Source organism: Octopus bimaculoides, chromosome 6 (genome assembly GCF_046866305.1).
Source record: "Octopus bimaculoides isolate indiv1 chromosome 6, ASM4686630v1, whole genome shotgun sequence".
Classification (NCBI taxonomy): Eukaryota; Metazoa; Mollusca; class Cephalopoda; order Octopoda; family Octopodidae; genus Octopus; species Octopus bimaculoides.
This window is the reverse complement of record NC_142933.1, coordinates 48,191,383-48,263,471: the sequence shown is the minus strand read 5'-3', so window position 1 is coordinate 48,263,471 and position 72,089 is coordinate 48,191,383. Positions and strand designations below refer to the sequence as shown.

The following is a 72,089-nucleotide window of genomic DNA, read 5'->3' as shown; positions in this document are numbered from 1 at the left end:
ATTTGCTATTTTAATGGTCGTTTAGTATGTTGGAGTATTTCAGCAAAACAAGAAACTCTAAACTCCGTGTTTTGATGTTTTTGAAGAACGTTATCTTCTGATGTCATTTTATATTTTGTTTGCTGAAGAACTTCAATAAAATTTGAGATAAGACAATGACTCAGAAGTAAACGCTTTATCATTATGTTGCTTCCAAATGTATTTTGGCAAATTTTCAAATGGAACAAGTCGTAGCGATTCTTTGAGAAGAACCGATAGCAGAGGTGAAATTTTAAACCAATTTCAAATCTGCTTGGTTATCTAATTAGTTAAGAGAACTGGCCCATATGAATGTTTTTGAAATTGATTAGGAATTATAATATCATATTACAAAGAGGATATTGACCTCAAATTAGTCAATGAATATTTATCAGTTCAGAGAATATTTGCACTTTAGAAAATCCCAGAACACGGAAGAAAACACGTCATCCACGATACAATGCGCAGAAATTCTTTAATTATTTGTGAGTAACACCTACTTGAAGTTTTTCCCAACATTACTAGGCCACTTAAGCTGTACTTAACGCCTCTCACGAATTATAGAGCAGAGAGGAATTTCATAAAGCTGTCCTTTGTAAAGAATAAATTTCGGTCTACTATGACTGAAAAGAACTTAAACTCTTTATCCATATTGTCCCTAGAAAATAACATTTCAGGGAAAATTTCATATGACATTTGCGTAAATATATTGCTAGAAGAAAAGAGAAAAAAGAATATTTTGTAAAATCGTGTTCATATAATATATATTCTAATAGGTATTTAAAATGGAAGATTATATTAACACTGGTCCTTACTATGTTTATTTCACCAGTCTGCAATGTATGAAGCATGTATTTAAAAGACCCTTAATTTTCGTCCTCTCAACTACTAAAATGCTATAAAGTATAGGTCATTTTTATTTGCATTAGTGATTTAGATATGTGAGATAACTGCAGTACAATTTAAATCAAAATCTGAGATGCTCTGGTTAATTTAAAAAAATTGGGTATTTTATGTCATGGAACAAACACATTGAATATGGTAACTGCTTATTCAGAGCTCGTTAATAGAAGGAAGGGTCTCACTTCACGATCCCATTTTCAAAGACTTCATCCAATCATTGTTTTCCACTCTTTGAGCTTGAAGATCCTTACATGGGCAACAAAGCCTTTCAGACTTTGTTGGATGTTGCCAAATTGTCATTGATTTCTAAGGAGGCCCCATATTAGTTCATGCTTCAGGGCCTCAAGACTGTAAGTCTGCCACTGAACATTAAGCGATTAAGTGAAGAATTCCTGAACAGGAATACTGAAAGTATAGCTCGTCCTTACGAAACAGGTTCTACTGAACTAGAGAAGCAGAAAAAAGTAGCCTCCTCTGAACTCGTGCTAGCTTCTTTACGCCTTTGCTAAACTGAATCAAGAGTACCTACTAAATACCCGATAAACAAGAGAGTTAAGGATGCCTTTAAACCTCTTCTATCACAGTATTAATATTGGGAAAATATTGTGATAAAAAATATTGATTGTGCCACAGCAACGAGGGAGATATTCACATCATCATCAGCTGTCCAGAAGTGTCTAGAAAGTACTACCTTCCTATGAATTATATCATTGTTGTTAAAACCATTTAAAATGCTATCTGCACAAAGGATTGTCTTGATGGCTATATCAAAAGCACACCAGAAGGCGAATGTGTTCACACCTTTAGAAATAAGGAATATTGGGATTGTGGCCTGTCTGCAGCAATCCTATTCAATCAGGGTTTGACCAGCCTCCAATAGCTTCAAATAATTGTTTAAATTGAGCCTAAGCTCAATTCAAAGATATGGGCTTGAACCCTGGCTTGCAGACGCAGTCAGAACACCTGCTGGGTCCTTTCCTGCTGGCCACAGCTTCGTAGTCTCCATTGCAGCTGTTCATGTCTTACAGTCCTTACAGTGTGCACAGAGCATTGAGTAACATCAAGATGTCGACATTTTGATACCCGACGCGAAGCATCATGATACAGGTAACTTCGTTTCGAATATTCAGATGACTTCCAGCCCTCCATATCAGCTAATTTTTTCTCGACTACACCTTTAATTTTTATGCTCTCTAGCGCCGTTGACTGTTCACCAGTACATGAAATTGTTCCTGAAAAAAAGAAAATGAGACATTAAAACATCGTCAAGTTTTGCTCGACGTCCTATGTATATATCACTATATAACTATGTGTGTGTATGTGTTTGTAATTAGGGAACAACTTCTCTTTCAAACATAATATGTGTGTGTGTGTACGTGTGTGTGTGAGTGTAGTTTTCGAAATAAAAGCTGTACACACGTACGCACGCACACACACATACACACACAAAATACACGCAGAACACACACACACACATCTTTAATGGTGACTCTTACAGAACTTATGTTTCATTATTCGTAGAGAAATCATCATAGTTATACACATACGTACATACACATACGTACATATACATAAAAACATATATACATACATACATACATACATACATACATACATACAGAAAATCCCTCTGTTATGGAATACATACATGAACACAAACTCAAGGAATACTAGTGGAATATTCCCATCAAAACTTCTGTCAAATGTAAACCTAACAGGCTGGATATTGTTGTTTGGGACAGAGGGGCAAAGGTATGTACCATCATAGAGATCAGCTGCCCTGCAGATATAAATATCTCTTTGAAAATCTATGGAGAACTTCTTCGAAACCTCCAGCTTCTATATCCAGACTATGAATTCATATTCATACCAATAATATTTGGAGCACTAGGTTTTGTTAGTAAATGCTTAAAAGAGAATCTGGATAAACTGGGATTTTCGGAAAGAGAAATCGACCGACTAATTTGTACATTACAAGTGCAATCTGTAAGTGGAACAGTAAAAATATGCAAGACTTTTCTCAAGTTCCAAACGTGAATTTGTCTGTGTTAACTACATCCCAAGGATGGAACCTTGTATCTTTGTTGGAAACCGGCTCCCTCCTCAGTGGAAGATTTATAATAATTAAAAAGTAGAAAAGAGACATACATACATACTCACACACATACCTACACATATATTCTCGTACTCCACGAGGAAAGAGAAAGGAGGGCTGATACAATTGAGCGATGTAATTACAAGTAACACACACACACAAACGTACACAGAAAAATGCACACATACACGCACAGAATGGTACACACACATACGTAGCGCAGTGTGAAAAGTTGATAATATTACATCTTGGCAACTTTTCTGTTTCATTTGTTTTTATCTCCATCTAATCCTCTTGCTATTTATTTATCTTTATATGCCTTTTTAACTAGCGATATCTACCTCTCTGACGTATATGGTTTTGTTTGTCTATTTTTCTGTCATTAATTGCTTATATGCCTCTATTGCTCTCTCTTTTCATCACTTTTCACCTATCAACCTTCCATAAGCTCACATATACTTCTGTATTAATTCGTAAAATAAGATGGCTGATCGATCAAAATCAACAACTAGAAGAGCCACGATCTAACGTGAGTGAGCCTTTTCTGTGTTCGCTCCAACTGTAACAAACAACAGCCAAACCTTCTACAAGCCACATGTCCGATGATCTTGAAAAAAAAAAAAAAAAAAAGAGATGACATATTGAACAGTGAGACCTTTGTTAAGAGAAAAGACAGGATGGTTACAGTGGGAAGCCTTTTCTCGTAGGACAGCTCGATCAGGGCTAAGCGGGTCTAAATTAGTCATGGGAAAACTGCGACCCGTGGGCCTTTCTGGATGGCATGCTTAAAAAAAAATAACTTGAGTATTTTTTTAGTAATGCGATCCGTCTGAGGATGAGCCGTATCTCATGCGGCCCGCATCTGGAAAAAGGTTTGCCCGTGCTTGCTCTAAACAATTACTAAAATAACCACCTCCAAACAAGAAAACCTCAATATGGTCGCTCGATCTGCTAGAAATAGGAGCCATATCTGCCTTAAATCACACCTCACCATCTTAAAAAGGAAGGACAGATTAGAGAATGTTGACCCTAATATACAAAAAGACAGTTTGGCATATTTCCTTTTTCTCTCTGTCTTTCTTCCCCATTTTCTCTATTACATGACTTTGTAAATGAACAATCTGGTGTGTTTATAGCAATGGCCTGAAAATGTACACAGTGCGTTTCTCTGCGCTTGGTGCCAGGAAGACACTCGGCAAGAAATGGAAACAGGATTGAAAGAAGATGATTATGAAATAATAATAGTAATAATAATAATAATAATAATAATAATAATAATAATAATAATAATAATAATAATAATGATAGTCTCTGCTGTGCCGCATCTGTAATAGAATGGACGAAACCATTGCCCATATCGCGAACGAATGCCCTAGACTTGCCCAAAACCACTAAAAGTTGTGGCGACACGATCAGGTAGCGAAAGTGCTACATTGGAAATTGTGTGAAAAGTGGGGGCTAGAGAGAGGCAAGATGTGGTATGAGTACAAATTGCAGAGAGTGGCGGAGTCGGAGACTTGCAAAATCTTCTGGGATTTCCCAATCCAAACAGATCAGGTGCTAGAGAGCATAACAGACAGGATCTAGTGGCAGTCGACAAGGTGCACCACGTGCTATATAGTTGATGTTGCGTGCTTCTTGGACTCACGAATAGTCAAGAAGGAAGGCGAATCCACTTAAGTACGAAATAGCCCGGTTATGGAAAATGAAGAAGGTGAAGATAGTGCCAATTATTGTTGACTCCTTGGGGACAGTACCAGAAGGTATCAAGAGGAATATAAAGGAAATCGGAATGGGGTGCCAAGTAGAAGTATTACAAAAGGTTTGCATCCTTGGCACGACCAAAATAATCAGGAAAGTATTAGATAGCTGAAAGAACAGATAGCATGGTACCGTAGGCTGCAGGCAGCAAGCCCGCTACGCATGCAAGACTCCAGGAGTTCCGACAAAAACTTGTGACAAAAAGAAAAAAAAAATGATTTCAAATTTTGGCACAAGGCCATCAATTTCAGGGGAGGGGAAGTCGATTATATCGACTCCAGTGTTCAACTGGTACTTATTTTATCAACCCCAAAAGGATGAACGGTGAAATCGACCATTATTTTACCGGCATCTGTTTTGATATTAAGATTGAAAAAAAATCGACTTTATTTGTAAAAGAGTTTGTACCTGGGTTTGTAACCCCCAAGCAAATTTTGTTCCTGCTCTTATGTTGTCAGCTTACCAGAATCAGGTACTGCAACGGCTTATATGTTTTCATTCAGGTGAACAGGGTCATTCCAAGAAGTATGTTGGTTATAGATACAGCATTGATACGATCTAAAGATTTTTCGAGGAGTTAGCTGATATCGCATCAACTTCTGTCACTACGTCTATCAAGCGTTGCTCATTCTGTTACTTCAGCTTATAGCAATAATTTCATTATAACTATCTTTACATTTATATCACTACAACGATGTAACATATGGTTCAGTACTCACAGTACTGATCTACACACATAGAAAAACATTATTAATATAATCGGTTATTAACTCTTCATATAGTGAGATTATTATAATTTATTACAAAAATATTCACAAAAATTCGACGATAATTGCGACTCTAGCATTTAAGATCTAATGATTGCTAATATTTAGTCTCATAAATTACTAGAACCAACAATAATGAGTAACTTGTCTTTAGGGCAATTCATTTATCTTGCTTGATCAAATTAGGTCTACTACGGTTGAAAACGATCAAATAACCGAGGCAATCAATGTTGGCTCGTATTTCTTGGCACAGAGTATTGTATACCAATGAGGAAACTGTACATCATAATTTCCTGATATATTTGTAACTATATTGGTTTTACTTCCTTTAAGAACTGGGCATTTACTCCACTTCAGTATTAATGGGTGATAGGAACAAGAAATAACATCCAATCTTTTCAAGATTGATTTTTAAGCACATACGAATGCTCAGTGTTGTACACCATTAGTGCAACACTTCAAGGACCATGTCAAAACGCGCACTTCATTAGAGTTTAGCTTTATCCTCATTTTCTGTCTTTTGATACCAGATTTGCTTTTATCAAAACTTGTAACGTTAAATACACTTTTTAAAATTATCTTTTGACAAAGATTCATGAATATTTCAGTAGCATATACATTATAACTTTGAATCTATATTCATGCAGTTTCGAATAATTCATAACAAAGTAATATGAAGCATGCCTACATACATACATACATACATACATACATACACACACACACATGTGGATGTGTGTATTCACCCCATTCAGTCGACGAGCGTAGGCTCGAAACGTAAAAGACTTCCATTTTTCCCGAGTGGTTTTCTTTTTCGTTGTTCGAAAAAAAGTTCGCTTTCTATGTTTTTGTTATTTATGTTCTCATTTCTCATTCTGTTCACGTTTTTTGATGTCCTGTACTCATATATGCATGTATATATACATATATTTGTAGTTATGTACATATATGTATATATATATGCATATATTTATATATTATTTATATTATTATATGATCGAACGCCATGCATCCTTTTCCAAGTAAGTTTTATCTTCTTAATTACAATGCGCACTCTTATTCTATCTTTTCTGTCTATCTGCCTCCCTCTCTTGTTCTTCTTCCTTTCTGTTTTTCTCTCCCACCCTTTCCCTATTCTTCTCCTCTCCCCTTCACCGTTCCCTCTCTCTCTCTAACTCTTCCTCCTTGACTCTCTCGTGACTAACGGCCATTCTCTCTTTCTTCCACTTCCGTCCTAAAGACAAGACGTGCTTTTATCTGTCTCTTCTCAAAGCTCGTTTTCCAAGCATTCACTACTTCACATCGTCTTGGTTTAACGGCCCTTACCGTTTGCTTTTACTGTTTTGTTCTCACTGCCCTGTTTTTGTTACCACTTTCACCCCCGGCAAAAAATCCCATATTTTTTATTTAATTTGCTTTGTGGGTAGGATTGTTTTAACAAAGTCGCGTCTTGTCGTTACCTTCGAAACGCGGAGTAGATAAAACAGGGGACAACTGATGAAGAGAATGTTCTTTATGTTGCATGTTTCGTTTCTCTGTTTTTGTTTCGTTGTTCAACAAAAAGTTCGTATTCGATGTTTTTGTTTTTTATGTTCTCATTTCTCATTCTGTCCGTTTTTTGATGTCCTGTACTCATATATGCATGTATATACACGTATATATAAGTATGTACATATATGTATGTATATATGCATATATTTATATATATATATAGGCGTGTACATATATGTATGTACATATGCATATATTTATTGTAGTTCATTGCCATATAATGAGTAAATTTATGGTTCATAAGTTAGTTTCATAAGTGACATGAACGAAACTTTCGGTTGTTGAATCACTATTGTAACTTTTCGCCGAGTAAATACACACACACACACACACACACACACACACACACACACACACACACACATACACACACACACACATGCATATATGCATACACAATACATACATGCAAACACATATGCAGCACTATTTTTAGTTAGAGTCAACTACTAAACGTTAATCTTATAATATTGCACGTCAATACAAATGGAAGCCTATTTTTTTTAGTTGCCTAGATACAAATTTAATATTTACAAACTAGGGGAATGAAATTATTGCTTTATAGTCGTTTGTATTCCAAGAAACAGCAATTGCTCATTCGCAACGATTTGGTAAATATTATTAGTGCTTTTCAGCCGCAATATATCGAACGTCTTTCTATTTATACATCTCATATTGATTTTACGATTATAATATACTCTAAAAGTCTTAACAAAATTACTGAAGATTGAAATAAAATAAAAAAGAAAGAAAATTACTTTCCGCGTTCCATTATATTAATAAGGTATGTCTAATGGGGTTGAAACAGCGAAGCATCCATACAATTTTGACAATAATAAAATCCGTGGTCTTCTCCTAGTACAAGAGACTAAATTTTTTTAAGATCAATTCTAAATTGAATCTTCTTCAGACACTGAAAATATCATGAATATCGTATTGTCGTCGCTGGTACAATACATATATACACACGAGTGAGTGAACAAACGAAAGAAAGTAGCATTCAACACATTTGGTAGGAGTTACGTATAGTTTAATAACAGCTTGATTCAGCTTTAGATGATTTTTAACGTTTCATGAGCACGTAATACCAGCTCATCTTATGAGATGCTAGATGCCGAGACTTTACGCCAAGCATCTAAGCAGATGGACTTGTCCCAGGCGCTTAGGAAGCTTTGAGTCATGTGGAGATGAGTCAAGCCGTTATCAAAAATATAGCCATATACAGGCGCAGCTACGTTGTAAGAAGCCTGCTTCTCAACCACTTGACTTCGGTACAGTTCCACTGCGTGGTACCTTGGGCAAGTGTTTCTACTATATCCTCGGCCGACCAAAGCTTTGTGAGTGGATTTGGTAGACGGAAACTGAAAGAAACCCGTCGTATACTTGCATTTATATACATATATATGCCTATGTGTGTCTGTGTGTGACTGTGTGTGACTGTGTGTGTGTGTCTTGTATACAAATGCAGTCCAATAATGGCTTCTAAGTCACTGTCAAAATGAAAACTTCTTTTTATTATAACGTAAAAGCAAGCGTTAATATATATGTACATATGTATATATATGTATATATATATGTATATATATATATACAAAGGGGTTTGAATGATTGTGTATAGAAGAATATAGAATATATTACTCAAAGGAATTCCAACTCTGTCTGTTTTTCACGTTTTATCTATAATCTTATAATATTAATATAAGATATAAAATAATAAAGTAAAAAGAAATGAAACGAAGTATCAATAATGATTCTGATAATAACGAGTCGATTATGAGTTGTCTTTTAATTTATATAATGTTATGTGTTTGTAATACGTGATTCATCCTTGCTTTCTTTTCCACTATTGGCATGATTTGAAATATATATTGTTGTTCAGAATAATTACAACAACAGAAGTTGCTGGAAAGCATAGGTGAGATTGGCTGAAGAAAGGAACACTGAAAAAAAATACTGAGAGCACTAAACTGGTAGCGCAGAACCAAGCTTTGGCCACGAAGTGGAGGGTCAACCCCAGAAATGAGCAAGTGTCTCCGCTGTGCCGCATCTATAACAGAGTAGATGAAACCATTGCCCGTATCGCGAACGAATGCCCAAGACTTACCCAAAACCACTACAAGTTGTGGTGACACGATCAGGTAGCGAAAGTGCTACATTGGAAATTGTGTGAAAAGTGGGGGCTAGAGGGAGGCAAGACATGGTGGAGTCGGTGACTAGCAAAATCGTCTGGGATTTCCCAATCCAAACAGATCAGGTGATAGAGTATAACAGGCCGGACCTAGTGACAGTCGACAAGATGCACCACGTGCTATATAGATGATGTTGCGTGCTTCTTTGACTCACGAATAAATAGTCAAGAAGGAAAGCGAAAAAATAGATAAATACAACCCTCTTAAGTACGAAATAGCCCGGTTATGGAAAATGAAGAAGATGAAGATAGTGCCAATTGTTGTTGGCTCCTTGGGGACAGTATCAGAAGGCATCAAGAGAAATATAAAGGAAATCGGAATAAAGTGTCGAGTAGAAGTATTACAAAAGGTTTACCTCCTTGGCACGGCCAGAATAATCAGGAAAATATTAGATAGCTGAAAGAACAGATAGCATGGTACCGTAGGCTGCAGGCAGCAAACCTGCTATGCATGCAAGCACCAAGAATTCTAACAAAACCATGATAAAAATAAATAAATAAATAAATAAATAATAATAATAATAATAATAATAATAATAATAATAATAATAATAATAATGATAATCATGTGCCTATAATCATATCAAAACAAGATCAACATGGAAAAAACAATTTAGTATTATTTAGAAGAAGCATCGTTTAGCAGTAATAGTAGCAGCAATGTTAATGGTCGTAATGTTATTCGTACTAATGGTCGTATTAGTGACTGTATTAGCCAAGTAGCAAGTTGAACCAATGATAGCAATATATTGATAGTATCAGTATGTTGATACTAGGAGATCGTAAAATTTGGTTATTTCTTACTGACACATATGTCTATATATTCACTGAGGCCTCTTTGCCTGTACCATTGTGTTGAAATATGTTGTTTCTGCAGAGTCATTCGTAGCTTTAAGGACATCCCTATTTTATATAGTTTTTGCTTTTTATTTTGAAAACGTCACCCTTTTAAAAAAGGATCTCCGATTCTTCTGATAAATTTAGATATATATCACAGCTGGGCTGTCTTCATTTTTTTTTACAGTCGGTTCGGTTGTTATTGTGTAAAGTTTGGCACTTGTTAATATTTTCATTGATTTGAATTGTCTTAATTTTGAAAATGTTATGTGTTTGTAAAATGTGATTCATTCTTGCGTCCTTTTCCACTGTTGGCATGATTTGAAATATATATTGTTGTTCTGATTGTTTTTAGGATTGTAGGTGGAGATATACGGCAAAACTTTCTTTGTTTTGTTGGATATTCATTTTCTTGACTCGTTGTATTCCATTATCTGTTAAGGATAGTGACAATTTTCTGTCGAGCACTGTAACCTTAAGGTTTTAAAGTCATATGTCGCGAATATTTTCATCGGAAACTGTTATGCAGATTCTTTTGGTTAAATTATAAGAGAAATCTACTATGCTGTGTCTCAGATGGTACGAATTGTAAAATAAATATCATTTAGAGTCGGTTGCTTTGTAGTATATAATTCTTACTATATTCGGTTGTTGATTTCCTTCCTTAAGATGTTTGTTTTGGTTGGATTCCATTGTGAACTGTATATTTTGGTTTATTCCACTGAGTAGTATTTTAAATTCTTTCAGTTTGTCGATAATAGTTGCTTTGCAGTATTAATTGTAGCTTTTCAATGATTTATTCCTTTTCCATACATTGCGGTAGTTCAGCTGTATAGTTAACTAACCAGAATTTAATGATTTCAGTTCAATAATCATGAGGGAGTATGTACATAGATTCACAACATCGAAATATACAGAGTTTGTAACCAGAATTTAATGATTTCAGTTCAATAATCACGAGAGAGTATGTACATAGATTCACAACATCGAAATATACAGAGTTTGTCCATTAACTGCTTCGGGAAGTTGATTTAACAGAGCTAACTCTTATTTGAGGAATTGTTTGAAGACGTCTAAAATGTTACTGAGATAGTAAGTTTCACATACAGGATAAGCTATTATTAATTTTAATTTCAAATTATTTGGCACCAAATAATTATATTAATTAAATATATTATTTGTCGCTAATATATATTAATGTCAGTCTCTTCGGGGTTTATGTAAATCTAAGTCTTTTGGATAATTTGTCATGTCGTTGTGTACTTTCTTTGATAAATTTATGATTTTTATTGTTTGGTATACCGAGTGTTTCTGTTCCTCTGGACAGGGGTGTAGTTTTGTTGCTCGGGATTGTTGGATATCTTTTCGATTTTCGTTTCGTTGGCGAGTTTCGGGAAGATCTCACCAGTTATTTCTACTGTAAGAAGAAAGTTGTAATGTCACATTGAAAGTAATTTTTTTCTTGTTTTATTTCTACTTTGTGAGGTAATTCTCTTACTGATTCTTTTACTGATATGAGGACTGATAAGATTGGTCTTTTATTATCATATTATCATATCTCATTTGGTTTCCTTGTTCTTTTTACAGCACTTTGGTATTTGTGATTTTCTTTTCTTCAGGAAAAACTTGTTGAAAACGTGTTCCCTTTTGAGTTTGGTTTCGTATATTTTTCTAAACAGTCACCGCTTTTACCTAATGTTGGAGAGAATTCAGTTTTTCCGCTTCACATTCTTCTTTGTGGACTGATTAACCTCAAGGCAAATCATCGACGATCAATATGCTTAGGAATTTGCTGCTGGTACCAAGCAATTTTTTTGGTTAACTTCTTTTCTTTTTTTTCCAATATGTCCAAGAATTTGGTCTGGCACATGGGGCGCACTCCATTTACATCATTGCTAATGATAGTTTCAAACTTTCTTGGCTACTCTTCACAACCTTTCAAAACAATATGTGTAAATATATACCTCTCTCTCCTTCTCTGTCTGTCTGTTTGCTTCTCTCTCTCTCTCTCTCTCTCTCTCTCTATATATATATATATATATATATACGTCTATATATTCGCATAAAGTGATGTTTAACACACGCGTGAGCGCATTCGGACATAATAAGACCTTTCGCTGCGGAAATTTTAGACATGTATGAAAACATATTTTGTGCGTGATTGCGCGCGCGTGTGAGTGTATGTGCGTGTGTGTGTGTGCATGCGCACGTGTGTGTGCATGCGTGCGTGTGTGTGCATGCGTGCGTGTGTGTGTGCTGAGAGCAACGCCATTCATTCCAGTTATCTCGCTCGCAGTATCTTGATCCACAAATTGTGTTTCCGTACATGGCTAGGTGGAGAATTTCCTTCTGGGACTATTTATGCAGCAAAAGTTCTTATCTCGTCCGAATACACCCGAACGTGTTAAGTATAACTTGACACAAATATATTTTATTCAACGGTGCTTCGTGCGACATTAATTAATATGTATGTATGTATGTATGTATGTATGTATGTATGTATGTATGTATGTATGTATGTATGATGTATGTATGCATGTATAAGAATTGCCTATAGGTTCTAACTTACTTAGACGATAGTTAATATGATAGTTAATAAAACTCTTACTTTAAAAATTAAAACTTTGAAGTTAGGAGTAAAGGTCATGAAAAGTAACTTAAACCTACCAAACATGCGCAGATGATATATTCTGCATGCATTGAATCTCAGTACAGACAACAAACATACATGTGTTAAAGGAATCAAAATTCTTTATGAAAGGATATTATACATGTGAATAATATAGAAGCACAAATGGAATAAAACGAATTCAATGTCTATATTATTCGTAAAAAATAACTTTTCTCACATCTATTGCGTTTATATAAAGGCCATTTGAACTTCCGACACATTTAAGTTTTTAAAACACAAAAATCAATTTTCATTTATAGAAAATACACAAACGAAAGCAATTTCCTATATTTATATGCATACAAAATCAATTTCCTGAGTTTATATACATAGTCACATGCATAAATAGGCAAGGGATACCAACATAGAATACGATTAGTGGTAATTTTCTTCCTACTATCACTTGAATATATACACAGTCATTCTCCTGTTTTTCCTTTTACATTACAAAACCATTTTCTTCTCTTGCAAGCGTACACTATTATTAATAAACGTGTCTCAAAGTTATCAAAGAAAGTTAAATAACTAATGACCTTTCCACCGAAGAAAGATGTGCCCGGTGCAAAAGTTCAGCTACTTTGGTGCAGAACTGTGACTTACATCTTGGAGCATAGAGAAATACATACATACATACATACATACATACATACACATATGATAGCTGCAACTCCATTTGAGCAATGCTACCTTTGATTGCTCTCTTAAAACAACTCGGATGTGGCTTTAACTCCTTTTCACAGATGTGGGAACGATGGGTGCTTCTTGCAGCAGATAGATATTCACAGAGCTACCATTCACATTGACCCATGCCTTCTTTCGTCGTGTAACTTTACATTGAATGTTTTGCCTTTTTTTTTTAACTACGGCCATCCAGTATATGCAACACATAATAGAGATTCTAAAAATCAAGCAATGCCTCTGCCTGAGACTTTTTAAAGTGAGGAAAGACCTTGAACGAGTTCAATCCTACTCTCTAAGCAACTCGTGCATTTGTCTAAAAAGAAAAAGGCTTGTCAACATCATTGGATGCAAACGAAGTCGCAGGTGTTACATCAGAGTTTTCCTTCTTCAGAGTTTTCCTTCTAAATGGCTACGAGAAATTTATCTCTCCTAGTCGGCGGGGCGGTAGCGTGGTGGTCCTATTCAGGAAAAACTTGGACGTGCAGTTAAGTGCAGTTTTTCTAGACCCAGAAGGTAGGTTGGTCGTTCTAGATTTGACACACGCGAGTAAACAGTCCTTCAGGTTGATAGCTGTCTACGCTCCAAATAAGTGTAGGCAGGCTGGTTTTTAACGGGACCTGGAGAGTTCCTTAGTGACGTCAAAAACTCTAGTTGTACTTGGAGACTTTAACACTATTCTCGACGCACGGGTGGATAGTGTTGGCTCGGCTGATAGAAAGGAAAATCCTGACCTCAAAAGGCTACTAGAGAGCTATAATCTAGTAGACCGGTATAGACTGGATGAGCCGCTCGTTCCACAGTGGACGTGGTCTAATAACGACGGTTCATACAGATCTTATTTAGATAGGATTATTATTAGAGATACAGACAAGGATACTGTTAGTTGCCCACACTTTTGTTGTGTCCCCTACACGGACAACAAGTTTGTGACGTGTAAGGTGTACCTAGTTAAGTGTCATAGACAGGCACCTGGGTTCTGAAAGATGAACAAATCTACTTTGACTTGTAAAACCTTCCGTGCTCGGGTTAAAGAGTTGGTGCAGAGGGCATTAACAGGTGCCATTATCAATAATAGGTAGTGGTGCGCCCCCAAACGAGCCATTCGTTCTGAGTCTATTAGATTTAGCAAGCAGTTAAGTCTAGATAAGACTAGAATAGAAGGGAGTTACGTAAGGAATTAGATGAAGGTCTGGCTCTGCTTCTAGAGTGTTGGTGACCAAACACGAAGGATGTAAGGTCAGAACTAAACTTCGTACGGTGGGAAGAGAAGGTATTAGCGTTACCGGATGGGCACGTGGTGTGGAAAGTCGGAGAGGTAGAGAAGCCTCTATTAAGTCTTACAGACGAACAGAGGTGTTCGATGGAAGGACAAGAGGAGATGCGAAAGACTTTTCATCAGCATTTCGCCCGGTTGTTCGGGAGGAGCGGCGAGTTGGACCGTGGGGAGCCCCTAAGGGATTTCCTCACCGGTGGGCTGCGACTCTTGGCATGAGAGGCGGAATGCTGTGAAGGATCGATTACGGCTACAGAGGTTGAAGAGGTACTGGCTGAGTGCGCCAGAGACAAATCGCCGGGACTGTAGTATGCCGGACTTGTACGGGCACTTGCTGGCCTGCGTCTACACAAACTGGTAGCAGAATGGGAGGATTCCCAGTTCTGTGAGTCGGAAAGTGGTGACGCTGATCAGAAAAGACCCGAACAAGGGGGATCATATCAGTAATTTTAGGCCCATAGCTCTACTTAATGTAGAGTTAAAGATTTTGGCCAAGGTGCTAGCTAAGAGGTTAGTGCGTATCGCGGAGAAACTTGTTGAGAGGGCGCAGACGTGCCATCCCAGGCAGGTCGATCCAGGAAATCTTCATCTCCTGCGCTACACCTTAGACAGGGTGGGTAAATTATCCGGTAAAGGTGGGTCACTGGTCCATTTAAACCAAAGTAAAGCTTTTGATGGGGTAGATCACCAGTGCCTGAATGCAGTCCTCGAGGCAGCTGGGCTGGGCCCAGACTTCTGTGGCTGGGCCCAGACTTCTGTGGCTGGGCCCAGACTTCTGTGGCTGGATCCCTGCCATAAGTACAGGACATTAAGAAAAACGTTAAACACAATGAGAAACGAAAACATAAAAACGAAAACAGAAAACGAACGTTTTACCAATGTATGCATGTATGTATACATATAGATGAGGTATGTACATATATGTATGGATATATTTCTATATTTCTATATTTTTATATTATTATATGATCGAACGCTACGCATCCTTTTCCAAGTAAGTTTTATCTTAATAATTACAATGCGCACCCTACTGCTATCTCTTCCCTGTCTGTCTCTCTCCCTCTCTTGTTCTTCTTCCTTTCTGTTTTTCTCTCCCATCCTTTCCCTGTTCTTTTCTCCCTTTCACCGTTCCCTCTCTCTCTCTCTCATTCTTCCTCCTTGACCCTCTCGTCGCTCACATGAGACGAAAGGGGGATCTCTCTTTCTGTTCACTGCCTTCCTATAGAAAAGACGTGTTGTTTCTGTCTCTTCTCTCATGCACGACTATCTAGCGTTCAAAATAATATTTTTTCTATCGCCTTGGCTTAACAGCCCTCACTGTTTGTTTTTACTGTCTTGTTCTCACTGTCCTGTTCTTACTGTTTTTACTGTCTTGTTCTCACTGTCCTGTTCTTGTTAACACTTTCACCCTCCGCAAAATATTCCAAATTTTATTTAATTTGCTTTGCGGTAAGGACTGTTCCAACGAAGTCGCGTATTGTCCTTGCCTTCGAAACTCGGAGTAGATGGAACAGGGACAACCGACGAGGGGATACACTCTTTTTGTTGCATGTCTCGTTTCTCTGTTTTTTTTCGTTGCTCGAAAAAAGTTCGTTTTCTGTATTCGTTTTTATGTTTTCGTTTCTCATTGTGTTTAACGTTTTTCTTGATATCCTGTACCCATGCGTGCATGTATGTATACATATAGATGTAGGTATGTACATATATGTATGGATATATGCATATATTTATCTATTATTTATATATATATACAGTATATATATATATATATATATATATATATATATATATATATATATATATATGTACGACGGGCTTCTTTCAGTTTCTGTCTATCAAATCCACTCACAAGGCTATTGGTCGGCTCGAGGCTATTGTGAAAGGCACTCGTCCAAGATGCCACGCAGTGGGACTGAACCCAGAACCATGTAGTTGGAAAGCAAGCTGCTTACCACACAGCCACGCCTGCGTCTATGTAAATGCTTTAAATATTTTTTAAAATCAAAACTGCAAGTTTAAAAAAATTAATAATACACGTATGTGGTTACTACTGTTACCTGGTATTTCAATATTTCAAGGTTAGGACCCCTTCTTCAGGAAATTTAGGAAGAAAAAAGTGTTGATAGCTGACTTCTCTGCTCTCTAGTGTGTGTGTAGGAAGTGTTGTTTTGCGTTGCTATAATATGCAATCAGCTGCGTGCAGTTCAGATCCCTCATTAAGTCGCGGGCTATACTTGTTAATTAAAATAGCTTAATTTATTCTCAAGCTTCCAATGTTTCTTCCAGTAGTTTTAATGGAAACTTGGATGTCTTAGGAGTGATATTTCCGTAGGTGCTTTATGACGGAAGGAGCATTTGCATGGGGGATGTTCTTTAGCCCGTATGTGAACTTGTCTGATGAAACTTCTACATTTGCTACACCTAATTATATACACCACTCAGAAGGTATATATATATATATTTTCATCTCTGATCCTGAAGTTGGACAATGTACATAAGGTGTTGCTTTGTCGCAGTCTGTTTTTAGTGAGGATCCTCAGGAAAGGTTCGAAGTATAGAATATCAATGAACATATAAAATTTGAAGTGGAACACCTCAATAACACCGATTCCTTATCTCTGCTTGATTTTGAGCTACAAACCACAGAGAACGTATCGATTTCCACAAACATTACAGAAAAGCAGCATGCAGGGGCCTATTTTTTACATCATAATTCACCCTTGCTTATTAGAGCAACGATGGCCTACATTAGAAATGAAATCCACAGGATGATTTGTAGATGCAGCGATGCAGGAAGCAAATGCACCAACTCCATACGATTTTAAAAAATCCTGATGACTATGCATACTCTTTCATTAAATACAAGGGCATCGCTAGATCACTTAACAAAATCCACACTTTCAAGGATAACGTGTTTTTTTGAACTTGCCACATTTTAACGAACAAATAACTGTTGCAATCCGCTTTGCGACCTGTAAAGGAGAGATTGAATATACAACCTGAGGTTCATTATTGAAAACGGACCGAGACAAAGTAACACCTTATGTACATTGTCCAAATACCCGGTCAGAAATGAAAATGGAAAAATATTTGCCTTGTGTTATTACTTGTTCCAATCCATGTTTCACTTCCTGCGATCGCGACGCTTCATCAACCAAGAAGACGTGGAAGCTTCAATGAAGGAATTCTTCGCTTCGAAGGACAAGAACTGGTATCAGTGTGGGATCAAAGAACTGGCAGAAAGGTAGCTTCAGACGGTGCAACACGATGACCTCTACATTAAATGCCAGGTTGCTTTTGTTGTAACTTGAATAAAGTAAATAAGTTACTAAAATATTGCAAAACTTTTTACTCAGCACAATATTTAATTCATCCTAATATTTCAGGTATAATAGATGTTTTGAAAAATGTTAAGAAAAAGAGAGAAATATGTCCGTTCGCCTGGAATGTTCAGAAACAGATGCCATGCAAACAGATGGGTTACCTCAACGATAGCCACTAAATACTCGTGAGCAACTCGGCGAATGAATTTTTACGGATCCAAATGGATTAAATTTCTTTTAAAGCTATATGTTGATTAAACCATCCCCACAGTGTATCAACACGAGATGGGGGTTCGTCTGATTGGTCTTGATGGATCAATAAGTTTGTGCAAATGCGATACTGTTAACCAAGGTATGTTTTTCGACTTTTATGATGATGATTGACTTTTATTACGTATGGTTGTAATTATAAATTACAGACTAAGATTTTAATGTAATGGTATTACACATAATAAATATGCATCTGAGGCAGAAAAAGGGGAACAAGACCCCTGAAGCGGCTCAACTCCTGTGTTACAGAATGACTATCATTATCTCTATCAAATTAGCAACTATAAGTGATTTTCAGCGCTACATAAATACCACTTGTTTCATATATAATTTGTCAGCCACTTATCACTTGCTCAGTAACCTATTCAACAAGTGATAATAGCCTCTTAGCAGGTGTTCTACCCCCGTTCGATCTATGAACCCTATAAATATGTATAATTTATGAATTAACGGCAAATCTATTTATTTTACAGCTATGGCTGAGACAATAAAACCATGGAATGTTCACGCTGTGCAGGCTACAGCGTTGCAACAAGAAACGAACCCAAAACTATTTGATTGCAACAGGCAAGACTGAATAGTTAGTAATTTGTTTCGCAATCATGAAGCTTCGTGTTTCACATCACTATCCGACTCATTGGACAATTGCTCTCGGTGATAGCTTCGTGTTCGTCCCACCAGAGTAGATAAAAACAACTCTACATGCCCATGAAAAATTGTCAGCTGAAGAATAATTGTAATTTTAGGGGTTAAACTTGTAACAATGTCATGTTGAGTCTCGTAGAGAACTACATCGAGAATACAAAGGAAATATCCATCCACTTACATTTAATACAATGGGCAGGTAGGTAGATGATAGAACAATTGCAAAACTGATCATTATTTCGGCACACTGCGCTCATGTCATTTACAATAATCTCGGATTGCAAATCAGTGTAAATGCAATGCGGTACTTACTAGTCTAAAGAGTTGTAACTCAATAATGAGGCAAACTTTGTAATTCGACAGAATTACTAAAATTAATACCAGACTAAGTTGATATAATACTTTCGAAGACAGTGCCCCAGCATAGCCTTAGTTGAATGACTGAAACTAATAGACTGATATGCATGTATGTATGTATGTATGTATGTATGTATGTATGTATGTATGTGTGTATGTATGTATGTATGTATGTGTGTATGTATGTATGTATGTATGTATGTATGGGTTATCATTAACCTCACAAAGGCCAGAGTAATATTTACTCCTCCTCCAGGCTAACCTCATGTCGATCCAAACATAACAGTTGACGGTATACGGTTCGATAGGTTTCCATATCTTGAAAGCATTATCGGTAAATACTGATCACTTGATACAGAAATCAATCAGAGAATTCAAAATGCCACTTTATCATTTGGAAAACTAAAGAAAAAGCTACAAGAGGATCGGGTTTTCAACTTGTAATTATATTGTATACAGATCATGCGTACTAACTGTATTGTATGTATCTGAAGAGGAGGACAACCTTCAGGTGGCACATGAAATGGCCTGAAAGGTTTCACATTGAATTTTAATTCTGGATTGAAATCTCCTGGAATTTACTCTGTTTTCTTCCTTTCGCAAGAGTCATTTGAGCTCTGCATGTTCAATATTTGCTTCAAATTCCCCGCAACCAACTTTAATTATACAACGGCAACCTGATATGTTCTTTACTAAGGACTCTCAATTTCTAATGTCCTCAGAATCTTCAAGTTATCCTTAGCTGCATGTATGAATCGCATTTAACTGAAGTGAACTTTTTTGAAACCAGATACGGATGTACTGAGGAGAGCCGGCTGTGAAAGTATTGAGATGATTACTAACAATCAAATGCATTGGACTGGTTGTGTCAGGATAGACGATACCAGATTACCCAAGAGGTCGCTTTATGGACAGCTTTCAAATAAAAAGAGGCCAAATCATAAACCAAACAAGCGATTCGAAGATGTAGTTAAGAACAGTTTTAATATTCTGAATTTTATATTAGAAATTGGAATCCTTTGCAAAGAACAGAACAGGCTGGCTTCGTATGATTAAAGAAGTTTGCGAGAAGTTTGAGGCAAAGCGTATTTACATGCAGAGTTCAAGAGATCATTGCGAAAGGGATAAAACAGAATTTAAATTCAATGTATGCAACAAAGTATTGCTTTCTAGAAGCGGTCTCGTTAATCACCAACAATCGCATGTAGTAAGGGAAACACAAGCAAACTATGATGATCTTTTGCCGCAGAGGCCTGGTGCAAGTATAAGAATGTGTCTGTCTTGATGTAGGCATAAGGTGGTGTTGTGTATGTAATTGTGGTCCATAAAGTTTAGTAAAGTGTCCAGAGAATAGTAAGAAACTGGTAAAATCTACGAAGGGAAAAAGATAACTGTGATGAAGTTGAGAAATGGACAGGAAAAGCGTAAAGCTAGATGCGACGTACATGATGTAAAAAGAAAATGGTGGTTTGTGAAAATATTTTTGAGTGATTTGTGGATGGCAAAGGGAGGATAACAAAAGGATGGTAACAAGAGGGTAACACGTTCGCGATTTGTTAGCATGCATGATAAAGTGTAGGAAGCTGCTAAGCAGACGTGAGAAGTGGAGGGGAAAGAAGGCGTGATTCACAGTTGTCAATTTAAACAGGTTATAGTTACAAGCGGTTTCCGAGACGCATAAGTCAGTGAGTGTACAAGACTTCTCTGAATGCGACGCTAGTCTATCGTAATGTTAATTATATTATTGCAGGAACTCATTTCAATTGAGTATACTAGAACAGCTTGAATTAAAGCGCTTTGCTTAAGGATACAGTGTGCTGCTAGGTGACACTATTGAACATGGAGTTCTTGTATCTTTTTAATCATTGTTTTTTTTTTGTATATTCACGCAAGAGTTCCTTGCCGTTTCTTTGTAGCAGTACGGCTTCCAAATCCCTCGTTAACATTTCTAGCCCTTCATTATTATATCTTCTGAGTGAAGAGATGGTGTGTGTTGCTCCTTCTTTATTTATAATAGAGGCAATACGACCATCACGCATATGAATAGATTTTACAAACAAAAAAAGAAGCTTACTTACAATGCATAAATCTAACGACCGAGAATTAAACTTTTAGATAGAAGTGCTGACACCATTCACATTCGTACAGTTTATTCTAAAAAGGCAGCAACACACGATGACATTACATATTCAAAACGAGGCTACGAGACTCTAAAAGCGTTGAGGATGTATCGCGGTAACATTACCGTTTCAAATAAACTACAAGAAACTATTATGAAGACATGGAAACATCAGGAGAGAAAAGATAAAGCTGAAATACAGGAATATAGTCGTATTTCATGTCCAATACATGTCTAAAAGAAATTATATATATATATATATACAAATCTGTATGTTTATGCATACAGCATACATATATGTATATGAGTATATATATATATATATATATATATATATATATATATATATATATATATATATATATATATATATAAACAAGAATGCATACAAGCATATAGTGAGAAAAATACAGAGATTGAGAAATTGATATATAGAGATACAGATAAATCAGGATATGTTTAAAGAAAGGAAGACAGGCACACATGTACAAATAGAAACTAACCGGTATTACAAGTTCTTCATTAGATATTTGTTTTCTGTTTTCATCTGTGATTTTAATATAGATTGTTTTAGGCTGCACAGCAAATTTCATTAATGTAACTGAGTGTTTACATGTTTATTCTGTTGCATTCACCTGTAGCAATCTCAATAGTGTCCTTTTCTCACTTAATAAAGCACACTGATAACGTTAATAGGTTCTTCTTCTGAGTGACATCACGGAGTGACACTTAAAATAAATCGCTGAAAGGCTGCACAAGTAATAGCAAGCTGGAAAGAGCATTATGTGAACAGATATACACAGACAGAGACTTACACACACACACACACACACACACACACACACACACACACACACACACACACACACACACACACACACACACACACAAGCACGCTCAAATATACTCATACACACCTAAGCATATAATGAAAGAAGTCCCTATTTTCGATATCTATATATCTTGATAGAAAAGATGGGCAGGAGAATGTGTTTTTTCTGAAAATATTTTGAATTTCTCGGGTAATATTCATGAATCGTGAATGTACTTTGAATTCAAACAAATGCCTGAGTTCTGAATTTAAAGCAAGCATCAAAACATCGAATGGGAAACTGAAAATGGAAACCGAAAGTGAAAACTGAAAGACGATTTCTGTATCATAATGGAATATAATTTTGTATAACAAGCGATCTGTCCTGCGCATTATTTTGGTTTTGAGTATGCAAATTTGCGAAGTAAATCTTAAAATTGAAGCCCTGTGCTCCATTTTAAAATATTTGATTGTGTACAAACCTAATACATAATGAGAAAAGCGATAGTATTATGCTGATTTGGTATGAATTGACGAAATGTATTACGAGTTTCATTTACTAAGATGGAATGAATCAAATGAAAGTAAATCATGGGACATTTCAAGTGTGGAATTGTTTCCAGAGAAAGTCATAAGCTGAATATTTTCAAGTGAATTTCATTTTAAATGTAAACATTTTTCTATCTCAAGCATAAGGATTTTCTGAAGAATTTTGGAACCTGTTCTATCATCGTCTTGCTCCGTGAAGTGTTTTTGTTAATTCTCCGAAGAAATTGATATTTATTAATGGTTCTGGTGTTGAAAGCACTTTAAAGATACAATGGAGAAAGAACGTACTTTGTGCTCATCGCTAATACCAAAAGTTTCTATGATGCCATCAAGACGATTTGACAATAGGATAATAATAAATGTCAGTGGTATTCGTTATGAAACTTACAAATCGACGTTAAAAAATATTCCTGATACTCGATTGTCTTGGCTAACTGAGACAACTGCTAGTAACCCTGATTACGATCCTGTAACAGACGAATTTTTCTTTGATCGTCATCCCGGAGTATTCTGTATGATTCTGAACTATTACAGAACGGGATTTCTTCATGTTCCTACAGATGTATGTGGTCCACTTTTTGAAAATGAATTAAACTTTTGGGGTCTTGATGAAAAACAAATAGAACCCTGTTGTTGGTCAAATTATCGTGCACACCGAGAAGCCCAGCAGACTGTCACTGAATTGGATAATGGAGAAGATGAAGATATCCATGAAGATGAAGTACCAAATATATTTGGTATTAGTGATGATGTCAGTGAAAGAACATTTTGGCAAAACTGGAAACCAAAAATTTGGAGAATAATGGAATATCCCAATTCTTCTATACCAGCTAAAGTAAGATAATTTTCTATTTTTAACAACTTCACATTTTTTTGGCTTCATTAATAACAGTTCTATGTTTTTACAGCTCAGTGTTTTTGTCACAAATTTATTGGAATTAAAATCCCCAAAGCTGTATATTTCTGATATTTGCAACCAGTTTATGACAATTTTGTTTTGAGTTTGTACTTTACGAAATACCTTTAATGTTTATCAAAAGCCGGGTATGTGCCAAACTTTTGTATTACCTTACGACCGTGTGTTTTATATTGCAATTATATATAATCCCAATATAATTTAATTAAATATACTTTATCAAAATTATATAAATAGGTGTAGGCGTGGTTGTGTAATAAGGAGTTTACACTCCAACCCCACCGTTCTGGATTTAGTTTGACTGCGTGACACGTTGAGCAAATGTTTTCTACAATCGCCTCAGACAGACCTTTATGAGTAGATTTGATAGACGGAAACTGCAATAAGCCTGCTATTTATAAATAAATATGTACACCTACACACACACACATGAGTATGTGTGTGCTTGTGTTTGTCCCTACCACAGCATAGTAGCCGATGTTGGTTTGTTTACGTCCCTGTAACCAGTGATTTGGCAAAAGAGATCGATTAAATAATTACCAGGCTTCGATTAAACCCTTCAAGGCGGTACCCCAGCATGGCTGCAGTCTAATGACTGAAATAGGCAAAAGGTAATATGAACAGTATAAGGCGTGCCTGTGTGGTCAGAAGCTTGCTTCCCAATCACATAGTTCCGAGTTCAGTTCCGCTGCGGGGTACCTTGGAAAGTGTCTTCTATTATACCTTCGAGCTGACCAAAGCTTTGTGAGTCGATTAGGTAGAGGGAAATTGAAAGAAGCCCGTTGTATATATATATATATATATATATATATATATATATATATATATATATATATATATGTACACATATATATACAGCGATGTAACTACACATGTACTGTTGGTGATTTATTTACCTTCTTTGGACTTCTACCTTTCTTCTTTCCGACGAAGAGCTATACTCAAAACGTCAAACTCTCTTTTCGTTGAGTGTCAAGCTAATAATTCCTTGTGCACGTCCTCTTGTTGTCCGTTAATTTTATTCATTTATTCGAATTGCCTATCTATCTATCTATCTATCTATCTATCTATCTATCTATCTATCTATCTATCTATCTTCAAGACAGTACCCCAGCTTGGCCGCAGTCTAATGACTGAAACAAGTAAAAGATGAAAGATAAAGATAAAAGTTATATGAATAAATTTATAAGATTAAATAAATTATCGAAAGTATTTATCTAAATATTTTCAACTTCGTTAATGGAGATTTTGTTTTTACCTTTGATAATATTAAAATATCATAATTAAACGTTTATCATTCCAGTTACAGCGTGTGCTGATCATTCGTAATGTGTTTATTAAGTGAACATACTGCTTAGTATATGGAGTTAAGCATGTAGTCTTTGGAGATAATTTCAGCTTTAGAATCTGAATATTACCGTTAAATGTCAAGGAGGCATTGAATAACTAATCTATATCTTACACGAATCAGTTATCTTATAAAATCTGTCTTCACCAATATTTAACCCCCTTAAATGTATTACGTTTTAAATACGCTTTCTCTGAAGGAGATTTGATACCGACTCGGTAAGATTAATGGGTTGCTAATCATATCCTTTTTTTAAAAAAAATATTTTGCTACGTGGCCGGCATAATGTTTAGTTTGTAAAGCTGTATATTTGTAGTTCAAGAGAAAAATAGATTGAGGGGGAATTACAGAGGGATGCAGAAGGATTGAGTGAATTGCAAAGTAAAGGAATATGAAATCGAGAAATAATGGGGTTGAGAGACGAGAGAGGAATAAAGAATTGGTTTAAGTGATTGCGTTTTAAATTGCTAACAGCTACATTAGCTGATGCTGTTATTGTAGCTGTAGAAGTTTGAGAAAGAAACTGTATCACATTAGTGGACAAACTTCACAACAGATCCAACCACTCAAATAATTTCCTTTCTTTTTTTAGTTTGAAGACCAGTGTGGTATTTCATAATATATTATCTTTTGACGATTAAGTTTTCATTTAACTTTCTAGCTTCAAATACTCTTTAGTAGTAGATATCAACGCTGAAGATGATGGTGAAGGGGATGAAGCATAGAGAACTGGTACAGTGAGGATTACTGCAACTACATCCACAAGGCTTAGTTGAGAATGATAAAGTGATCCAAGGAAACATGTTAGTACTTATAAATTAAATATAAGGATTTGTATTTGATAAAAAGAAATCTGGCTGCATTATAAGGACCTAGGGAGTGGGAGCTTAGAAATCGAATTGTATTGAATATGCGAATCGACTATATAAACAATCCCAATAGTGATAGGTACTACAAGACCAATAAATACAACAATACATGAACAAGTGAAATTACAGACATAAAACAAGCTATGCACACGGAAACAGAGCAATACAAACCGTATGGAAAGCAAGTTATTAAAAGAAATATATATATAACAGAAATAGGATATCCTTCATAGCAAAATAGCAACTAAAAACTGTTCTTTGCCGAGTTAATCCTTGTAAAGATATAAAGAATTAGTAATCGTTAAGAGAAAGTAAAGAACCCGATACGAAAACGATAAAAAAAAAACATACATTCAAACTGAATACGAAAAAATCTACAGAAAATGAAGAAACAAGGAACTAAATGCTGAGACATAGCAACCACTCTCAGAGGTTGTTTTTTGAAAAATTAAGAAGTTGGATATTGTTGATTTCATTTGTGTTTCTTGCCGTGACGTACGTTCTTCTGGGATCTCAACTAAAAAGATGTCTTTATATTTTTTGAAAATATCCACACCCAAAGCGTAAGTTTGAAGGTATGGAAGAGTTGTAAATATTTGACTCCTAAGCTGTTGCAATATCTGGTGCTAATTGGAGACGGGAGTAATTTTGGCACTATTGTGGTGTCCACTTCGGAGACTGGTATAGCGTTCAGTTTCAGAAGTTTCTGATAGACCCTTTGGGAACTTACATACAAACATACATACATACATACATACATACATACATACATACATACATATATGACGTCATTTGGCGCTTGGAGTGCTTTTATATATAAAGTCTGTAGGGAGAAATGTTCTTCGAAGCAAAATCTTTCAACTAATGCCATTCACATTCGAGTGTGCAGGAATATGTTAAAAATAGACGTATGCATCATTATTTTGTTTCTCGTGCTTTGTTTGCTTGTACTGAATATATATATATATATATATATATATATATATATATATATATATATATATATATATATATATATATATATATATATATATATATATATATATATATATATATATATTTATATATATATATATATATATATATATATATATATATATATATATATATATATATATATATATACACATACACACACACACATATATGATATAGTATACATATACACACACACACACACATATATATATATATATATATATATATATATATATATATATATATATATATATATACATATATATATATAATATATATACGTAAACATATATACATATATCTATGATATATTATACTATGTATATATATATATATATATATATATATATATATATATATATATATATATATATATATATATACGTACATACACACACAGACACACACATATATACATATACACAAGCAAGCATACACACACTAATCTGTATGTATAAAACATCCATCCACGCCCACGAAAAGGAACAAAATATCTGCTCACCTGTATTCTGAAAACTTGAAGAAAGCCTTGATTTTTAGAGGAGAAATGGCTTGCCAGATGAATTAAAGCGTTCTAGATGATCTTAGGGAGGTAAACCTAAATTTAAGTCGTAAATGCTATGTCAATAGAGAAAAGAAATAAAAATGTCATTTGATAAATTTTTTTATCACTTATGTATACAGTCAACCAAAACACCATAGAATTGTAAGCTACTACGAAAGCAACATCTGCATAAAAGGTGCATTAAATGAGGGTGATATTGGTCCAGGGTGAAATGTTATAATTTGAACCACTAACTTTATCATGCATAGTCTAGAGGTTTAACAACATTAATTGGAAAGTATCTATAGGGATGAAACTCTAAAATTATTTACGAAACAACGGGTGTACTATCAAAAATCAAATAACACCGACAACTGAAACCAAAATATTTATAATTTGAAGCCTCGTCCTATTTTTAAAAAATTGCTAAAATTACTGCAGTTATATTGGATCTCGAACTCAAAGACGAAAGAGTAATGTCAAAACATAATGAACACACCAAAGTTTGAAGTTCAATATGTAATTTGAATATAACATTTAGCATTAAATTTTAATTTTGAACTTGTATTGCATTTAATCATATAACCAAACATATTTTAAATAGAAACTCAGGCACTTCAATGATCTGCATTTTGAAAGATGATGTCAAAATATCAGTTTATGTTTCAAATTATTTCTATCCTAATCTACTTGACTACAAATATATATATAAATACGAGATATCGTTGGATCAATTAAAAAAGAAATAAAAACACTTATAAACATTTACATATACAAGTAAACGTATATGTAAATGTGAAGTGTATTTTGTGGTGCAGTGATACAAATCTGTATTAAGAAAATAATGAAAATATAGTTACAACAGCAAGCAACTGAATCATCAAGAACATTTCGAAGATTATAACTGTTTGGATAATCTTCTTGTAAGATAAAAACGTGTACTTATGTATGTATGTATGTAATGCATGTCTGTGTGTATGTTTGTGCGTGCATGTGTGTGAGCATGTGTGCATATAAGTTGTGATTGGTATTTTAATTCGTACAATCAAGTATTTGTAAATGTAGTTGCCAATGTGCATGCGAGATAGTTGCTTATAGTGATTTCGCACATCACTTTATATCATTAAACCATCTAAATAGCGTAATACTTGTAATATCTATAAAAAAGTATTAAAATTAACAAGTATATTTAAATACAAAAAGAGAAGAATTAAGGAAAATACGAACGTAATTTATTGATAAATTTCACAAAGAATAGTTTTCATAACTATTTATGTTCTCTATAATGTCCATTAGCTCCAATCAAACCATTCACCTGATAGGATATTTTATCTTCCATTGGCTTTTATAATTTTATATTCTGACGCTGAATTGCTTATTTTGGCATTTCTTTATGTCTCTTTCGAAGCTTTGACATTTTTGTACATTAGTATTTTATTATAGCTTTTTATTCAGACACATTTTAAATGTAGTTTGAGTTTAGATGTCTATACGTTGCAGCTTTTTGCGTTCTTTTATTATAAATATCTAGCCTTTCTATTTTCATGCCATATTTTATCATTGTGAAAGTTAAGTTCCAAGTGAGTGGATCAGAATAGACATCATTTTCAGAATTCAACTTTCATATTCAGTTTCGTTTGTTCGATTGTATTTATTATCATCTCACAATTGCCGTCCATTAATTTACCCTATCACCTGCATTTGAAATGAAGATTCTTACAACTGTCAAAGAAACATTTTCAACCTCAGTTTTGCTTTCATAATATTTCTTTCCAACACTGACAAATTCACAAATATTTATAACAGAATATTCTTTATGCCAGCAACTCTTAGTAAACCTATACAATTACATATGCGCAGGTAATTACTTTTAAATAAATATTATTCACACATTCACATAGATATGCCTTCACGAATTGATTTTCAAAAAGTTGTTTATGTGTAAGATCGGTTAATTTGCATTAATGTTATGTAATCATGTATTTTACGGCAATAGCATTAGTTATTTTAAATATATTTTAGATTATATATTTTAGAAAATATATTTTTAGGCTATAATGTTATCTATAAAGCAAATATTATTTAATGAATTTGATATTTAATGTTAGACTGCCAAACATGCTTTGAAGTGGTTATTATATAAATATGCTAAAAAATAGCGCTGGTAATAATTTATATACCAACTTAATTGATTTAATGAAATAGAAACGCCTACAATGTCTATCTTAAAGTATTGGGAACATTTTTGTCTTCGAGCTTGCATACGTACAGGCTGACAACACAGCTGAATTTAGTAACAGTTTCTGCTAAAATATGAATGGAATTTGGTCAAAAGAAATATTCATATTTGACAGTTGAAAACGAAAAAGACTATTTCCAAAATTTTGCATCATTGGTCTCTCGATCTCCCTTATTCCACACAATCTGTGCTACAAATATCTATGTATTGATTAAACTACATCATACAATGGTGCTACGAAACAAAGATAGACCAAAGAATATTAAAATATCAGAATTGAAAAAATATGGCATTCACAGCTTTTCTGTAAATTTTTGTACTGATACAAAAGTTGACTGGTCTATAAAGGAAATCCATTCCATAGAATTTTAAAAGCCGAAAGATCTTGACATCATTGTAAACTTCCATACAAACTCTATCTCGAATGAAAAGAGGAAAGAAAAAGCTAAAGATCAGTGCAGAAGTCTTTGTGTATCGTATAGTATTATTCAGACAACATCAGCTAAACAATAAAAATAATATATCAACCAAGTGCTAAAATGTGAATAGAACCAACATCTTACAGGTTGGTAATGAGCCCCTAAAGAAGTACTTACTTTCCTGATAACCTTCTATACGAGCCAGGGCCAGTGATTTCAGGAGAGAGATAGGTTGATTAGATCGACCTCAGTACGCAACTGGAACTTATTTTATCAACCCCGAAAGGATGAATGGCAAAGTCAACCTCGGCGGAATTTGAACTCAGAATCTAAAGACTGACGGAATGCCGCTAAGCATTTTACCCTGTGTGATAACGGTTCTGCCAAATCGCCACCTTGGGTTAAGGTAATATTAATATGAAGTGTAGTCTCTGTCGGACTCGTAACTGTTATATCACGTCACACACACAACCGCACTCACAAGCACACATACACAGACACAGACACAGACACACACACACGCAAATTACATGTATATATATATATATGCATACGTAATACGTATATTATATACATATATACATATGTATACACACACACACATATATATTCATAGAATAGGAAATTATATATGCATATGTGTATATATACTTACATACTACACACACATACATCCATACATCACTCATCATCATCCTCACTCAGTGTCATCAACTGTTAGCAGTTTGAATATCAAGTATCTCCATTCGGGTCATTTCTCTGCCATTCTTAAACATTCATCATACGATACTTCGGTTCAGAACTTGATGTTATTAAATCAGTTTGTTATAGTTCTTTCTCACGAACATTTTCCATTTATCTTTCTTTCTAGTAAATAGTTTTTGTATACCTTGTGAAGTGTATACCTATGTGACCAAAATACTTTAGCTTCTTTTGTTTAATAACTGAGAATAATGATCTTTTTGTATTTGCTAGTCCATTAGGTTCATGTTTCTTCCAAGATATTCTTAACATTCTTCTCTGTCTTCATTTGAAAAAGTTACTAGTTTGTCAAATAGAGTTTTCGTCAATGTCCATGTTTCTGCACCATATGTCGCATTTACACAGCCTTTTTCTCGTTTTTGCTAGTATATTACTTGATGTTAAAACTTTTGACATGTTTTCGAATGTTTTCTTGCAATTTCTATTTTCGTCTAATTTCAGTTTTACATTTACCATTTTCAGATTACATAAAGCCAAGAGATACTATATTTAAAATTTGTTCTATTGGTGTTCCATTTATGATTATATTGATGTTGGGAGGTGTTTGTTTCTTACTGAGTGCCATAGTTTTCATCTTTTTGGTGTTTATTTCTATTCCATATGGTTCTCCCTTTCCATTAATTGCATCGGTCATTTGCTGTAATTCATTTGTACTCAATGTTAATAATGTAGTATCATCTACATATCGGTTGTTGTGATTAAGTCCACCAGTTTTAATTCCCGGCATCTCTTCAACTTCTCGGAATATGTTTTCCGTGTATAATAAAGGAACAAGAATGGACAACTGAAATTTTTGCTACATGTGTTTCCATAACGTAGTCATTTATTCAATAATGCATAATAATACATAATATTTGTTACTCTGCTACGTAACCACACAATTTCATCAGGCAATATAGAGGACTTGACTGTTCATTTTTAAAATAAGTTATTTCATTAAAATTTAAAAATTCCGAAACGGATAATTCTGCTAAAAAAAAATCCCCCCCAAAAAACAAAATAAAAAACGAACACCAATATTACCAAAAGAAAAAACAATTATGTCTTGAAAAGTTATCTGGGGCTGAAATGAAATCATTAGACTTTGGTATTCCTCTTATTTTCTCGTTTTTCTTTCTTTCATTTTTATGAAAATTGGAGAAAACTGGATTTCATTTTTTTCTTTACCACATCTTTATCTTTTTTACTAGTAATACTGTATAAGACCGAGAGCTTTTTGGTTCAGTCTATACATACATATATGTATGTACATGCTTTGTGTGTGTACATGAGCGTATGCGTATGTATATTTATGTACGCATGTGTATGCGTATGTAGTGTGTATCAGTGGTCAATGTTCATACACGTGTGCGAATTCGCGCATCCACGAATGCTCATACGTACACGCAGTCATAAATAGAGTATTTTATTAGACTCAACACAAATTTCTTCAACATATTTTGGTTCAACAACGTTTCATTTTTCACATGATCTCGTTGACCCGTCATTGATCAGTGACAATCCACATGTCGAATATGAAACAATGCAGATTTTGACTTTCAGCATCAGATAGAAACTAGATAAAAAGATTTAAGAAGCATTTCATTCAATTTAAGAACATTTAAAAAATTATCTTTTATACAGTTTAAATTTGCTAAGGGGTGCAAACACAGATCCAACCCAAACACTTGCCCAAGGTGCCCGGCAGTGTAATCGAAGCCAGAACCATGAGGGTGCGAACTTCTTAACACAATGCTGTCATGCTTGTGCCCCTCTCCCCATTTTCTCTCGTTATACACTCACTCACGCGCGCGCACACACACACACACACACACACACACACACACACACGCTCGCGTGCGCACACTCGCACGCATACACACACACACAAGCAAGGAAATTAAAGTTAACAATATAAAGTAAGTGGTCAACACTGAGCAGTAAACTTCTTTATGACATAGAGAAAACTAGATGCGAACTTTGACTAGAGGAATCACTGTTAATACCCCAGAATAAACATTCCGAATAAGAGGCAAGAACTAGCGGTAAGATGTAAACAAATTTAGAACAAAACCTTTAGATCATTCCCTCGATAATTAATCATGTGAACAAATAAATGGATATGATAACACCTGTACACCTTCCTCGTCAAGTAGTTTAGAGATAATGCATATTTAAATTAATTGATGCTTGTCAATTTTCTTAATTGCTTGAATTATAAATTTCCTTTCCTTGTTCCTTCTCTCTGTTTATTTGATGATAGGAAGATATCCTTTTCAGTTTTTATTTCTTACTTTTCATATATCCATTCCCTTGTTTTCTTTTTTATTTTCCTTTTGTTTTTGTTGTTTTTGTTTTGCCCTACTTTTATTTGATTTTGTTTTGGGTTTATCTTCTTCCCTTAGCATTTGTTTAATTTACTCTACCACCCTATTCAAGAATCATATCTTAGTGGCCTATTATTGCAGCGGACCCAATGAAACCCAGTCCTATAATTTAGGATTAAATGTAGTCTTTGTCTTATTGTTGTTTTAACTGTAATAGTTTATTAATTTATAGTCCCTGTGTGCTTGTTCTAACTATTTCTGCGAACTGTTTTGTATTTATACGAATACCTGGAAACTAATTAGATTGATGCTGATACTTCAGGTTTAAAATAATTAGTAATGCCGTAGGTGCCTTTTGGTTTGTATATTTGTAAATACTTTCCAAAATAAATATAGTAGTACACCACAAAAGCCTGCCACTGACCATAAAGAGGTTTTGGGTGTCAAACTACTTTTTTCCAGCATGGCACACATGTAATCCTCATTTTATAACGCTAATTATAATTGCTATTATCAATCATTGATTTATCTAGGTACCCACCCAGTATCGTTTATTCCATGCAATATGTTATAATAAACTTAAGAAATCCTATATTGAATTATCTCACTTCAACGCTCATTATAATTATTATTGTTATTCATTTATTTATCTATTTTGTCACAAAGTTTTGCTTACTCTATGCTGCATGTTATAGCTATAGTTAAAGTTAAGAACGGAAATGTTCACTTATGTTTCACTCTATAGCGCTCGTTATGATTATTATTGTTATTCATCTAGTTATCTATTTCGCAATATGTAGCTAAGTTAAGAAATCCAGTTGTTCAATTCTGTTAACTCTTACTCTAAATCTCAAAAATTCTATCTCTTCCTTTGTTTTATTATGTCATCTCTTCCTTTGCTTTATTATGTTACCTGCTCTCATATCCAAATGTTCCATTGTTTCTTCGACTAGCCCTAATTATCGAAAATTTCACTGCTCTCTCTCTCTCTCAGTTTTGCTAACCACTTGCTTTCTGATGTTGATTGTTAATTAGTGGCTTGCTTTGTCTCTGGCTATGCCACATCGGTTGTAGCAAGAGAATAGGGCAGCCATCTCTACCGGAAGTCTTTCTCTAACCTCTACCGGATGTCTTTCTCCTGAGCACCTCTAACGGTTAACTATACGGAATGCTTACCCCTCTTCCCCCTCCATCCCTATCTAATGTCTATCTCCCGTTGAACGTAATGATTATGAAGCGAATATTTTGATGGTCAAGTGTATGCAGGTTGAAGCCTATTTGAATATTTACGAGATCTACCAAACACTCATGTGAGCTTTCTTTTCAGATGCATAATACTGCTGTCTCCCATCCTCAGGGTCTCGCTGACCCACACCTTCCATACCCTCAGAGTTGGCACACTTAATGTTGGCACATTGAAAGGTAGGCCTGGTGAGATTGTTCAGATGCTTGAAGGGAGACGTGTAGATTTGTGCTGCATCCAAGAAAGTGGAAAGGAAGTTCTGCTAGGTTATTCACAGGCAAAGAACATAGGTACAGTAATCACTCGTCATATCGGGATTCACCTATCGTGGTTCACCTATCGCAGTTTATTATTTAAGCTTACGCCGATTCCTCTGTGTTGTTTTGCATTTATTAGAACATAAATATATACAAATTATAAAAATAATAAAAAAACATACAGTACAGTATTGTTTCTACTTCGCGGATTTTCACTTATCACGGGGGAAGGAAGGGGTTTGGAACGTAACACCCGCGATAGTCGGGGGATTACTGGATAAGATTTTCTAGGTAGGGAACACTGATGGCGTTGGGGGCATGGGTATATTCCTTGCCGAAAAATGGGTTGATAAGGTAATCGAGGTGGTCAGTCTGTGATAGAATACTTAAGATTAGATTAGTGCTGCAACATGGATTAGCAACCATTATCTCGGCCTATGCCCTTCAGCTAGGGCTACCTCATGAACAGAAAGACCGATTTTATGACAACCTCTTGCAGACTACCTCATCGACGAATGACAGGGACCTTCTCTTTGTAGCTGTCGACTTCAATGGGCATTCTGGACAACGTCCAGGGAGCTTCTATGGTGTGCACGGTGGCAACGGATTTGGTTCCCTCAGTGAGGAAGGAACCAGGCTGCTGGAGTTCTGTGATGCAAATGAACTAACGATCTGTAATACTAACTTCAGGAAACCTTCCAGTCACTTGTTCACCTACCAGTCTGGTGGCTACACTAGACAGATTGACTATATTCTCGCCAGGAAACGAGAAAGATGGCTACTTCTAAATGCCAAAACTTTCTCAGGTGAAGAATGCACCCCACAACAAAGGTTAGTAGTTAGCGCCTTCAGGATCAGGGCTAAATAGCTGGCCAGAAGTCGACCAGTGTGGAAAACAAGGGTCTCGAAGCTTAAGGATCCTTTGAATGGACAGAGATTTAGAGACGTATTACTTGAAGCTTTTGACGAGAAAGAGGAGGATATAACATCACGTAATGTGGAGGATAACTGGAGGTTCCTACAGGACAACCTGTTGAGGGCTACTGACCAGATCTGTGGCGGTGCAAAGTCCCCTCTCAACCTAAGGTGACATGGTGGTGGAACAGTGTAGTTGAAAAGAAACAGGCATGGAAGAACTGGAAGTGTGGTGGTAGCAGGGAACTGCATAAGATCGCCAGGAGGGAAGCTAGGAGACACGTTTACTTAGTCAGAGAAGAAACAGATAAGAATAAATTTGCCAATCTCCTGCGTCGTGAGGACCAGAGACTTGAAGTGTTTCGAATTGCATGACAAGTGTGTGAGAGGAAATCACGATGTCATGGGAGAGAAATGTGTCCACATGGATAATAGCTCACTTGCTTTTAATGATGCTGCAAAGAGAGAGACTTGGAGATGCCACTACGAAAGGTTGCTAAATGAAGAGAATGAATGAGAGAAAGGGAGTCTGCCAAGTGTCGACCCAACAGAGGGACCTGCTATTCATATTGAGATTACCTTGGTAGATAAAGCAATTAAGGGTATGAAGACAGGGAAAGCCTCCAGCCCATCAGGAATCACTGCTGAGATGCTTAAAATATTTGGCGGTGTAGGCTATAGTCTAGTCACCCGTATAGTTAACTAAGTGATACACGAAGGAGTCATACCCAATGACTGGTGTAGCAGCACCATAGTCAACTGCTACAAAGGTAAAGGTGATGCCTTAGGTAGAAATGATTACAGAGGTATCAAATTGTTGGATCAGGTGATGAAAGTCATGGAAAGGGTCATAGCCCAACTAATTAGGGAGAGAGTTTGTTTAGATGAGATATAGATTGGGTTTGTGCCACTGATGCTATATTTCTGGTAAGACAGCTGTAGGAGAAATTCCTAGCCAAAGATAAATCTCTGTACTTGGCTAATGGTTAATGTTGTTTCAAATTTTCAGAAGTACTGAAAACAACGACCTAGGATTTCTGTTCTATTTGGTTTCATCAGCAAATAATAGTTTTTCTCACCGATTAAGCATTTTAAGTTGTTTAATTCTCCCTGAATTATCTAGGTTAACACTGATTTAACACTAATTTAATAATCGTTTTTCTTAAATGACGATGCTGCATCATTTATTCTCTAAATAATCGATTTTCTTCGCCAACAAATATACAATCTTGTACATATGCTGCGGGGTTATTTTACCACCACTGATACAAGTATAACTAAAACAATAGTTTGCCGATGAGGTTAGAATAATACTGAAACGTGTCTGGAATTTCCTCTCGTACGTGTAGGTGCTAATTATTTCCAGTTAACTTTTTTTAAAGCTTCATACATTAAAATTGTTAACACTAATTTAAGTAATTAAATACACCCAAGTTCACATTCATACATAAGTACATGTCAATTCATTATTATTGCAGTACATTTAAATTCATGGTATGTTTTCAGCTAGAGTTATTTCTCTGGCGAAAATCTTTGTAGTGTTAAATCTTCTGAATATGTGACCTTGATTCGGGGCACATGATTTATTTATTTATGATAGAATGATGTCATTCACTCATGAAAGGTGCATGATTCATAAGAAGTCATATTTTAAAGAAAAGTCATCTATCATATAACGACAGTTATCTAAAGATCAAAGAAGCTATCTCGTTACTGAACTTTCTTCGGTTTTCATCATAAAAGAAATAGGTAAACATTAATATATTGCTTACTTGTAATTGACTACTGTTTGCATATAATATTTTGGACAAGATCAGTTTTTCTTAGTGTCTTACTATTAAAATCTAATTAGGAACAACTAAACTATTAAAATTGTTAGTTGATGTAATGCATCGTTGCGTTCACAAAATAATTTATTAAAGACTAAAAAGATGGAAGAATAATAACTGTTACAGTTCTCTATCCGACATTTGTACAAATGTATTGTCTAGCTTGAGTTATAAATTACAAAACATGATAGCTGTCATGTTGCCATTTACCATTCAAGATAACATCAATTGTTTATCGGAAGTACCAGACCAGACCAAACCAAACCAGACCAGACCTTTTTTATTCTCAGAAGCCCCCTTTCAGATCATTTCTCATGGGATTACTGTCAGTAAATAGGCTGGTATTATTTATTTTATTACAGAATCCAATTAAAAATATTCAACCAGGAGTTGTTTAATAATACAATAAGTTAAATATCAGGAATGAATGTTTAATAAGTCTTCACCATATAATTCTACACGTAATTGTCAGACAAGGGCTCGGCATAGATAAATGTATCTTCCTCTACAAGATTTGTTTTCAATTTAATTGGCAAGATAATAGCTGCGTCCTGGAACTGGCAAACATATGGAAATTTAGATAATTTTAAATTGAACAGGATTTATAAAAATATGTTAATTTCCTGGCAATAACTCAAAACGCAATCATTAAGAACTACAATGAAGATTTTATTTTAGTACTAAATTTAAAAGGAAGATTTTTATGACAAATATCAGAGAAAAATTTCAAACAAGAAATTGATAGCTTTGCAAATAAAAAGCGAAAAGCAGTAGTTTGGTGATGGGCTCATGTGTAAATGATTGGCAACCAGTGTTTTCCAATTGATGTTTTATTGATTATTTGAAAATAACACTTGGCAGTAATAATTGTATGTCTATAAAACTAATTCTGTAATTAAGTAAAAGATAATCGTATTATATATATATATATATATATATATATATATATATATATATATAACAAGAAGAAAAAATATACCTTACTTGATGAAACAGAGGAGCCAAAGACATAAATATAGAATCTTTCAGATAAAGTTCCGAGTTGTTAGATATAGATATTTTAAGGAATTACACCGGGTAAAAATGTTGATAATAGGTGGAGTGCATTGAAAGTATCGGGACAGAATTGGACAAAATATCTTGTGGCATTTGGTTACGTTTCTTAAGATTTTAAATTCAGTTCCCGCTGTCAACATTGCTTTTTCTCCTCCCGTGAACCACGAACTAAGTGCTACTTAGGTACTGATATTCCGTGGTAGATGCATATTTAGAAAAGCTGGGTAGTAGATGGGATTAAATTACTGATTGACACTAAATACAGCATAAAACATAATTGTTTTATTCATCACATTAATAGAAAATAAATGTAACACAATATATGCTAATAAAAGGTTGTTGTGATAATAATCTTACTTCTGAAGAGACGCAGGAACAATTATGACATAAAACTATGAGGGTGAGCTAGTAGTAACAACTGTATACGAACTATAATGAATCAAGAACTTAATTATGCTTTCCAGAAATTATAGAAGAAAATTATAGAAGAAAAATATAATAAATGAGGCTGGTTGGACAGAGAAAGCTAATCAGAAGAGAGCTATCTGAACAAGTTCAAATGAAAGATATAAACAAATCAACATTGGTATATCTACCAATCTTAAAAACGACGCAATATTCACTTTGTATATTTTCTTCAGAGTTTAAGGTCTTCCTTAAATACCATACAACATTTGGAATTTCCTCTGTGTATACATACTAAAATAGATCTTTGTTACACTCTCGCTCTTTCCCATGTTTTTATATGAAGAGGTGCACCATGCTAGAGCTAACTTCACACCAAGCAAAAGTTTTCAATTTCTCTCTCTCTAAAAGGATATTTGCAGGATTTTGGAAAAACGTTACAGTGAGCCCTATTACCAAAAAGGACAACTCCTTTGATTAGGCCAACTATAACCCTATTGCACTCACTCCCAACATCTTAAAGACTAGAGAGACAGACTTACCCATCACACTAACTATTTTTTTTCTTTCTTTACTGACCACTAGTACAGTTTTCGTAGAGCCAATTCTCCTGGAGACTTTCCCCTCATTCATTCATAAATGGGTTCCCTTCTTTGAAATATTCGGTGAAAATAGTATTGTTGCTCACGACATCAGTAAATTTTCTGACCGTGTCTGTGGAAATTTCACGACAAAACTTGCGGAGAGATATTATGTCTTGTAGCATATATAGAGAGACATAGTATGTAGTAGAGATTATCGATACATATTATATTTAGTATAGTTTATATTGATATTAATTATTTTCTGGAGAGATTGTAGATAAACATTATGCGTAACAGTGACTATGCATTATAAGCAGTAGACTTCTTATTGATGAATATCTTGTGTAATAGCGATTGTAGACAGACAGTTATGTTATAAAAATTGTATTCCTAGTTATTATAGAGATGAGATTGTGGAGTAGAGATTTTAAATAATCGTTATATGCAGTATAGATTTTATTGGTAGGTATTATATTTAGTAGAAATTGAAGAGATAGACATTGTTTGCAATAGCGATTATATCAACACTATGTATATCATAGTATAGATTTTAGATAATTATGAGCAGGAGAAATTGTATTGAAGCATTATATTTCGTGGAAATTGTATCAATGGATATTATATATAACTTAATTGTATTCATAGACATTATATATATTAGATATTGTGTTGATAGATATGAATATGTAGAAGAGGTTATATGGATAGATATTATATATAGCTGGGAATTTTGTGTAGACATACATTGTTTTGTAGTGATTCAATTAATATACCGTATATCTAGTAGGGATTGTATTGATAGTCATCATAAGTAGTAAAAATTGGAGATAAATACTATACATAGTAGAAATTGTGCTGGTAGGCATTGTATGCTGTAGGGAAAGTCTAACAGAGATTTTTGATAAACATTATATATAGTGTAAACTGTATTTTAGACATGCATTACAGACACGCGTAATGTTTATGGATAAACATAAGGTGTGCGGGACATTATATTCCTAAACATCATGTATACTAGACATTCTAGATTTAATGAGCAGCAGAGTTTTATATAATAAAAATTAAGTGTATAAATTAATTTCATTGATAAAGCGTATATGTAGTGGAGGCAGAATTTACAAATATTACTATAATGGAGGTTGTTTGATAAATATGTGGCAGAATTTCAAGATTAACGTATTATGTTGCAGAGATTGTTCTGTTCAACATTATACATAGTGAATCTTATAGATAGACGACATATTTTGTTGTATTGTGTTTAGCAGAATTTCTATCGATATACACTTATATATTAATACATTAGCATATTGCTCCTACCTAACCATCTTTTGCGTAACGCTGAGGGAAGTAACTTGAAAGAAGAAAGATACGGCGAGAGCGGGTAGTAAATAGAAACAGAGATACAAATATTGATACATGCAAGAAAATGATATTGAGATTTAATCACGATGATAGATAGATAAATAAAGAGAGAGAGAGAGAGAGAGAGAGAGAGAGAGAGAGAGAGAGAGAGAGAGAGAGAGAGAGAGAGAGAGAATGAGAAGAGAAGAAAGTATATAAAAAATAGTCTTTAGTTATCTAATTTTCTTAATCCCTTTCTTTTTTTGTTTCGTTCTCTGACTTCACAGTATTTTTGAATTGTATCTTAATATTAAAAAAGTATTTTTCTGCAAAAACGGAAAAAAGCTAAGATTTTCAGCATACCTATATGTATGTATGAAATGTATGTATGTATGTATGTATGTATGTATGTATGTATGTATGTATGTATGTATGTATGTATGTATGTATGTATGTCTCTTCTATTTTTTTAATTATTATAAATCTTCCACTGAGGAAGGAGCCGGTTTCCAACAAAGATACAAGGCTCCATCTTTGGGATGTAGTTAACATAGACAAATTCACATTTGGAACTTGAGAAAAGTCTTGCATATTTTTACTGTTCCACTCATAGATTGCACTTGTAATGTACGAATTAACCAGATTATCCTAAAAAAACCTATTGCTCCAATTATTATTGGTATGAATATGAATTCATAGTCTGGATATAGAAGCTGGAGGTTTCGAAGCAGTTGTCCATGGATATCCTCTTTTTCTTTGATTTTCAAAGAGATATTTATATCTGCAGGGCAGCTAACCTCTATGATGGTTCATACTTTTGCCCCTCTGTCCCAAACAACAATATCCAGTCTGTTATGTTTACATTTGACAGAAGTTTTGATGAGAATATTCCACAAGTATTCCTTGAGTTGGTGCTTATGAATGTATTCTATAACAGAAGGATTTTCAAAGCTTATTTCAGGACAATCTTTTTTGCGGATGGCATTGTAAATTGTCTTAGCAACGACATCGTGCCGCATATGTATGTATGTATGTATGTATGTATGTATGTATGTATGTATGTATGCATGTATGTATGTAAGTATGTATGTATGTATGTATGTATGTATGTATGTACGTACGTAGTACATACATACATACGTTCACACACACATACAAGAATAATATAATACGGGATGGAGGATTTCAGGTTTTAATAGAATATCACAACATTTGTTTCTGCACTGCACACCAGCTTTATGTTGCTGAGTTTATATTACGATAACCAACAAAGGCTAGTTTTAACGCTTTAGCATTTAATTCGGCCATATCCAGCTCAAATAGTCCACCAATGTCATGTTCAAACCGGCCAGATCCGGCCTCTCATATGAATCCAGCAATGTAATGCTAGAAATAAACAATCACAACATCGAAACTTCGAAGCCATGAGATAAGGCAGGATTAATTCAAAACAATGTGAATAAATTAGCATTACTTTTGAAAGAGTAATTTGAATACTAAAGAGTCAAGCGGCATAAACGTGAACACACAGAGATACATATACGCACGCGCACGCGCACAGTACTACACAACTTGATACAATAACAATTATAATAATGGTCTCAAATTCTGACACAAGGCCAAGGATTTCGGAAGAGGTGTTAAGTTGATTATATCGACCCCAGTGCTCAACTGGTACTTATTTTATCGACCCTGAAACGATGAAAGGCAAAGTCGACCTCGGCAGAATTTGAACTCAGAATGTAGAAACGGACGAAGTGCCTCTAAACATTTTGTCCGGCGTGCTAACGATTTTGCTAGCTAACGATTTTACTAGCTCGCCGACTTAAGCAAAGCTGACTTCATCGGGATTTGGACTCAGAGAGTATCAAGCGAGAACAATTATTGTAAAGTGATCAGTTAGATAATCTAACTACACTGTCAGTTGACTCCCCCATGATAATTATAACAGTAGGAACAGCAGCAGCAGCAGCAGCAACAACAACAACAACAACAACAACAACCGATATAAATGTTATCTGGCTGGTTGATTTCTCTCTTACAATGTAAACCGTAGATGGAGAAATCAACCAACATAAGTGGGAAGAGTAGAAGAGAAGTAGAGAAAGGTATCATAAGAGGTGTAGGATGAGTGCTCATATGTAGCTTGGTGGCAGGCAATGATCATGGAAACATCACAGAAAGAGAGAGAGAGATAGAGAGAGAAAGAGAGAGAGAGAGAGAGAGAGAGAGAGAGAGAGAGAGAGAGAGAGAGAGAGATAAAAGGAGGGTCTTTAACAATGCTTTTTCATGGATAGGGATAGTCTGCACTTTCTGCTACTGTTAAATATGGCCTGCATTTCACGATTTCCCATTTGATTTAATCCGTGTCACTTTTCTTCAACGACCAGGGCTGTGATTATCTTACATTACTGATATGTCTTTTTTTAGTTGGTCACAGCTCAGTAGGGCTATACTTCGCTCAATGGGACTGTGGGTTCAAGCCCGACAATATGTACATTTCTCTGATTTGAAAATAAGGATAGAATACAGTGTATTAAGATTTACTAAAGTTTTAACATAGTCATGCAGTAGCAAAATAATATTATAGATAAGTCATGTTTTCGGTCTCATTCCATATTTACTTCATGACATGTTTATTTCATTATAAAAAGCAAAAAATAATAGATATCAACACTCAAGTTAGAAAAGACAAATGTATAACAAGGGATGTAGTATTCAAAGATGGCGTGTCCTGAAACTACAAATCCAACTCTACATATGTGGATTTCTGCATCATCTGAAGAATCCAATATTTCAAAAAAGATACAATTTCAAAAGAAATTACGTATTTCATGGTTCTCTATAAACTTATAACCATCTTAGAAATTTAAAAATAACCGTGGAATTTGCACTTGTACTGCTAGTCTTATTTTATAGAAATTACGCATATATTATGTTCAACAGAGGTTGTATTCATAGGTGTTATGTGTAGTAGAGGTTTTAATGATAGCTGTTACTTGTAAAAGAGATTGTAGTACAGGAGAAGAGGGTGTATTAATTGATATTAGGTATAGCAGATTAGCAGATGTTGATTATGTTGAATGCACTGTATAGTAGATACTGTTTTGATAATCATTATATGATGTAGATATCATATTAACAGATATGTGTAGAAGGGAGTGAGTGATTATTGTTTTAAAGATTGTATTCATAAACCTTATGTATAGATGATGTACTGATAGACACTGTATGTAGTAGAGAATGCTTTCATAGACATTTGGTGTTGTAGAAATTTACTATATTATGGATAGTCGATATTTGACAGATGTGTTTAATAGAGGAAGCAAATAAATAGTCAGTGTAGTAGGGTATATTCAATAAATATTTGTAGCAGGAATTATGTGTAGAAAATATGTAGATAGATATGTGTTGTGTGTTGTTAGAGATTGTAACCCTGAATGCAGATCGATATTGTGTGTATATTGATGTTCATTATGTGTAAGAGTGTTTGTGTTGACAGTTATTATACGTTATAGTCAATGTACAGATAGGTATTCTGGCTAATAGATGTTTAGAAGAACATTTATTCTTAGTCGGTATGTGGTAATGTAACAAGGGATTGTATTCAAAGACATTAAATACAGAAGAAATTTCCTTTAGATATTATGTTTAATAGAGTCTGTGCAGATAGATAAATATAGCTATTGTAGATAGACCTTATGTATAGAAAGAGTTTGTGTTCAGAGACACTTTATATAATAAAAACTGTAATTAGACATTATGTGTTGTTGAAATTGTATTAAATGACATAAATTTATAGCAGAAATGATATTGATAGACATGATGTGTAAGACGAATATACAATGTGCTGAAGATGCTGCTATACACCATTTCCGAATGCAAGAGCCAGGCGATGATGTAGCAGATCTGTAAGTGTCCGGTCCCTTCCACTGCAACACAAAACCTAACCGGGGTCATCCACTGATGTAGGTGACGTAACTCTTGCACCACAGGGCAAAATTAGTTGAGTTAGATGTTGTGACTATAAACCAATTCCATTCTAGATTCTATTGAATAGAAGTTCTCTGTACTAAACATACTACTTGTCTTTATTTTGAATCTGACGTTAATTTTCTCTGCGGCTTCTGACAGTTTCCTCTAAAGGTGTTTCTTTCTTTGTCTTTTCCCAAGGTTTCTGAGTGAGCCCTGGTTCCAACAAATCTTCTGATATCAACCTCCACAGGAAGGCATATTTCTCCAATCCAGTATTTTTGAAGAGTTCAACCAGCACTATACATTCTGTCCTTCATGTCATATATATCTTTTCCAAGCGACTGTCCCTGAGATGTTCACTTCGTAGAAGACTTCCTTTCTCTGCATCACATAATAAGGTCAGACCTTTTGGGGGTAAAAAGGTGGAAGCAGTGTTTACGGTCAAGGTCAACTGATACTGTCTACGTCTCTTACCACTTTGGGTGGATCTCCATTCTCACAATCGCTGTCTTGGAACGTTCGTCTTCCGTGAAAAACTTATCCTTCCATTCTTCAATACTTGTGGTTTTCCGCTATTATTAATTCTCCTTCACCACATCAGTCAGTATTCTAAGCACTTGATTATGCCGCTACGTGTATCTATTTTAGACTGGAGTTGGAGAATATGTGCCCCACCATTCCAACCACTCCACATTTGCACAGGTCATTCTTCTATATTTCCCAACGCTTTAGGTATGCAGGACTAGAAAGCATGTCGTAGAAGAAGCGAACCAAAAGACTGCTTCTGGCCGTCTCACAGGACCAAAGTTCTTTCCATCCTATTTTTCACTTTACGACAAAGTCTTAAACTGACTCTGTTAGTTACATTGCAACAAATCCGCAGAGCGACTTCGCACCTCTTTCTTCTTTAACTAGTTGTATATAGGAACCCTACATTTCTTTTAATTCATGGCATGGTATAATCTGAACGTGGAATTTCCGTGGCCTCCCCTATTAGTTTGCGTGAATCATATTTAAGTGATGTCACAAAATTTTCCATCACCTCAAATGCCCCTCAAATTCTCTCAGTATTAAGTTCTGTAGGAGAGGAACAGGTGACATAATCGTTCGAATGGCACATATCCTGGATCCGTAGGATACCGTGACTGGTTCTAGTTGAAGGCTTCCCTGTACGAGGAGAACTGCATCATCCACGTATTCACATATTTTTGATACTATATATACTTTTTTCTTATCTCCCTTTCCTCTTTCCATACTCTACTCTTCATCATTTTTATCTAAAGCCCCACAAAAAATCTAACTTGCCTTTGTGATGTTTCCTTTCAATAGACAATGCTGTGTCAAATAAAAGAATTCGTCGTCGTCGTTGTTCTTGTTTACATTATTGTTGGTGTGTTTTATACGAGGTGTTCTAAGTCTCACTAAAAGACCTCAAGTAACAGCATGTTGAACGTTTGATGTCATTGTTATTGCTTGCTTCCTCGTCATATCTGATACCGTTATTACTGCCTCTGGTATTACCAGCATTCATGGTGGTAGTAGGATTTGGTTTAATTGCTTAGCTAGAGCTACAATTGTATTTATTAGCCAGGATATGTACTGTTGTTGTGGTTGTGGTTGCTGTTGCTTTTATTGTTTTTGCTGTCGCTGCTGTTTCTGCTGGAGCTGTTGTTCTTGTTGTCGTTATTGTTGTTGCTAAGTGATCATTCATGTTGTTATTGCTTATGTTATTTCTTAGTTTCCAATTTTAGTGGTTTCCCCCCTGTTTAATAGTACTAATCTTCTTAGATATGGCGTTTTTCTCTTGTAATCTAACCATTTGCCTGTCCAAAGCAGTTTTGTAAGTTTGTCTTAAGTGTTCATGCTTATTTTCAAACATTTAGTTGCCCTTTGTTTCATACATCTTGAATAATACAAAGCTTTCCATTCATAAGTCCTAAGTTACTCTGGTGGTTGAAAAATAAGTTGGGAATGCGTATTATATATGACACATGGCTACCAGGGAAATATGTCCTGTGAATCTCATGTGATACACAAGACAAGTAAAGGGTTAAGGATAGATAATTCATATGGCACTTGTACAGTGTCATATATTTTGATGGGGTTGTTTGTGTGTCTGTGTTAAAGTTGTTCACTAGTGTGCAGAGAGTATAATAATTCTAAGAATGTTATTTGGGTATTTCTTGTTTTTTTCTTATTTAGCTCTGGTTGTTTCATCCATCTTATTTGATAATTAAGTCTCTCTTACAGATATGGTTTACTCAGCGGGATAACAAACACAAGTATCACTCCCTTTGATATTGTGAAGGTATTTTTTTAAATTCTTATAGTAGAACACTTGTCATTTTTACGCACTTGCTGATTTTAAGCCAGCGATTAGTTAATTGATTAATTAGTTGACAAATAATAATAAAAAAATGAAAGAGAACAAGTGCGAGTACTTTATTAGCAAAATTACCATCACAAGACACAACACCTTTTTCAAACATAATTTCACATCAAGAGTATTACAAAAGAAATAAAAAGACGATTTATCTATATGTTTTACACATAATACTGTACACACACACACACACACACACACACACACACACACACACACACACACACACACACACACACACACACACACACACACGCATCCATCCATACATCATATACATACATACATGCATATATATACACACCATGTATACATACATACATGTATATATATATATATATATATATATATATATATATATATATATATATATATATATATATATATATATATATATAGAATGTTTGAAGTGGTGTACAGATATTGGATATTGAGAAAAAGGTTTTAATTTTTGTCTTGAAGAGTTCTGTTCAACGAACGAAAGCGCTAATAAACAATTATCCAAAATTCTGGCTGCCTCCTTTTTCTCAATATATATATATATATATATATATATATATATATATATATATATATATATATATATATATATATATATATATATATATATATGTCCCTGTACTGACCAGAGTATGGTATGAGGTTATATACCGCTGGTCACAATGCGCTTCCTGACATTATTGTGACTTTCAAATGATGCCACCTCGCTGGCTAGGCGGGCAGGCCAACGTTCCTCCTGAACGAAACCCCAGTCCGTCGCATATTTATCCATTTACAGCTGAGTGAACAGGAGCAACATGAAATGAAATACCTTGCAAAAGAACACAAAGCACCGCTAGTCCGGGAATCGAAACCACTACCTTGTGATTGTGAGTGCAACGTGCAACACCACTAGATCACGCGAGCCTTCACGCACATATACAAATGTATATATGTATTTATATATATATATATATATATATATATATATATATATATATATATATATATACATAAATGTATATATGTAGGTATACATATGTGTATATATATATGTATATATATGTAAATATATGTACACACACACACACACACACACACACACACACACATATATATATATATATATATATATATACAGATAGATAGATAGATATATGCATATATCCATACATATATGTACATACCTACATCTATGTGTATGCATACATGCATATATGGGTACAGGGCATAAAAAAAAAACGTTAAACACAATGAGAAACGAAAACAGAAAACGAACTTTTTCCGAACAACGAAATAAACAAACAGAGAAACGAGACATGCAGCATAAAAAGTATATCCCTTCGTCAGTTGTCTCTGTTCCATCTACTCCGCGTTTCGAAGGCAAGGACAATACGTGACCTCGTTGGAACAGTCCTTCCCGCAAAGCAAATTAAATAAAATTTGGAATTTTTTGCGGCGGGTGAAAGTGTTAACAAGAACAGGACAGTGAGAACAAGACAGTAAAAACAATAAAAACAGTAGTGTATATATATATATATATATATATATATATATATATATATATATATATATACACACAAACACACATATAATACTATTTATAACTATATATAATCAAGTAAAAGTATCTACTTAACGTAATGTCTATCTTTTTCCTACTACTTGTACTGTTTATCTATATAACTTATAGCAGTGCTTTTCATTAGTACCATATCTAATTCAGATAATCACTAAAATAATGCCTCCACAATACACCCTTCAAATAGCATGTCTATATAATACTAAACTTAATAACTATCTGTACAACCTATAAAATATAATGTATACTAACACCATACTTGTACAGGTAACGCCTTCTTTTAGAATACCTGCTTTACCTAACGCCCGTTTATCATCGACTACTTATAATGTTTATTGCTATGTCACATTCAACTAAGTTTTCAACTTCAATCTCTACCAATCATTAACTATGATATCTTAACATCTACCACAATAATGACAATAACTACAATATATAATACTCATAAAATACTCCTAATGCTATCAATAAAATCTCTACTACATATAACTACCAATGCGATACATGTATATTATCATTAGAAGCTCTAGTACACAAATCACTCTACATAAACTCTACATAACTAATATCAATAGGACCTCTATAACGCTTAATATCTACAACATGTATTATACACTGTCCATAATGTTTGTCAATACAACTCTCACTATACATGTCTACGTACAACGTGTACTACACAATCTATATTATACATAAGATATATCGTCAATACAAACTGTTCACACACACACACGCGCACACACACAAACGCGCGCACGACACACTCACTGTTACCACTACGCAAAATATCCGCAATACAATCTATTAATAATTACCCTATTACTCGTCATGCTATAATGCCTACCAATACCACTCTTACTACTCATATCTTCTATCAACAATTTCAACTACACATAGTATCACGCAATATAAAATCTACTACGTATAACCTCTAATAATACTATCTCTTGCACTAACAATATTTATTTTCACAAACTCTACTACATATCATTTATGTCAATAAAATCTCTGCAACACGCAATGTCTATCTATAATTTCGAATACACAGAATGTCTTCTAAAAGAATTTCAACTACTCACTACGCAGAGTGACTATTAATGCAACCTCTGCTACACATAATATCGATCAATACAACCTCCACGACATATGTCTAACAATAAAATTTCTACTACAAATAGTGTTCATCAATTTTCTGTACTACACTATTAATAGAAACTTTGTTCCATAAAACACTACCATGTCTGCCACCCTAAAATCTATCAATACAATCTCAACCTCACATAATGTCTATCAAATCTGTATTTCACATAGTGTCCATTAGTTAAAACCTCTGCTGCACTTAATGTCTCTCTACAATATCCACAATATGCAGTGTGTCTGAGTACAAATTCTATTTGTACATAAATTCTAATGACAATCAACATAAAGTTTCTTCCATGTAGTGACTACGTATACAACCTCTAATACACATAGTGCCAATCTACAAAATACATACAATTCATAATATCTATTTACAATACAAAATACATATAATGTAATCTTTAGTGCACATACATTTTAACGATAAAACATCTAATTTTATAGTAGCTCTCAAAACAAACTCCGCTACACATTATCTACAATTTCTATTACACACGTCTTATAACTTCAAATAATCTCTACTGCAGATAAAGTTTATTAGTATACTCTGTATTATACATGAAGTTTACAAATTCTACTACACCTAATGTTCTCCAATACAAACTTTACTAGATATGATAGTTAACAACTAAATCTACACGATATATATTGTCTATAAATACACATCATATTTCGTATTAATACAAACTCAACAGCACTGTATTTATCAATAAAACCTCCACTATATATTATTTCTATGAATTCAATCTCTACTACACAAAGTATCTACCTATATTATCTTTTACCTATATTATTGTATATCAATAAAGCATACTAAACAATGTTTATCAATTCATTTCTACTACCTAGCACACAGAATGCAACATTAGCTATATATATATATATATATATATATATATATATATATATATATATATATACCATTACAAATTTTATTACATTTTTCCATCTACAAAATCTTCTTCATATAATGACTGTTTACAAAAGCTACTCCATAAAATACCTATATCACTACTTCTACCACATACAATATCATTCAATGCTACCTCTATAATACATAATATCTCAATATAATTCTCTACATCATACACTCTCGAATGTTTTACTATAGTACTCCTCAACTACAGATAAGGTATCAATCTACATCTACTGCACATTATGTCCAATTAATTCAATTTCTCCAGCGCACAATGTTTATCTACAGTCGTTACTACTACACCTAATATTTGCAGCACGTAATATCTATCAATGTCTATATTAAAAATCTCTCCAAAACATATTTATCTACTGTCTCTACACTACATAAGTTATCCAATACAATCTCTGCTTCAAAATTTTTATCAATACATTGCACATTACGCATATGTAATGCTAAAAATATATATTTCTAACTCATATAAATTTGAAACCTTTCGCACTTAAATCTCTACGGCCTGTAGTGTATATATAGAGTCACTACTATACATAATGTCCATCATTAACTATACATAATATCTTTATACCATCTTTACTACAATATGTCAATACCTGTTAATATGGTGGTTGCCACATCTTTATAGAAAAAAATTATCTCTTCAGTTAGTAAATGCCGCCATGAGATCTCATATGCCTAGCAAGTTTTACTGCAGATGTTACAAACATTTTCAGGTAGAAAAGTGTTTGGGGTGGTCAAGTTCTGTTTACGAAACACTTGTTCAAGATAGAGCGCTCGATTTTCTGTGTTTCAAAATGCTTTACAACCGTTGCAGATAGACTCTTTACAAATCAATCGATTTTCTGTCATCTTCTCCCAGTTTCCAACATCTACACTCCGAGTTGTTTTTGATGACAACCCTAATATGGGTTTATATCTCGTGTGTTTACCATGTTGCAACTCCCCGTAGAAAAATGCTTAGGTAACTTGTTATCCTCCATCCTAGTAAGGTATTCTGCCCAACGCATCTGATTGTATATGAGGAGTATCTCAATGCTGGATGAGTTGACTCGCTAAAGAACAACAATATAATCTTTTCAATATGCTACTCATAATCTACAATCTATACTACACACAATGTCTATGAATACAATAACTATTATATACTAAGCGTAATGATTTCACTCATCTCCAATAATTTTATTTTTTTGAAGGTGAAAGTATTTTAGGCTAACTTTGATTCACAGATAGCCAATGCGATATCTATTTTTTCCCAATATGTGCGTTAAATCTAGTTGTTAAGTACTATAGGCTAGAGGTGCAAAAAATCACCTTGTTTTTGTAGTTTTGGAAAATTGCCAATGATATTAAATCTTCGATTCAAACCACTCTCTTTATTTAAAATAGAATATCTAGAAAACTTTTTTAAGACGAAAGTTAAGTTAATTTCCTACGAAGCCTGTATGCCACAACTATCCACTTGCTATGTGGCAGTAAAAAAAGAATACAATCAGATGGTAAGGTAATAGATTAATAACAGAGAGATAACTGCACGAACTATCATAAAACATATAATACAATATATTGCCAGAAAATATTTCTCAGATTAAATCTCTAAAACAGAGAAAGTCTCTGGCATAAGTTCTAAAGATAAGGTTTCAACTGAGAATGGAAATGTTTTTGATTCTGTACCTGTTGGCCACTCAGTATATCTTATAGATAGTCATAAAACCATGAAAATGGAACTGAAAAAAGTGTTCAAATACTTCGAATACATTTAGATTATTTGTGGAAATTTGAAAGCGATTTCAATATTGCTTTGGCTAACAAAGTACTTACACTAAATTCTTTGTTTTGTCCAGCTAAAAGAGACTACAGGGTGAGATGATGTTTTGAGATGGAAGACTTGGGCATAGTAGATAGCGCGGAGCCTGTGGGAGGTTGGATCTAACAAGGGTAATAAGGGATAGAAAAACGGCTGAATAAGAATGTCTGAGTAGAAGCAGCATGAGCCCAGCAAACCCAAGGAGCAAAGACTATCATAATTACGACAGAAAAAGCAACCTCTGGTCCACAGCACGCTTGTGGGTTAGAGGCTTGAGAGGACCTATGACTGAATTTATGCCAGTTAGTGACCCTTATTTCGGGTGACCCTTATTTCGGGTGACCCTTATTTCGGGTGACCCTTATTTTGGGTGCAGTATAGGATGTCTATATGTGAAGATGTATCCTAGATATGAGGGTAATACACCATTGTGGGACTTACCTGAGTTTTATAACATATCAACAACTGTTGGGGCCAGAATTATCTTCTACTGAACAGAAGGGTAAGACTTTGGGGTGTGATTCTAATTTATATTACGGTTGTGCCAAGAGAGAGAGTCCCGGTGAAAGTGAGGGTTCTAAGTTGCATTTTGCTCATGTTTAAGAGAGCATGGTACCATGATGTTTTCACAATGTGAGTGGCGTTTGTGTTTTCTTACCGTTGATAAGATAATATTGGTATATTCTCATTGAAAGATGCTTATGAAGTATATTTTCATGGAACCAGTGCATGTTTGATTTGGTGTTTTGTAAGTTGCGTGTGAATGGTGTCTGATTGGAGAAGGCTAGAGAAGAATGAAGAATTGTATTATCTGCGTAAGAGTGAGTGTTATTGGACGTAACGGCAAGTAGGTCCTTGATGTATAAAAGAAAGGGAGTGGAGTTGTAAACTAAACTCAAGGACACGCCAGAGCTCCGTCAGCATGCTGTGATAATACAATCTATGTAATAAGCTATTAATTCTGGAGATTGTAAGACGAGTGCATTTCATAGGCAGGTAGTTTCGAGAGGAGATTTCATGTCACCCACAGTCGAAAGCACATCTTGAACATCCTACAATTAAATTCTAAGTAAATAAAAATTGAAGTGAAGTATCTTTGATGATAAGAACATTAAGGAAAAATGGGCTGTTTGTGAGTTTACTTTAACCAGTTGAGAAACATATTTGAATGACATTCCCAGCCGTGAAAAATATTTGTAGATAACTACAAAACCGAAAACTCTGAAGATCTGGTGACTGTATTAATTTTTTCTTTTCACAAACTAGGTTGTAATACAAATATTAAAGCGCATTTCCTCCGCAACAATTTAGACTAACCATAGCTAATTTAGGAGGAGCAAGGAGAGCATTTCTACCAAGACATGAAAACTATGAATAAAAGAGACCAGGGAATGTGGAATGCATGCATATATGTTGGCAGACTATTAAAAGAAAAATAACGAAAGAAAGAAAAAAGGAGTATTCATGTTCTTTAATTTAAAAAGATGAAACTGCTTCCTTAAACAGTGCTCTTGCCGAGCCAAACCTGTTCTTATATTTAGTCTACGTTTTCAGGCGTTGAACAGACGGAATTTATTACCTGTGTGATGCACTTCTTTCTATAACATGTCACTGTTTACAATAAAGTGTGTCATTTCGATGATACTTTCATGTATTTGTATGATAAAATATATCAAATTAAAAAAAAAAATCATAAAATTAGTACTGTAAAATAGATGAAAAGTGTTAGAACTCATAAAATGAGATCTAAAATGAGATAGTTAAAATGAATATAAGAGCTATCCTCTCATTAAAAGGCTAAATTGACTACTATATAATTGCAGCTTATGTTTCACTAATAAACAAATTTTATACACACTATATCGCTACAATGTAAAAATGCGTTTCTGAAAGGAAAAAGAGAAAATGGAAACTTGAATTGATATATAAATTCTGACAAAATTAGAGACAAGGAACACTTTTCATGAAAACGATAAACTTTTTCCAAAATGCAGCCAAATTTTATTAACATACTGTCTGTTCTTAGTGTAAAATTCTCTTCAGCACAAGATATCAATATGCAATATCTATCACTGATAATGTCTGACTGGAATATCTACTACTCACAATGTCTCACATTGCAAAAATGTACAACACATAATGTCTAACGATATAATAGTTGGTGTTCATAAATATCTACCAATACGATCTATACCACACAATACATCTTGCTATGATATCTACTACCCATAATGTCTATTAACACTAAATGTGATATTTTATATAACGCCTGTCAATTTAGTCTCTCCTGCTCGTAATGTCTGTATATATAATCTCTTCTAAAACATAATGTTAATGAATACAATCTTTATTACACGTATCAATGAAATCTTTACTATACAAAATCTTCTATGACGTCTACGCCACACAGTCTCTTATTAAATTCTTGAATACATGTAAATATCTTTCTAGAATAATTACACCTCATGTACTCCTGTAAACATAAGGTTTCTCAATGAAAATTCCACTGTCAAAATATCGATCATTACAATCTCTACTACAAATAATGTATGTCTACAACCTCTACTATACACAAACTACTAGACATATAATATCTCTTAGTACAATGTGTACAGCATATCATCTCTATGAATATCTACTGCACATAATGTCTATCAGTATAATCTCTACAACACATAATTGTAATAATTATCAACACAATACTATCTTGACTACGAAAAGTCTAGCAATGCAAGTTCCACTATTCATAACGTCCATTAATACGATATGTACTACACATAACATATCTGTAGAAACTCTTCTGAATAATATATTATTACACACGTTACTAGAAATATTGCGTATCAAAACAACTTCTACTACATATAATGTCTACCTACTTAGCCACCGCTACTCATATTTTCTAACATTATCCCTACTGCATATAACAGCTATCAATATTACTTCTACTATATATAATATCGATCAATACAAACTCACACTCTCTATTCTCCATATCTATTAAAGCAATCTCTATTATATATAATGTCTATAAACTTCTATATATTAAGATTCCTAAGAATAGCGTTTAAATTCATATTGTAGAGGTTAGAATGTATAATTTATGCCATAGTTTTAGAAATATGTTGCTTTATAAAGCAGGTGCTTCATATATATACTGTCATAATATAACAATGCCGACAGGATATTAGTCTATTTTTTCTCCACTTTTGAAGTTAAATGTGTAACCATTAGTATATCTTGATGTGAACGCATAAATTCATACCTACTCTTCTCCATAAACGGAAATAGCTATCACTCGTTGGCAAAACTCTGCAGTTATTCGAAGGGTACACTTTAAGAGGTTACAATTAATGCCGAACTGAACACGTCATGGGGACCTTAACTTTTGACAGTATAGCTCACACTTCTATCTCAACCAATTTTATTGCCATTAATATTTTATAGCAAAGTGGAATCGATACGTTTGGATGATGCCTAATTGAGAAATAATTAGTTTTGCGATACTATAACGAGTAGCAAGTTTCATAGAGCTGAACTTACATAGAAATTTGGATTTCTGTTTGGAACCATATCAATTATGTTGCAAATAGGCTTGGGAAATATGTTACACTTTTGTTTTCCAACACTCCATGTTTATATAAAAAACAGTAATTGAAAAGAATATACATTAGGCAAGTTCTTAAAGGTGTAGTGAATATGATTTTCTAATATGAAAATGGTCTAAGTTCCGATATAATATAACAAAATAGTCAGTCAATAATTTCAATTCTAAACCCGCTTATTATTCTTTAGAAATTTTTCGCATAATGATTTAAAAGCCCGTCAAGATTTTAATTACAGTGTATTGAGAGTTTGATTAAATTCAATATCTTTTAATACCTACCTGATTTACGGCCACGCAAAAATTTCTACCTTTACTTTGTCTTACACCTGGGAATTCTTTTGAAAGGTATTGAGAACCTCTTGAATTATCTTTATTCATTATTAAACAAAGTTTTCGTTAAACAAAGTTTAATACGAAGAGATGGTAGAAATGTGTTATGGGTATTAACTAAAAAGAGAGCTTGAATATAACTGAATGTAACTCATTCTTGCGATATATGTCGACCTTAGGGGTTAATCACAGTTATTATAGTAATCCGTGGTAGCAAGTCTGCTCTATAGACATAAGAAACAACAATATTTTGCTAATCTTGCTTGTATGTTCATTGGCATGCCAGTAACTTTCAGATTTCGACAAAGATATCTGTAATGAACGTTGTATTGAATATTATCAACTACATATGAACATACTATCATATGTTTCATTTAGAGTCGAAGTGGGCAATAGGATGACATAGCTTTACATTCCTGCCAAGTAGTAGAACTGCTTTGATGAAGAGACATCAGTCAGATGCTAGATGAGTCAGAGACAAGCTTGTGAAAAGCCCATGGATGTAACTACAATAGCACAGTGGCCCGTCAACTGTAAAGCATGTTATTTTTTGTCAGTTAATTTACCCCGTTTCAGTCTTGAGGTGAGAAGCTCTGGTTTTTCTTCAAGTAGCGATGTCTTTAGCAAGATCATCCAAACACTCTTCAGTAAATAATTTTGGTTCCAAATTTCCTTTAGGTTTGTATTCAGGTTATATAGATCAAGCAGTTCTACCTATTGCACATTCTCATTGTTTATTTCCTCATTTATAGAAACTAGTTATTTATACGAAGAAAGAGAATTTATAGTGTTCCATCAAGTTGGACTGTTTATAGTGGAATTGAAAAAGGACTTCGAATGATATATGTTAGCCCTACAAAAATATTAAAATATCAATTATTATGACAATCTTTTTAATTCCTCATATGATGAGTTTCACAAAGTCGCATTTCTTTCCGTTGAACTAATCATATTAAAAAGCGCAACAGATTCGACGTGGTACCCACTGATTTTGTTTTGGTTATATATTGGAAACCAAATATATATATGGCAAATATTCATAAGCTCAGTTGTGGCAGTTTACCGTTATATCTGGATGATTTTACATTCCCTAGGCACGCTGACTGACCAGAAATGATCTGAGCAAATATTTTGAAAAATATAAAGTATTTTAAATATAATTATCAAAAAATAAACGGTTAGTTTAAAAAAGAGAATGTGTGCTACTGAAAAACTGAAGACAGTTTAAAAATTCTTGTTCATCCAAAATCATCTTCAACAGAAATGCTTTGCGTTCTGATTTTATGGGTAAATTTTAAATCTTCAAGGTAGTATAGGTTGGAAAGTACAGGGTATTGACATTATATAATTTTATAACTAGTAGCTTGTTAGACGCATAAGCGACGTAGCTCTGCTATAGTTGTTGAGATTTTAATATGGCCGCGTCTGATAAGAGGCACATTACAAGGTTATACTTATTCGATGTAGCGTAACTGTTTCCCACATACAGCAGTTATCTTTCAAAAGAAGCAAATAAAAAATCTCTTCCTCGAAATTTCAAGAATTGTGTTCCTTTTTCTACACATTTTGTTTTATGCTATTTGACAGCAGCATCAAAAATCATTAATGACTGATAGAAACCTAAAAAGTGTTGGTGTTGATATTGCTAAATTAAGAGAAGCACGACAAGTCAGAAGTTGTTTCATATGAGCAAGCTATTTAATAATATTTGGGAGGACAATTCTGAAAGCATGAGATTCAAATGTAGAATTGATTCTGTTGTTTGTAATGGAGTGCTCTATATAACTTCGAAGCTAACCTATGTTTTTCTCAATTTAGCATTATTAAGATCGCTTTCGAGAGCTGATCTAATAATTATCTTCTCTGCAATCCTTTCTTCTTCAGAAATGTAGGATACACTCTAAAAACATTTTAATAATATCTTTCATAAAATACCATGCATTTTCTTATTGGCCCTCATAACCCATTGCGATGAGAATCAAGTTGAAACGAGAATCAAGTTGCTCCCTGTGGTTTTCCATAAGTCGAATGATAAAATTGATTCAAGATAACCCAAGGGAAACCAAGTCACAAACAGTGCTGTGGTTGGAAGATATAGGTGGATCTAGCGGAAATTACCGGGGCTGAATTAACGAAAAAGTTGTGATTGTTGAATTGACGGTATCTTGAGAAAGTAATATGGTGTGATCATGTGAAAGAAACTTTCTAAATTAGGAGGGGCTTAGGAGTTATATGTAGTACAAGGTTAGTACTAAGCAGTTGGTATGAGAAGTAATGAGTCGATATGAGAAAAACTCATTTCCTTTGGACTATATACTTTATAATATATTTTCCATAATCCTTGACAATGTGCAAGAATCCTATGTTATTAATACTTTTTTCTTCTATTTTCTAGATCATGGAGGGAATTTCTGTCTTCTTCGTTTTGATGTCAATTGTATCTTTCACTTTGGAATCACTTGAAGATTTTCGTATACCAGTATTACACAACTCTACACTTAATGTCCGGCAAAAAATCATGAAAACAAATCCTTTGAAAGTATTTAAAATTCTCGAGATAACATGCATTGCTTACTTTACATTTGAATTAGTTGTCCGATTAATATTTTGTCCCAATCGATTAATCTTTTTTAAAAATTTTCTCAATTGGATTGACGTTTTCTCATTAATACCATTTTATTTACGTGAAATCGTGGATAGATTTGTCGGAATGAAAACAGAAGTTTCATATTATGTCAATATGTTGCGTCTCATACGTATTTTTCGAATTTTACGTTTGACGCGACATGTCAGTGGTATACGAATATTAGCTCACACAGTGAAGGCGAGTGCAAAAGAACTACTTCTATTGATAATTGTTGTCTTTATGGGAATAACCATATTTGCATGCCTTATCTATTACGCCCAGCAAATAGATGAAACAGCTAGCAACAAATTTTTGAATATTCCCATCGGATTTTGGTGGGCTCTCGTTACTATAACAACTCTTGGATATGGTGACTATGTTCCAGACACCCTACTCGGTTACATTATTGGAGCAATATGCTCTCTTTGCGGTGTTCTTATGCTGGCGCTTCCAGTACCAGTTATTGTCAATAATTTTACCCTTTATTACTCACATGCTCAAGCAAAGCTGAAACTACCAAAAAAGACCAAGAAAGTTCTTGTAGGTGCGGCCGATGCCTTAAAAGAAATGGTGTTTAGTGAAGAAGACCAGCTATCAGAAAAGCAGGAGTCAATTTCCACCAGCATCACGTCTATATATGGTAAAACTAGTCAAGATAGCGCAATTGACAGTACAGACAGTTCCTCCAAAACACGTGCGTAACATTTTCAATATATACGAAACGTTTTCAACATAACTTATTTACCCTGCCGAAACTAATAGTTTTCCGAAAACTTACCTGAATACTAGTCGTTAGTATTTTATCACCGGTTCTGAGCTTTGTCTTTGGCCATGGCAGTACTCGACACATGACTACATTTAAGTGCAAGTAGTTACGACATTATGTGGTATATCTTATTCACAGTAAGAAGAAGCAGCAATATAAAATGGACGGGATTTTGTTGGCATGCTGTGTCAAGTCCAATTTCCCTCTTTTTTATTCTCTTAGATTGGAAGTAAATATCTGTTCTGTGGCCCCATCCACAATAAATGGTAAAATGTAAGTACTTGTGAAAGGATATAGTGTCAATTACTCCACAGATGACTGAAGTTTACTATTGAGTTACGTGCATCGGTACTGTATTGTTGAGAAATCTACTTACAGTAGTCCAGAAAACTCAACTTTAAGAGGATATCATAAGTAGAGTTTCCAGTGCAATATAATTAACAAGTGTTTTGCTAGGTGAATAAAAACATTATCAGTACAAAGCAACGGCAAACTGCTATAAAGTGTCATTTTGTTTATTTCTCTATGAAGATAGATTTGGTTTATTCAGTTTAAACTATTAAAATAACTGGTTAAAATAACTGGAAGGAAAAATTAAGGTTCTTCAACATATCTAATATATCAACAAGTTTGGTTCATAGTTGATAACATCAGGATGTGAGAATGAGTAATTTGTTTTTGAAATGAAGTAAATTTAAAATCACCACTGTTCTGCCAGTAGGTTACCTTAGGATATCCCGTTGTGATTTACAATTTTAAGTATATTGGGATATAGTTGTATTGGGATATAGTTTTCCTCTGATGATTTATAAAGCTAGAGTTGATGAACTGAAACAGTTCTGTTACTGGCCACCGAAGGATGTAGACAAATTAAAGTATGGCATGATTCGAACTCAGTTAAGTACCAAACAGGATACAGTAAAGGTCCCTTTCACCAATATTTACTGATTAAATTATACGTTCAAGGGCGATGTCGAAAATAATCTAGCCAGAAAGAATTCGGTGTTATTTTGCCCATGTGTTTTTTTAAGAGAAATAGAAATATGTAAAGTTGAATGACACGAATTAGGAAGTAAAATAAGCTTACAGTCTTGATTCACCAGGGGCATTGCCTTTACACTATTGCTCTTACATCTTAATCGCAATATATTGATTACTGGGAGCTAAATTCAAGGCCTCAATTTTATAGACAGGAAAAAATGGATACTGTGACCCCTAAGCGTTTTCCCAAGGTAGCGGGAGACCAATAAAACGGATTCAGTTAGAAATTGTAAACTGGGAACTTATCTTTTCCTCTGGGGTGTTTGCCACATTTTCAATGAAATAGTAATATTAACATTGTATACATTAATTAATGTTTAATTGAGCTGCAAATTATATTAAACCGAATTCCTTGCGAACATTTAAAAACCTGGCAACACACTACGAATAACATTTACTTTCCATTTTTAATTCCTTTTTAAAACTGGTAGCAATATATTGTTATCAAGTAATTTGGCGCATTCTACGTCGATTTGGTAAACTGCCAACATCAATTGCGATTGACACTCTTCCATTGCACTCCATCCCCGTTTTTTCTTCCTACTACTATTAGTTTTTTCTTTCTTCCGCAGAAACCAATTCAAACGAGGTAGTGGGAATTCGTGTTATTTACGTCGATGAAGTAGCTCAGGGAACTGACGAAAATCGAGCTAACAGAAAGCAGTCTTCTAAGAAAAATCTAGAGAAGAGAAACAGTGTTCACCCATTACAAGAAAGACTTGAACAGACTTCAGGTAATAGAAATAGACAAACTGTAAGAAAGTATTTACTCTCTTTCCTGCTAAAATATTAAATTAGAGTAGAATTAATTATTTCTATACAAATATATTTAAGAGTTTCCAAGGATAGTAGAAACTTCACTGTGAACTAATAGAAGAACATTACTACTTTCTGTTAGTATTTTTGGCACACTGCAGCCTATGAACGCCATTAGCAACATACAGCAAATATCTACTGCAATAAAAATGTATTTCGTATTGTCAGAAGTAAATCATTATCTTAATTTGTTTCTAGCACCGAGATAAATTCTGCGTTCTGTTACTCCCTGGATAAACTATATGTGGCTATTTGTTGGTTGATGTGCGACTACGCATGTATAGTTTCGGACTGACGTTAAGTGAATTCACTGTCCATATGGATATAGATGGGCAACTTTGTAACATTGATGGTTTATAATCATAACGTGGTGTGATGACTATTGGACAATAACGCATTCATATTATTGGGTTTTGCTGAACACCTAATGTGAGCTGTATTTATGTCTTTATTTTCTCTTTACAATGTCACTGCTGCAATACTATTATTTTCCCACTCACTCTTGCGGAATAATGTCGATTGCTTGATCTTTTGGTGATCAGAAGTATTCATCAATGCGTGATTACCCCTATTGAATTCTTGGGATTGGTCAATTATATTAACCCCAGTACTCGAGTGAATACATCATTCCTTCAAAGTAAAATTCCCTCTGTATATTTCCTGTTCTTTGGCTCAATTATTGTCATTGACCACCCCACCCAGAAATATAAACTCTGCAAACTGTACCATCTAGATTTCTGGTTAGGTAGATTTAAACCGATTCTTTGCATAATAACAAAATTTAGTTGCCTTGGTAAGATATGAACGCGTGAATAACAAGATTACAGCAATTAAATTACAGTGCATCTATATTACGTCATTGCTTGGTATTTTATATAACACAAAGTCATATCTTTTAAGTGGCATAGTACACTATTATAAAAATTTTAACTCATTGATTGTCATTTTTTTTTGTTGCTCTACGATCAGTTATCAGCGGATTTATAGTCAATGCTAAAAGATAAATGGCCATAATAGCAGACGGCTACCAAGGTAGAGTGAGGTTAAAAATGACGATATCTTTCACAAAGACAACGCAGTACTAGTAAAAGTGAGTGAACTAGCGATCTATGATTGACACCTTATCTATTCTCATAAATTCTATTAAATATGTGATAAAATACAAAATGCATTCAATATGAAATACCATTTGCCCTAAATCAAGTTGCATATAACTTTACTACTACACAATTTATTATCAACGCACCAATGTGAATAGAGTTAACTGTTTGATCTTTAGTTCATCTGAAGTATCCATCAATTGGTTACCAAATCTATTGATTTCTGGGGAACATACATCGAAGACATTGAACTAGTAATTGTTTTATCGATTTTAGCAGTAAGAAAGAGAGAAGTCTACATCGATTTGGTTTGAAGTCAAAAGTTAAAGGGCCATCACTAAACAACACAAGACACTTTGTCTACTCTACGAATTAGGTGAACTTTCTGCCTTGTGCGTACCCCTTTAGTGAACAAAATTAATTAGCCTTTTATAGTTGGTGCTCCAGAATGGAAAATATGGTGTTAAGTATTTGTATAGACCATTCTAGAGGTGGATGAATGAAAGGTATTAGGTTAGAGAAAATTACCTTTCTGTTGAATTTTTCAGAGAAACTATTTACGGGAGAAAAATTTGCAAGATGTATTGTGAAATACATAATATGTAAAGCAAAAAGTAAAGGACGATTGTTGAACAGTTCACGAGATTACTAAGTCGGGATGTGTGTGTGTTTTTTTTGGGCGGGGGGAGTTGGTAATGGGGCTAGGGTAAGTGAAAGTGAGTTTTTCTTTTAATTTTGAATTTATATTGCAAGAAATTTGATCTGACACTGCGTGTTGCAACTAATATCAATATATTTCGGGAGAATTTCACAAGTTACTATTTGTTTATATTTTTCTTCTTTTCCCAAAGCAGTTGTTCTTTCCCTATAATCTCAAAAAAAATTTCACTACGTCAACCTGTAGCTTTTCCATGGATATATATTCTCAACGCTTAGTTTCTAACTGATTTTACTGTTGCTACATTTCTATACTAAACGTGAAAATTGATGCTGGATTATTCTGGTTATTTCTACAGGATCAAATCTATGATAGGGTGGTAGTTGATTAAGCAAAGTATACTGCAGATATTTTCGATCATGAATATTCATTTTTTTTTATTGGCATTCAGTCAATATGATATGTGTGCAAAGAAAGATTTGATTTGATTTCTTTACGATTATACATAAGCTTCTCCGTTTGCTCGAGTCGATAAAGAGATTTTTTGATAAGGACGATTTCTTTTTATAGGTATAATGTTAGAGTGTGTCCCATTTTCAATGTGGAATCAGTATTTTGCGATTGTTCATTTGTATCAGCTCAAAGCTGTTGTGTTGCAAAAGCAAGTTCCTATATTTCTTGCCGGAAAGGTATGCCGTTTTCTAGATGAATTTCCAAAGATTGATGTTCACAGTATCTGTGGTGAGTGGGATTATGTTTCAACAAACAGATGAAGGAGAAACTGTTATTTTGTTATTCTAAAGGTTAACTTGTCATCAGCTTCGCAATAGAATGTGGAGGTAGAACGTGGTAGAAGAAAACGACCTGCGATATCTATTTACATTTCATTATGTTCTGAGTCAAAATTTCGCCAAGTTCGAAATTGCATTTCATGTAACCGAAGTCGATAAAAATAAGCACAAATATTGGGTTTGATTTAATCGTTTATCACCGTAACCCTACGGTGTACTTGTGTTATAAGTTTTATAAGTCATTATAATTTAATTTGTATCTATTTCAGATGTAACTGCGCATCGTCTTCAACAACGTTCTCATTCATTGGGGCGGAGAAGTTCTTTCTTTCCACGAAATCTCACTGACATTGAATAAAAAACTTTATCTGATAAAGAGGTTTGCTGAAAAAAATTACACGAATTAAAAATGAATTATTGTATGTGATATCAAACATCAGTAATTGACCAGTGAAATAAAAATTTTATTAACCTTTGAAACAAAAATTAATATTTTTTAAGACTATCAAAACAGTGATAATTGGTTGAATTATCATTTCATCATATTAAAATATGTGATTAATACAATTAACTTAACACAAGTTACAAAACAGCAGATAAGAAAAATATCTCAAGTAGGTCAATATATGACTCCAGTTAACTCAACGAGACGTTAATATATTGACTAACGTTCACAAAAGTTCTCCATGTGTTGAAGTTAGCCTTTTAGCAGGAGAAAGTAAACAAAGGGCTAATGTCAAATGTTAGCGAATTCTAAAGAAAAAGAGATAATTACTGGTAACCAAGAATGAATTACACAGAAGATTTAATTTTCATATTTAGGCGGAAAATATGTTCTTCGAAAAGGCGACAGTTATGGAAATGCTACTAGTAAGTGCAACACAACCTTCTTTGATCTGTAGACATACCATTTCACAAACATACAAAGAGATACGAAGAATCTTATTTAATATAATTTGCATAAATCCCCAAAGACATAATAACTGAATTAAGCTAGTGTCCTGAGTTGACGTAATTCAAGCAGATTCGCAACTAATTTTGAGTGACTTGAAATTTATCTCTTAAGTGAATAATGAAAACAAACACCCAACAGCATATGTTAGCAAGTTTATAAGAAAATAAGAGACAATTCCTAAAATTTAGCAATTAATTATACAAAAAAATTAATATTCATGTTAAAGAAAACTTTAATTCAGGCAAAAATCTTCCACTTGATGAAGTTTAAATTTCATAAAATTACAGAACTTTTACCGTTTTGAATTTGATTGTATGATCTGTAATTGGCACTTACTTGAAGTGTTCAAAACTCATAAGTCCAGTTAATTAATGATGCTAATGATCGGATATATGATAATTTGCTTAAATATTCAGTAACCGCATACTGATGATATAGTCCAGTAAAGAAGGTTCTGCAATTTGGGCTGAACGATCTGCCCAAATGATTCGTTTTATAGTGATTAGATATGTGCTGTACTCCCTCCATCAAATCAATGTTGTCTGAACAGGTGCACAATGTAACACTTCCGGTGTCGAAGTGATCGCAAAGCAACGTGAGATGAAGTATTTTGCTCAAGAATGCAATGCGCCACTCGGTCCAAGAATTAAAATCATAACCTCGCGATCGTGAGTGCAACACTCTAACCAGTAGGCCATGCATCTTTACAACTACGCTCAACTATTTAATATTAGGTAGGAAACCAAACTACTTTACTTCGGTATCCACATGAATAAAAAATGGCTAGGTTTGTACATGTTCAATGCAGATATCGTAAAAAATGTATATAGAAACAATTATTGGAAGAGGAAAAAAATATTAACAAATAAAGGATATTATTTTGATATTTAAGGCGGTGAAAGCAGTGAGATGGCAGAATCGTTAGCAGGTCGGGTGCATTGCTTCGCGGCATTTCGTCCGTCTTTACTTTCTGAGTTCAAATTCTGCTGGGGTTGACTTTTCCTTTCATCCTTTCGGGGTCGATAAAATGAGTACCAGGTCGATATAATCAACTTACTACTCCCCAAAATTGCTGGCCCGGTGCCAGAACTTGAAACCAATATTCAAGTTGGTTAGCTGGTAAAGTCGTTAGCACGCCGAGCAAAATGTTTAGCAGCATGTTATCTGTGTAAGTTCTAAATCTGCCGAGGTTGACTTTGCCTTTCATGATTTTGAAATTGATAAAATAGGATAAAATAGGTACCAGTTGAACACTGGAGTCGACTTATCCCCTTCCCTGAAATTGCCGGCCTTGTGCTAAAATTTGAAATCGATATTATTTTAATTTTTTTCGGCAAGTAATGGAAACAACTCGATAGATGTTTCTGTAATATCCTGATCTCACCAGGGAATCATAACCATCAATCGTATTAACTGTTGTCCTCACGAAAAAAAAAGGCACATTAAAAATGCACAAGATTGGTTGAGTATGGTTTGGTAAAGAAATCCAGAATTATTGCTGAGAATAAATAAGATATTCTTCATCGCATAATATATTTCTAGTTAGGTTTCTTCTCTTTGCACTACATGTGCAAGCACTAACTGTTTATTCATGAGAATATCTATTTAATGGTGTCTTTTACAATTTCAGAGAACAGAAATATCAATATTTACTGGAACACAATTTTTATCATCCTGTTAGCTTACACCTCTTAATTTTATTAATTTTATTTTGTAGTTAGTATAATTTATCTTATTTGAACATTAGTTCAAATCCTACCAAGATAAACTGTCTTTTTCATCCCTCTGTGTTTGATAAAATAAAGTACTAGTCAAATACTGGATTTGATGGTATCAACTATTTACATCTTCTCAAAAATTTCTGGCCTTCTACTTAAGTTAAAAACAGTTATTTTATTTGAGCTTTCTCCAGCTCTGCTTCTTTTGTTTCGGGAAGGTCTCATTTCTTTACCGTTGCTCATATTTGCACATTGTTTTGAAAAATATAAGGGTTAACGTTTCCGGTGTAGAGTTCTTTGATCAATCATTTACATGGATGAAATGACTTAACAGATAAAAAACGTACTGTTAAATGTTCTATAGGGGCAGTTTTATTTCTAATGTAAATTTAAAAGAAAGCACTCGACAAATAGTTTTCGAAGCATAGTCTTCTCACCGATTTATTTTTTATTATACAGAAACGGAAGGTCTTGAATCACAGGAGGTTGATGCGAGAGACGTTTGGCTTCAACAACTGGGTCGATACTTGCAAAATTAACACCTCCAATCTCCAAAATTAAGCAGGGATAAAAGAATTGGTTCTGAGGTTTCAAAGACGTGTGATGAAAAGAGCATATGCGAGAGGAGAGGGTTTGCAGGCAGCTTGTCAGAAGATGAAGCTGTTGTAGTAGCAATATAAGAGGCGGAGAGTAGTAGTGCATCTGTGAGCGTGTCGTTGAAGTGTGTTGGTGAGTAAATAATTACAAACCATTCGAATAATTTTCTTGTATCTCGAAAAAGTGATGTCTGTGTATATAACAGAAACACCCACAAGATATAGAAATATGGATTGTGTCAACGCGGGATTTACTTGAGCTTGAAAAATGTCATCATCTGATTAAAGCCGAATTATTTTCTGGTTCTAAAGAAGAATGCCCGTTTTTGCAATGCTGTTATGACATTCTAGGCAACACTTTTTTATTTGCTCTGTGGTGTGTTTGTGAATGTATTTAAATCTTAACTCTCTCTCTCTCTCTCTCTCTCTCTCTATATATATATATATATATATATATATATATATATATATATATATATATATATATATATATATATATTCTTACACACACATACATACATATTCAGGCATGGCTGTGTGTTGAGAAGCTTGCCTTCCAATCACATAGCTCCTGGATCAGTCTCACTGCGTGGCACCTTCGCAAAATGTCTTACTGTAGCCTCGGGCCGAGCAAAGCGTTGTAAATGGATTTGTTAGACGGAAATTGAAAGACACCGTCGTGTATATATATGTATATATATATATATATATATATATATATATATATATATATATATATATATATATATATATATATATATATATATATATATATATATATATATATATATATATATTCTTACACACACATACATACATATTCAGGCATGGCTGTGTGTTGAGAAGCTTGCCTTCCAATCACATAGCTCCTGGATCAGTCTCACTGCGTGGCACCTTCGCAAAATGTCTTACTGTAGCCTCGGGCCGAGCAAAGCGTTGTAAATGGATTTGGTAGACGGAAATTGAAAGACACCTTCGTGTATATATATGTATATATATATATATATATATATATATATATATATATATATATATATATATATATATATATATATATATATATATATATATATATATATATATGTGTGTGTGTGTGTGTGTGTGTGTATGTGTGTATGTGTGTGTGTGTCTGTATCTGTGTCTGTCTGTCTGTCTGTCTGTTTTTGTTTCTGTGTTTGGCCCCCATCCACCGTTTCACAACCGATGTTGGTGTATTTACGTCAACATAACTTAACAGTTCGCAAAAGAGAATGATAGAATAAGTACCAGGTTTAGGAAAACTAAGTATTGGGGTCGATTCATCTGACTAAAGATTCTTCGAGGCAGTGCCCCAGCATGGCTGCAGTCTAATGACTGAAACAAATAAAAGATAAAAGTTATATATATATATATAGTTAGTGCTCAAGTAGACAACCTGAGACGTTAGATATATATATTAAAGTTAGAAGGAGAGTTCAGGTAGGAGAGTTCAGCCATAAAACCGGTGTATTCAAATTATTAAAATATATTTAATGTATCACTTTTAAAATATTGAAAAATATAAAAAGTTTACAGATACTTAAATATATAAAAATATAATAGACATATATAGGTAGAAAAACTATATTGATGTACAAAAATATATTTGCATCTTAGAAGGTATACAATGAAGGCATCATCCTTTTTACAAATTAAGAGCGTTGTTAAAAGGTATTAAAAATATATTAAAAATAAAAGTGTAAATCCTCGCGAAAAGGTGAATAAAGAAATGTTTAAACATCTATATAGAAGGTAAAGTATCCAATGACTAGACGGAGGTACTTCAATTTAAAAAATTAAGTGGTGATGCTCCGACGGCTGTTTCAAAGGTACAGTATTCCAAACAAATAAAGGATGTTGCTTTCTCCTTTATCAGGGAGAATGTATTAGTTAAGGATTCACATCTCATATACTGCCATAATAAGTAAATGGGTTTTTGGTTTTATAAATAGCTATACATGTTAGCAGGATAATAATTGTATTATACGGAGGGACTTCTATCATAAACCAAGATAATGAGTATTGTTTATTCTTTAGCTTAAGTTCGTGCGTATATGCAGCTAACGTTGTTGTGAATTTATATTTTGAGTTAGTAAAAGAGTTAAAATGATCCCTATGGCGACGCTTAAAATAAATAGTACTTCCTATGTAAACCCTTACCCTCTGTGTGGCAGGAATCTCTACACAGCACTTATAGACTATATTTTTGCGCAGACAGGATCCAAGTACGCATGAGTCTGGAATGCAGTAATTACATGTTTTTCTTCTTGTATCAGCATTAATCTTCCGTTTAACTGAGGTCAGAAGTACCCTCAACTGGTAGGGGGTGGCCTGGTGTATCATTTTTATTAGAACTAGTATGGGTTTTAGAGTTAGGGTGCAATACAAGGGTTTGGGTGGGTAGACTTCCTAAGTCTAAGTTTGGATCTATTAATGGAGGTTATAACCGATCCTGAATTTGATGTAGTGGAATACGAAAGATTCACAGATGACTTGTTGAAAAAAGGATAATATTTATGATGTTTTGGGAAGTTTTCGTTCAAAATTTTAAAGAATAATTTCGGTAATAATCTAACCTGAAGAGAGAAGGGCGGGGCGAACCATATAATTTCCCGTTTCCTAGATTTTGAATATTTGGTTTCATTAAGTTGGTCGGAGTTATACGATTTATACTTATGGTAATTCCAAAATGATATATTATTTATTCGGGCGTTATCTGTAAATGTTTTATTTTCTTATATATTTAATTGGTTTAATCAAAGAGGAGGCCATAGTATTAGATTGTGAGTTAGTTCTCGTGAAGAGATTGGCAATTTTAATTTTGAGTATTGTATCAGGGATATAAAATATTTTATCTTTGAAGCCACTTAATTTTAGAGCTTGGTTATAATATGGAGCATGAGTGTTAAATATCTCCTCTTTGGAAGATAAGCTTGAAATTCTAATAGAAATGGCCGTTACCATGATATTAGGGTTGATCTAGGATGATTAAAGAGAATATTTAAGTACTGAAGGGTTTGGTTGGGTTTCCTATATGGATAGTGAAGATTAGTATTAAGGTTAAGTGTGACATCCAAGAAGTGGGCTACCTTATTATCGATTTCCATATGGATGCTTAAACATTTCTATATTCACCTTTCCGCGAGAATTTGCACTTTTATCTTTTAATATATTTTAAACACCTTTTAACAACGCTCTTAATCTCTACGAAGGACAATGTCTTCAATCTATACCATTTAGATGCTAATATATTTTTATGCATTAATATAGTTTTTCTACCCATATATGTCTATTATATTTTTATATATTTATGTATCTGTAAATTCATAATATTTTTCAATGTTTTAATGAGTGATACATTAAATATATTTTAATAATTTGCCTACACCGGTTTTATGGCTGAGTATATATTGTATTATTATTCTAAATTGTTGAACTTACCCGAATTCTCCTTTTAAATATTTATATGTATACATATATATATATATACAAAAATTTAAAATTTAAAAGAGAGTTTTGACGCTGATATCCATTATTATTGAAGTTTATTCCTATGTCAACATTTCTGTATAACTGTCAAATTCAAGTCAAATATATAATTTACCTTACACATCTTCAGGGTACTTTAGACCTTTGAGGAGAAATCTCTTGATATATTGATAGCGATTACATGCTTTTCTCATCAACACATTGTGGAGATATCATCATATGAACAAATATATATATATACATATATATACATATATATATATATACATATATATATACATATATATAAATATATATATATATATACACACACACATATATATGTATATATGTATATACATATAAATATATATATATGTATGTATGTATGTATATATATATATATATATATATATATATATATATATATATATATATATATATATATCAATTAGAAAATGGAGTATCGTCCATTTTCTAATTGATATACAAATTTAGGGTAACCCCCCTTTTACCTGCTCCCATTATTGCACTTGGTATAACACTAGTATAACAATAATTGGGTACCCACCCAGCAGTATATTGGATAGATACTATCCCTCAGGGGGTTAAATCCTCAACCCCTAACTCTCTCGCATTATATATATATATATATATATATATATATATATATATATATATATATATATATATATATTATGTCCAAATGAAGACATGCCTTTCAGCAGGTTTAAGCACCATAGGATACCTCACTAGTCCTAGTGGGGTAATAATTATAAGATATGGCTGATAGGAACTGACGTAGTGGATACAAGACATATAGGACATGAAAAATTATGTAGTTATGTTTTAGCTGCTGAGACAGTTGAAGCACAGATTGCAGGAAAAAAATATACTTAGATCTTATTGACTGGAACAGACAAAAGAAAGCAGTCTTTTACTAACGAAATAACACGAAACAAAACAAAACGA

The 72,089-nt window shown here is 34.0% G+C and overlaps 1 protein-coding gene across 1 annotated transcript; it reads left to right on the top strand.

The window, feature by feature from the left end:
• Window positions 1–22,168: 22,168 nt before the first annotated feature.
• LOC106873347 (potassium voltage-gated channel protein Shaw) lies at window positions 22,169–65,533 on the top strand. The gene is made up of 4 exons (XM_014920678.3): window positions 22,169–23,654; window positions 58,960–59,884; window positions 61,570–61,731; window positions 64,632–65,533. Exons 1-4 carry the CDS (start codon window positions 23,091–23,093, stop codon window positions 64,718–64,720), a joined length of 1,740 nt encoding a protein of 579 aa, XP_014776164.1. The 5' UTR covers window positions 22,169–23,090; the 3' UTR covers window positions 64,721–65,533.
• Window positions 65,534–72,089: the final 6,556 nt, after the last annotated feature.

Coding starts and splice junctions, on each gene's coding strand:
- LOC106873347 (XM_014920678.3), top strand. CDS start 23,091: ATGGAGAAAGAACGTACTTTGTGCTCATCGCTAATACCAAAAGTTTCT. Junction 59,885..61,569: donor AGACAGTTCCTCCAAAACAC/GTGCGTAACATT, acceptor TTTCTTCCGCAG/AAACCAATTCAAACGAGGTA. Junction 61,732..64,631: donor AAGACTTGAACAGACTTCAG/GTAATAGAAATA, acceptor TATCTATTTCAG/ATGTAACTGCGCATCGTCTT.